The sequence below is a fragment of the Carcharhinus amblyrhynchos genome, chromosome 19, assembly GCF_965287045.1.
Source record: "Carcharhinus amblyrhynchos chromosome 19, sCarAmb.v2.hapA, whole genome shotgun sequence".
NCBI lineage: Eukaryota > Metazoa > Chordata > Chondrichthyes > Carcharhiniformes > Carcharhinidae > Carcharhinus > Carcharhinus amblyrhynchos.
The window spans coordinates 20,403,450-20,461,021 of record NC_137342.1 but is presented as its reverse complement, the minus strand read 5'-3'; the positions used below and the strand labels follow the sequence as shown (position 1 = coordinate 20,461,021).

Below are 57,572 nucleotides of genomic sequence, written 5' to 3'. Positions count from 1 at the left end.
GCCTAGGAAGTCCTGAGACTTGGATAGCTGTTTGAAAAAGAAGGAACCCCTAGCCCTGCTAGAGGATCAGGAGGTCTGGCTGTTTGAAACCTTTTTTGCACTTTTAGAAGCACGATATCCACAAAGTCCCCGAACAGATTTTCTTTTGGTGAAGAACTTATCTTGCCACGAGTTAACACATTACTAGCCTATATCCCTTCTTGGGGTGGCTATCCAAACCCTCCTTTTTGAATTTGGAGGGAGGTCCAAAGGATTCCCAAATAAGGTCAGAGCAGGTGAGGAAACTACCTCCTCTGGTTGAAAAAACACCAGAGAGCATAGTTGGGCCTGCACCTCCGTTAGTCGGCAGGGATATCCAGAGGACTTTGTTAGGAGAATGCCATATCCAAAGCCAAAGGCCCTGGCCAGGAAGTAGTGATTGATTTTGCTGACCACTTTCTTAGTTGATTAGTCACCTGGAGCTACAACAAGAGCTGATCATCCCCCAGAGGGCAGTGGTGGCCTAGCAGACACAGAACCCATCAATCATCTGTAAAGCAGAGGGACTCCGACCAGATTGGACTTGATACTTACAAAACCAGGCTACTGCACTGCAGCCATATCCCTACCAGAAAACCCTCTTCTGTCGTCACAGCCTGGAAAGGCAGACCCAAGTTCAGGGGCCAACTAGCTCTGGAAGCTGGAATCTCCAGTTGTGCTAGCCCTTGAACAGGGGCCCCTTAGAGTGTGCAAAGGCCCTTTGAAGCATCCCATTCTCGACACTTGGCCTGATCCCAATCCCTGAGTCCAAGGAACTGACCCCCCAAGTGAACAGGCAGATGCTAAGCAGGGCAATAACACCTCAGTCCTATAATAGCAGAGCCTGGCATCCTCAGATTTGGATGTCCAGCATTCCCCTATGCATCACGCAAAGCTGCTTAACCCACACTCAACCCCTGAACCTTCATCACCCTGTAAAACCCCCAGACACTTTTGAAGATACAAAATGTGAAATGCCTGACCCTCAACAAAACGAAGTGAAGTCAGAAATTTTAGCACTAAATAGGCTTCCGAAGGCAGATGAAATTCAAATTCTCCCTGGATTACCTACAATGCTGGAAATGACAATGTTCTTGCAGACACCCAAAGTGTAATCCACCTAAGCGTTGAAAAGATGCAAAGGAAACTGCCATTTCCCCAACAAACTGTGTTTTTGAAATGCCATAGTGAATGATAAATGGGCGGAATTTTAGGAGATATTTTTCTCAATGTCCAGCTACCGTGAAAACGGAGGAGTTCCTGATCCATTCTTTTGGACTTAGACATTGAAAATGTGGGCTTGACCATTTCCAGCTGCCGCATAGTCGCTGAGTAGAGACTGACAGCCAAGTTCCACACACGAGGACGGCCTCAACCGGGATCTTGGGTTCATGTCACATTACCTGTAAGCCCCACGACTTGCCTAGGCTGGCAGAATCTCACTAATTGTCCTGTCTGGAGCCAATACACATCTCTTTAACGCTCTCTGCACTCACATTGATTAAGACTTTAAGACTTGATTACCTATAAAAATTTGCATTTCAACCATTATTTTGTAAATTGAGTTTGTGTCTTCATATGCCCTGTTTGTGAACAGAACTCCCATTTACCTGATGACGGAACAGCGCTCCAAAAGCTAGTGGATTTTGCTACCAACTCAACCTGTTGGACTTTAACTTGATGTTGTGAGACTTCTTACTGTGTTTACCCCAGTCCAATGCCAACATCCCCACATCTTAATTCACCAGCCAGTCTGCAGAGGGAGTTATTGCGCCTGCACACGTTTCTGTGTCTGCATACGCAATAGCAACTGCAGAGGGAGGTACTGCACATGTGCAAACCTCTGATTCTGCATTTGTGCAATTCCAACAGAAGTCTGACACAGAGAAAACTGTCAGGCCCTTGCTATTGCAGGCAGTCTGAACAAACTCCTCCCCCAGGCTGATCATGATGCAGCTCCCATCCCCACACTCACTGCCCACCCACCACCCCCCCCCCCCAACGCCTGCCACCCCCACCACCCACCCCCCCAACAATGATCACAATGCAGAGTTGCATCGAGGCCCTTCCCCTGATCTGATCACAGGCAGAGTGCACATTGGCTTCCCTTCCCCCCACTTGGGCCACCTCTGCAGTCCTTGCCTCTTTAGGCCCGCACCATTGGCCCAGCCTCTGGTGCTTAAGCACTATTCTGCATCCTCTCCTTTCCTTCTCCCCCATGTACTCTATGAACGGTATGTTTTATCTGTATACCCCACAAGGAACAATGGTTTTCAATCTATTCCAATATATGTGACAGTAATAAGTCAAATCATTAACTGTTCCAACATAATAGTTTCATAAGAGGGCCTTGTTTAACAACACAACGCAAGTATGATGTGACCAAAACTTAGGCCATCTGAAATCTCTATTATTCAGTCTTTGGGGCTTTGGGCCAGTTACTGTTTGGCCTCCAACAAGAACAGTACTCGAGGCAACAACCTGTGCTATCCACTATCAAGCAGATGGCAACAGAAAGAACTCTTAACCTTCATCAAAACTACAAACTGTCGGAACATTGGCATGGTTGGCATGATGGTACAGTGGTTAGCACTGTAGCCTCATGGTGTCAGGGACCTAGATGTGATTCTATCCTTGGGTCCCTGTGTGGAGTTTGTACGTTCTCCCTGTTTCTATGTGGGTTTCCTCCGCGTGCTCTGGTTTCCTCCCACAGTCCAAAGACATGTGGATTACATGGATTGGCCATGCTAAAATGTCTCTTGGTGTCCCAAGATGCATAGGTTAGGAGAATAAATGGAGTAAATGCGTGCAATTACAGGAATAGAGCAAGAGATGGGCCTTGGTAAGATGCTGTGTTGGATGGTCGATGCAGAGCTGATGGGCTAAATGGCCTCCTTCTGCATTGGAGAGATTTTATAGAATGTTGAAACTCATGCCTCCAAGACCAATTCACTCAATGTGCCTTCTCCCATCAGACTTCTAATTCTAGATTCTGGGCACATGTAAAATCCTAACTTGTATTTTGTTGTGGTTATGCCCTGAATGTTCTATCTTTTTCCTTATTGTGTGAGTGAAAAGGAGTGGACTTGCAAAACCTCTTTTGTGTGTGTGTGAGGGCAAAAGTAAGCCAGCCGTTTTATTTGACCTCACTTCAACTTTGCTATGCAAGTTATTCATAGAGGATTGGGACACTCCAAATTTAAGGGTTGAGGAACATAAGCCGCCATTTATAAAGTCAAAATAAAAAACACCTTTCTGTTTACCGACAGGTAGTGAGTGGGGAAACGTGGGCAGTTCAAATTGACCCCCTCCTGTCTATAATACCTTATTTAACTAACTTTATTTTTTGTCTCTATAACTTATTTCTATGAACCAGTGCATCCCAATCTCCATTTTTGAAACGTTTTTTCATTTACTGAAAATTCAACCAATTGTTACATCAGGTACAACTGGCTGTTTGCAACAATAATTTTCTCAATCAAAAGAAATGTGATGATACAATGATCATTGATAAGAATTGAAGGGTTGTTTGGACACTGTTTGCCATGAAAAAGTTGGAGGAATAGACTCCTTCATATATTTCATGTATGAAATTTTCGAAAATTTCTCCCTCCTACCTTTGGAGACTCTGTGCCAGGGCACAGTGTGTTTCAGTATAAATCTGCCCCTATTTTCACCCCTCTAATCTTTCTACCAATCACTTTAAGTCTATGTCCCCTCATCACTGACCCCTCCTATTAAGGCCCTTCCCATCCACTCTATCCAGGCACCTCACAATTTTGTATCTCAATCAAATCTTCCTCAGCCATCTCTGCACCAAAGAGAATAGTCTATCCAATTTTTCATCATAGCTGCATTTTTCCAGCCCTGGAAACATCCTTGTAAATCCACCACTGTACCTTTTCTAATGCAGTTACAGTCTCACTGTAATGAGATGGCTGGAACTGTAGATATTAAGAAAAAAATGAGGAAAGTGGAATTCGAGGAGTGTAGGACAATGCAAATGGGATAGAAGATGAAAAAAATCACAGAGTACCTCATAAAGTTAGGCCTTGAGTGAAAAAATGGTCAAGAAGGCGTATGGTGTACTGGCCTTCATTAATCGAGGGATTGAGTTTAGGAATCGGGAGGTAATGCTGCAACTTTATAAGACCCTTGTCAGGCCTCACTTGGAGTACTGTGTGCAGTTCTGGTCGCCTCACTACAGGAAGGACGTAGAAGCTACTGAAAGGGTACAGAGGAGATTTACAAGGATGTTGCCTGGACTGGGAGGCATGTCTTATGAAGTTAGGTTGAGGGAGCTGGGACTCTTCTCCCTGGAGAGACGAAGGTTGAGAGGCGACCTGATAGAAGTTTATAAAATGTTAAGAGGAATAGATAGGGTGGATTCTCAGAGGCTATTTCCCCGGGTTGAAATGGTCGCTACGAGAGGACACAGATTGAAGGTGCGGGGAGGCAAGTACAGAAGTGATGTTAGGGGTAAGTTTTCCACTCAGAGGGTGGTGAGTGAATGGAATCGGCTGCCGTCAGTGGTGGTGGAGGCAAACTCGCTGGGGTCTTTTAAAAGACTTCTGGATGAGTATATGGGATTTAATGGGATTGGGGGTTATAGATAGGTCTATGGATTGGTAGGTGTTGATGTGATCAGCGCAACTCGTGGGCCGAAGGGCCTGTTTGTGCTGTAGTGTTCTATGTTCTATGTTCTATTACCAAAGTGAAAGAGACTGTTCTAAGAGATTTCCTCTTTGCCGATGACTGCGCCCTGTATGCTGGCTCAGAGCCAGAGATGCAAGTCAGTATGGACAAATTTTACACAGCTTGTGGCAACTTTGGACACACCATCAACATTAAAAAGACTGAAGTCATGCACCAGCCTGCTCCTCGTGCACCGTACACAGAACCCATAATCACAATCAAAGGACAGAAACTACAGGCAGTGGACCAATTCACTTATCTTGGCAGCACCCTCTCCCAAGCAGTGAGTATTGATGCAGAAGTTAACTGCACAATAGCAAAGGCAAGTTCTGCTTTCGGTAGACTGTGCTCCACTGTGTGGGAACATCGAAGAATCAGCCCAGCAACAAAATTGAAGGTCTACAGCGCCATGGTACTCACTACCCTCCTGTATGCCTATGAAACGTGGACTGTGTATCGAAGGCATGCATGACGGCTCAATCATTTCCACATGACTTGTCTTCGCAGAATATTACACTTCAGATGGCAAGACAAAGTACCAGACACTGAAGTTCTCTCTGGAGCAAGTCTACCATCAGTCCACACACTGCTGATGAGAGCACAGACCCGGTGGGCAGGTCATGTCATCCATATGTCAGATGAGCGCATACCCAAGCAGCTCCTTTTTGGGGAACTCTCTGCTGGAAGACGCTCGCATGGAGGGCAGAAGAAACGTTTCAAAGACACACTCAAAGCCTCACTGAAGTCGCCTGACATTGTCACGACCACCTGGGAAACGCTGGCACAAAACCGCCCTACCTGGCGCTGCCTCATCCACAAAGGCTGTCAAGCTCACAAAGCAAGGTGTATTGTTGAAGTACAACTTAAGTGTGAGCTGCGCAAGTCCAGAGCCACGAGTGCAACAACTACAGTGTCTACACAAGTCTGTTCAATATGTGCCAGGACATTCCATGCCTGAATTGGCCTGATCAGTCATCTTTGGACACATCACAACCAGCCTCAGAATGACTAATGGTGTTGAGGTCCTCATCAATGACGATGGATGAACAACTTGTCAGACTTTTGGATAGACTTACCTTGCATTAAGTTGATCTTTCTCTACACCCTAGCTATGACTCCAAAACTACATTCTGCACTCTCTCGTTTCCTTCTCTCTGAACGGTATGTTTTGTCTGCATACCATGCAAGAAACAATACTTTTCACTGTATGTTAATACATGTGACAACAATAAAGCAAATCAAAGTCACACCACTCAGGATTCATGATCCTGCCAGGGCGAGGAGTAAACAGCAAGGAGTTTGCTGAATAAACACTCTGGATGCAGAGCGGCAATTTTAACCCGCCAACAGGCTCAAATAAGAAAAGCCATTTGTAGTTACAGTTCCTCATCTCACACACATTAGGCAGCATTGTTGTTATGAAGAGTAGCTCAGGCTGTTGCTCTCATAAACCCTGTGGTCAAAGTGTCCTCTATTAGGGGTTACAGCTGAACATCCACTGGTGAGATACCAAGGGTGGGTGGCAGCCATGGAAAACTAATCAATGGAGAGGTGAAACCAAACAACATCTTACAAACAAGGCTGTCAGACGAGAATTGATAGGTTGACATTGTTAAACATGACTCAATGTTATTTCTCCTCATTCATTCACACCCAATGTGACATACATGATAGGCACTATCCTCAGCTGAGTTGTCGGTTGACTCTGGAGGGAGCGCGAGGCCAGCCTTGGCCGCGCCCAGGGTGGGTGACCAGACTTAGTCCCCCGCCCTCGCCCTGCAGACAGCGCTGGCTCCGCCCACTGAGGACTGCCCCGCCCCTGCTGCCAGCAGATAGCGCTGGCTTCGCCCACTGAGGGGCGCCCCGCCCCCCCCCCAAAGTGCGGATGGCTTCTCCCACGTGGGGGAAGCGCCGCCCCGCATGCGGAGGGCTTTAACCCCGCCCCCCTCGTGCCAGCCCCCGTCCCTGGCGTCGCCTCTTAAGAGCCGCGCGCTTTGCGTGATGACGGAAGCAGGGAGCTGCTCAACAGGTCGGCTGGAGGACAACAGGGGAGAAGCGGATGGGCAGGGTTGGTGAGAATGATGGCGCTCTGATAAACTGAAACCGAGCCGGTGCCTTTGAACTTCGGCCCTTTAGTACCATCACCATCATCCCGATCACAGCTCCCGGAGAGTCATGGAGCAGCAGCTTGTGCCGCTGCTCTTCTCGCGCCTGCTCGTCAATAACCAGCCGTTCGCAGTCACCTTAACCGAGTCGGCTTTCTTCTGGCAGCCGATGTATCGAAGGAAAGGCGGAGGAGGTGAGTGTGGCCCCTTCAATATCTGCTTTTCATCCACACAGAATGAGAGGCAGCTCTTGGGAAGGAAGGGTTTTTTTTACGGGGGGGGGGGGGAAATGCTGACATTTTTAACGAGGGGCTGTTTATTTTTAAACATGAGATGGGCAGTTACCCATTCGGAGACGAGGTGAGTGTGCGGCCCCGGGGGTCTCGGCTATGTCCCTTTGAAAAGCCACAATACCCAATGGATTTATACATTTTAACGGACGGTGGCCCTAAATTCTGAGGGTTCCTCACCCGCCTGGCTGACCCTCTGTCCACGGCATTTGGAGTTCGGCACAAAGAAAAATGAAATGGACTTTACTCAATGGACTTTGACTTTTCAAGTCGGTCTACTTTCTTACTGCTATTCTCCCTCAGTTTTCTCCTTCTGTCCTATCTGTTATTTCACCAAATGTTCCTAAAATGGTAGCTATTTTGCAATTATTTATAATTCGTGCATTTCTGAGAACCAGGTGATGCTTGTTTAAAAAAAATACAATTCAACTGTTTAAAAGCTGCAGAAGTGAATCACCACAAATACTTTCGTCGCTCCCTAATTTCCCGTTACCTGGAATTACAGTAAATAAGATTGTATTAAACAGTCGACCAAGCTGATCAAAAGGTCGAGATTTCAACGTGTTTACCTTGTCATTGTGTTTAAGTATTTTATACTTAGCGTCCTCTGTCTTCAGTATTGTTATCCACCTGTTTAGTCCAAGTAACATTTAAGTTTTCTAGTTGATTTGAAAGGTTGCAGGGAAAACTGGATCCGAAACCAGTAATTGAAGTAACTTGTTCTCATTTGATTATTAGAAAATAAGATTTTTTCTTACAGCAACATAAGATGTGCAGTAAAACAGGAAGCAAAGCTTTGTCATTCTGGATTGCTCTGACTTTGTAAAGTTTGGTGTTTGAGAATTGATAGCGGTAACTGGTAACCCTTGGAAGACAAAACTAAAAGCACTCGCAGTAGTTTAGATTGACAGTTTGGCGACTCAAGAATTCAGACTTTCAAGGTTACAGATTTCCACGCTTGGCCATTGTTAAGTGACTCCTGCAAGAAATATGCCCCGATAGAATCAAGGCGAGAAGAAAATTAGCTTCAGCAATGGTATTCCCCAGGAGTCCAGTGAACTATTGGTACTTGTTGTCGAGGCTTATATTTGTATAATGGCCACTTGGGAAAATCCCAGAATGAAACACACACACAATAGGCCTTAAAACAACATAACATTGATATCTTGAAAGGCATGGGAAAAACTTTGCAAGTGTTACTTTTAATGTTTGAATAATAATCTTTTATGGTCATTTTTATTTAAAGATAATCTGGCATTTTGGAAACAGTTTCCAAACTTGAGTTTATTTGTTTCATGGGTGGTTTTCTTTTTTGTATAGACAAATTGAGCTTTTTTTAATGGAAAGAAAATGGTGATTGGGAGTGTATGGTTTCATTTGGCATCATGCAAAATGGTCTTGAATGTTGCAGAGGAATTTTGTTATTGTGTTGGTATTTGCAGTGATTGGAGTTACCACATGTTGCTGATGATGAAAAATACACAAGTATATAAGAACATAAGAAATAGGAGCAGTAGTAGGCCATCTAGCCCTTCGAGCCTGCCCCGCCATTCAATAAGATCATGGCTGATCTGTCGCTGCTCAGTTCCACTTTCCCGCCCTCTCCCCATAACCCTTAATCCCCTCTTATCAAAAACCCATCAACCCGCGTCTTAAAAATATTTAGTGAGGCAGCCTCCACCACTTCAACGGGCAGAGAATTCCAGAGATTCACCACCCTTTGAGTGAAGAAGTTCCTCCTCAACTCTGTTCTAAACCACCCCCCTAGTCCTACTGTCTTTTTTGAGCGGGAAGAGTCTCTCCACCTCTATCCTATCCATCCCATTCATCATCTTATACGTCTCAATGAGATCTCCCCTCATTCTTCTAAACTCTAACGAGTACAAGCCTAGTTTATTCAGCCTCTCCTCATAGCTCAACCCCCTCAACTCTGGTATCAGCCTAGTAAACCTCCTCTGCACTCCCTCCGAGGCCAAAATATCTTTGCGTAGGTGCGGCGCCCAAAACTGCACACAGTACTCCAGCTGCGGCCTCACCAATGCCCTATACAGCTGCAGCAAGACCTCCCTACTTTTATATTCAATCCCCCTCGCTATGAAGGCCAGCATCCCATTCGCCTTCCTGACCACCTGCTGCACCTGCAAGCTGGGTTTTTGCGACTCATGCACAGGGACCCCGAGGTCCCTCTGCACCGTTGCCTGCTGCAGTTTTTCGCCCCGTAAGTAATAGTCCTTCCTACCATTCTTCCTACCAAAGTGGACCACCTCACACTTGCCAACATTAAATTCCATTTGCCATTTCCTGGCCCATTCGCCCAACCTATCTACATCCTCCTGCAGACTCTCCACACCCTCCGCACAATTTGCCGTTCCCCCAATCTTGGTGTCATCAGCAAATTTCGACACCCTCCACTCGGTTCCCTCCTCCAGATCATCTATATAAATGGTAAAAAGCTGAGGCCCCAGCACCGACCCCTGGGGCACTCCACTAGTCACCGTCCGCCAATCCGAATAGCACCCGTTGACCCCCACTCTCTGCCTCCTATTTGACAACCAATCCTCTATCCACGCTAACACCCTACCCCCAACTCCATGTCCCTCGACCTTCTGCAATAACCTCTTGTGAGGTACTTTGTCAAACGCCTTCTGAAAATCCAGAAAGACCACATCCACCGGCTCTCCTCTATCCACCGCCCTAGACACATCCTCATAGAACTCCAGTAAATTTGTCAGACACGACTTCCCTTTAATGAAACCGTGCTGCGTCTGCTCTATCAAGCAATTCCCTTCAAGATGCCTCGCAATTTCCTCCTTAATGACAGATTCTAACATTTTACCTACCACAGACGTTAAACTAACCGGCCTATAATTCCCCGCCTTTTGCCTGGCACCCTTCTTAAACAACGGCGTAACATTAGCCTTTTTCCAATCATCCGGCACTTCCCCGGAATCCAGCGACGTCTGGAAAATAACCACCAAGGCATCCACTATCACCTCCGCCGTTTCTTTCAGAACCCTCGGATGCATTCCATCCGGTCCTGGGGACTTGTCCACAATCAGCCCCTCCAGTCTGTCGAGCACCGCCTCTCTAGTAAACAGTAATGTCATTAAGACCCTCCAGTCCTACCACCTTTCCATCGCTAACACCCGGCAAATTATTCACGTCCTCCTCCGTGAAGACAGAAACAAAAAAGTTATTCAATACCTTAGCCATATCCCCATCCCCTACCACTAGGTCCCCTTTCTCATCCTCTAAAGGACCAACATTCACCCTAGCCAGCCTCTTCCTTTTTATATATTTATAAAAACTCTTGCTATCTTTTTTATATTAAGCGCTAGCCCAGCTTCATAGTTTCTCCTACCCTTCTTTATCAACTTCTTTGTCAATCTTTGTTGACATTTAAACCTCTCCCAATCCTCTTCTCGCCCACCACTCTTAGCTACTCTAAATTCCTCCTCTTTCAATTTAACACTTTCCTTCACCTCCTTTGTTATCCACGGCTTATTACCTCTCCTCCTACTATCCTTTTTGACCATCGGAATAAATTTCTGCTGAGCACCAAGAAAGATCTCCTTAAAGATCCTCCACTGCTCCTCAACAGACCCTCCCTCCAACGCGCTCCCCCAGTCCACATTCGCCAATTCTTCTCTCATCCTACCGTACTCCCCTCTATTCAAACAAAGGACGCGTGTCTGGGAACCCACTTTCTCCTCCTCCTCCATCTGCACCAGAAACTCCACCATACGATGATCACTCTCCCCAAGAGGATCCTTCACCACAAGGTCCCTAATTCTACCTGCCTCATTACATAGCACCAGATCCAAGATAGCTCGCTCCCTCGTCAGCTCCAACACACACTGTTCGAGGAAACTATCCCGGCAGCATTCCAAGAACTCTTCCTCGAGCCCCCCGCGTCCAACATGGGTCGACCAATCAATATGCAGATTGAAATCCCCCATAACTACGGCCGTCCCATTCCTGCACGCCGCACTTATTTGCGCGTTAACAGCCCGCCCCACCTCCAGATCATTATTCGGGGGCCTATAGACGACACATGCAGCAAGTAAAAGCAGTTTTGTTGTGATGGGCTAGAAATGCCAATCTGGTCAAACAAAGTCAAATCTTTGCATATTTCTGTATGAACTGTGAAGATTTGTTTGTCATTTTACCATATGTACACATCCCAACAAATGTATCCTGTGTTTCTTATTGAGGTGGAGATAAGTCAATGCCAAATTATATACCAATTACAAAATTGAGATGTTATTCAACCAGGATTCCATCAGTGAGCTCAGAGGTGAAAGTTAGGATACAGACTGCAGAGTTTTAACAGATCTAATTCTCAAATGGGAGCTTGGCCAGGAGAGCATGGAAATTTTTCCAGTATTGAGATAACTAAATTGCTAATATTGCACAAAACAATTTAAAAAAAAAACTAGGATGAGGGTTTCAACAGTAGTTAGGATGCAGTGGAATGGGGAAAGGCAATGTCAGGCTTTTTGTTCTGGCATCAAAGTACTCAATTTCAGTTTGTCAGATCTTAATGTTGTTCGTTAATCATGTTATTCAGGTTTAAAGTTGTGATTTTCTTGTAAAGTTTGGTTTCCTTAGGCCTTTCGGTCATGCTGCATATCTTCGGTGTAAGTGCATCATTGCTCAGTCTGTTTGGTTTCTCTTGTACCAAAGAGCTTCACTTTTGCTATTCTAGTAATGGACAGTTTGTAGAAGGAAAACAAAGGTTGGGAAAAGCACAGCATTTCTTCAAATAAGAATACAATGCAACACATGCATAGCAATTAATGATAGGTGGCCACCATATCCTTGAGCTTTTTCTGGCTTTGTGCACCCCTTTTCTTCAAATTTTATTTGCCTGTGGATTCTGATATTCTGTCACTAATCTGATTCATATTTCTGTTTGAAATGTGTTTGACTTGTGTGATAGGTAAAGCTCTTTTTTTTTGCAGCGTCATAAACAATTCTCAGTTTTGTCCTTTTACTATTGGCAGCTTTTGATAACTGATCAATCCATATTATTCCTTGGGGAGAAAGAAACGGAATGGTAACTCTTGAAGTTGAAAACTTGCATTAAAAGTTAGCTCATCTATTTCCACTTGAACTTTTTTACTCAGCCCCAGTGTCTATAATTGGTGTATCATGAAGACCTGACCATATCAGCTTTGAAACTGAGTGCTTGTTTGTAGGATACCATTTAAATATTAGATAAAGGTATCAAGTGAAGTTTTGTCCTGTTGTCTTTTTGAGGCTTTGTTGATATTATACAGTCTGGATTGAGAAGCACATTTCAAGCTTGTTTTCAGGCTTTCAACAGTGCTGAGGACATGATCAAGCGGGGATGAGTATCAAAGGCTATGTTCCAAAAAAGTATTTTGTGTAAAATGGTGTCGTTTGGTACATTGTAACAGAAGTTTTGAATATGTGATATCTTTGACATTTGAAAACTAAAATACAAGTTCCATGTGCAAGGATGAAAATGGATTCAAATTGGTAGAATTGTAGTTATTGGAAGAACTTTGACATGAAGTTCAGACCTCTCTGATCTTCCTTCAGCTGGATAGAACTTACTGGATGAACCTCTCGACCAGAAATTTGCTTGGCATTGACTCCCACACTTTCTTGCCATTTTTAAAATGCCTGGAAAAGAAGGCAAGAGAGTTTTGAGACTTGAGCTGTTGCAAGCAGACACAAGCATGCAAGTGGTGAACAGTGGAAGCCCACTCATGCATATTTGTTTAGTTATTTGCATTGAGTATTGTTTGAGTGGAGGGGTTTGGAATTACCAGTATCCAGTTGAGGATTTGTTGTGTATCTGCATGTAAACTTTCTTTTCAAAATAATATCAGTGCTTGGTTTTACACAAGTACTTAGCAATATTGTTCGTGGAACACCATTAACTATACCTAAATCAATTGTATAAATTTTGGAATAGATCTGACAGTAATGTGGAGACAAACCTAAAAGTCTCTATCCTGCTTTCTATTTCTACTGTTCCAGGGTCCTGCCTAACAAAGTGTTAAGATAAACAAAGAATTGCAGGCTATTTTACTGATTCTGAACAGTGAAATATGAAACACCTTTCTGTACATACGGAAACAAGAGATAAGAGCAGGAAAAGACCATATGGCCTGTGAGGCATGCTCATCGATTCTGTATAGCTCATGACTGACCTTAGGCCTCAACTCCACTTTCCAACCCGCTCCTCATATCCTGAATTCCTTTGAAGACCAACAATCTGTCTATCCGAGCCTTAAATGTATCAATGATGGAGCATCCACAACCCTTGGAGATAAATTCCAAGGATTCATGACCCTTTTGAGGCAAGATATTTCTCATCTCATTGCAAATGCTTGACCCTTTATCCTGAGACTCTCCCCATATTCTAGACTCTCCAGACAGTGAAAACAATCTCTCAACTCTGTCAAGTCCCTTCAGAATGAAGATGCATGTTTGCATCAGACTGGAACATGCAGTGTATTTCATGGAATAATTTGTGTAACTCTCCTGTTGAAGAACTATTCTGTTTGTCCTTTGTAATGTCTTTATTTGCTAATTTTATGACTTGCAGTTAAGATTGTCATGCAGTGTCTTGAATTTATAAGCTAATGCAAAGTGTTCCACAATTGACATTTGAAATAAAAGTCTAGTATGTTGCATACTGATCTGCAGGTAGTGGACTTTTTTTGCTTTATTATCCTGGTTATTGTATGTTGTGAAATATCCTCATGGTATTTGTTGCTCAGTGTTGTTATCTATTTTTAACTTTGATATGTTGTGTAACCTAGGAATGAGTCAACAGTATTGTGGCAACTTTAAAGTTCCAGTGCTCTAGAAATGGCTTTATTTGATTGCATTTGTTTCCTTGGCTTACACACAATTAGGTTGAGATTCATAGTCTTGTTTCTAACCACTATGCTTCCTCCAACAGCTAGTAGTCTGCAAACGGGCGAATCAGTTGACAGAAAACCACAACATCGTCAACCTGATATATCAATTCTGCTTCTCAATGCACACACAGAGCCTGATTGAACATGAGGACTAGGAGCAGGAGTCAGCCATCTGGCCGAGCCTGCTGTGCCTTCAATAAGATCATGGCTGATCTTTTTGTGCACTCAGCTCCACTTACCCGCCCACTCACAATAACCCTTAATTCTGTTACCGTTCAAGAATTTAACTATCCTTGTCTTAAAAACATCCAAAGAAGTGGCCCCAACTGCTTCACTGGGCAAGGAATTCCACAGATTCACAACCGACTATGTGAAGAAGTTCCTCCTCAACTCAGTCCTAAATCTGCTTCCCTTTATTTTGAGGCTATGCTCTCGACTTGTAGTTTCACCTGCCAGTGGAAACAACTTCTATCTTATCTATTCCTTCCATAATCTTTATATGTTTCAATAAGATCTCCCCTCATTGTTTTGAATTCCAATGAGTATAGCCTCAGTCTACTTGGTCTCTCCTCATAAGCCAACCCACTCAACTCAAATCAACCCAGTGAATCTCCTCTGCACCCCCTCCAGTGGCAGTATATCCTTTCTCAAGTAAACATTTACCAACGTTGTTCTCCATCTGCCAGACCGTCCCCTACTCAGACTATCTATATCCCTTTGCAGACTTTCAGTGCCCTTTGCACACTTGCTCTGCTACCCATCTTAGTGTCATCTGCAAATTTTGACACACCACATTTGGCCCGAACTCCAAGTCATATATGTAAGTCTAAAGCTCGTAGGTCAGATTTCATAGAACTTTTAAAATGGAGCTTGCACTTGAAGAGGAAAAATGTGAAATGCACTGGGGACAAAGCTGTATTGTGGAACTAAATTGAATAGCTCTTTAAAAAGAGTTGCCAAGATCGGCTAAATTACCTTCTTCTTTCCTGTAAGATTCACTGATTAGCCACTGTAGGTGATGGTTGTCGCTATTGCTTTGGGCAAGGGGCATTATATAAGTCTGTGGAAGATTATATTGCAGGACAGACAGTCAAATTCTGTCAAAAGCTATTTGTGGCAAAATGTTCTGTAACGTTTGTCAATTTTGAATTTTTTTCCAATGCCGGTAGACCACAAAGGCTTACTCCTGTTCTAAATGCTGAAGATGTTATCTAGATTCCAGAAGATAGCTAAATATAATTCAATTCTTTATTTTACCTCAAATTTTGGCCAGATTTAATTTCTTCTGCTTTCTACAATTCTGGTTGGACTAGCTCAAGTCAAAATGTTGTGGTAAACTAACTTAATTGCAAACATTTTGAAATCCAGAAATGACTTGGTCCCAAGCATGTCAGATTATAGAGGTTGCAGTGTACAACAATGTTCCACCACTCCAAAATACGTGTTATTTATAGGATCCAGGAAGTTCAGCTTCTGCAGTTGTTGAACTTAGTACATCAGTTATAGATTAATTGCATGAAAAATGTTTAAACTGCAAGTACAGTTATCATTTTTTACATAAAATATATAACTTACAAGTTTGCTTGCCACTTTTGATACTTACAGCTAAAGTGTTAAGTCCAGGACTTTTATAATTATTTAATAAATATCTGTATTAATATGATTCATCTAATGATTCCTATAAAAAGGATTGTAATGAAAGAAAATCTGCTCATTTTCAAGGAGGGAGCTGCTCTGTGCCTATCTGTGAGATTGTTGCTGTTCGTGAAACTGAAGAAGATGGAATTAGTAAAGAAGATGGAAGATGGCAGAAAATGCCTTCATTTTCCACTGAGCTAACATTGCATGCATTCACAGGTACAGTTGTTAATATTTCAACCAAGACTTAGTAAAATTTCATTCAACTGTAAATAATTCTCAGAATTTCAGTTTTTTGGCTTGCTAGTTTTCTTCCCTCAAGATAACAATCAGCAAGTCTGGCTGATTTTTTTTTAAATTTTATTTTCTCCTCTGCTGAACTCTGGATTATTGAAGTCAATTATGGCATCTGTAATGCTTAATAAGCTCAAAGTACATCGTGAAATCGGGGGTTTTCCTGCTCTCTATTGCACTGGTTCAACAGGTCATTGGGATGTTGAGTTGCAGATTGTGATGCTTAGAATTTGTATATTGTTTTGTTTGAATATGTAACTTTCACCATTCCTGGCTCAATTGTTTTCGCCACCCCAAAAGAGCCGCCATCAGCTGAAGCTTCTGTATATCCAGCCATTTGTAAGTACCCAGAGACAGCTTTGTAGTCAGTGGACTGTTTCTGTTCACATGATCACATTGTGGCAGAGTGCATTGTTACTGAATATAGTTAGTTCTGTTTTATCTTTTCATCTTTGTCTCAGGATTCTTACATGTAGCTTGGTTGTTTTTTTTTCTATGCGGGAATAATGGTTATTTGCAATGTTTTTGACCTGGATAATGGACACATTATTTACAAATAGATCACTGTGATTAGTCATCTACAGTGAATCTAAACGTATGTACAGATAAATTGATAGGAAGTATGTTCTGTAAATTAAACGTGACAAGTATTTCCCTGATATTAGCCTCCAGCTGTATTTCTGTTTTGTACCCCTGTTATTTAAATATAATACAAAACCAGGCTCTGAGCAGATGTTAGTAGATTAACATAAATGTGTTGTGCTATCAAGCTCCTGATAGTTTAGCTTTCCACTTTGGCATCAGATTTCTTTCCTTGACCACCCTGACGATGCCTTCCCCACCTCCAAATTTTGTTTTGCTCCCTGTGCCCAGATTAACCAAGTCCCTGATGTAGAAATTAGTATTTAGGCTCTAACATGATGTAATTAGATTTGGGTGTGGAATGCCATTCGATCGCGTTGTCAGAATACTAGTGTTGCCATCATTCAGTCATCAGCTGGGTGTTAATTAAATATATGGTAACTGCAATTTACCTTCCAGGTAACCTAGTCATATTTTGACCATTGCCTTATTAAAAGGGTACCCCTACGTCGATTCTAAATTTACAACCTTGAACCTGTGCCCCTCTTGTCCAATTGTCCTGGCATTTCAACATATTTCAATTTTACTTCACCCGTTTGATTAAATTTCTTGCTGATCACTTGGATTCCTGTTAAGTAGTATATTTTTGAGGATGTGGATCTTGCGTTTATTAAGTCATTTTTCACATTTATTTCGTTTGACAGTTGATTGTTTCTGCACTGCCTTTGGCTCCATCAAACAGACCAATTCATACTTCAATTTTGTAATATTCTTGATGTTCATTTGAACCTCATTGTGTAAGTAGTTTTGGATTTGAAGCCATGTTGTGCAGGTTAATCTGTTGACTTGCTCTTTCATGTGCTGTGTAACCGTTTAATCAAATGTTGGATCTTTTAAAATGCAAAAATATGCGTTTTGTTTTTGGTGCAGAAGTAGTGATGCTTATTAGGACATCTACAACCTCTGATATTGGGCCTGTAGACATGAGTAATGTTGCTGATTTCCATTTTGCTCTTTGCCCATGGACTGTAGAATTCAAGATATATAAACTTGGCTGCCTGTCTGGAGTTCTTCAAATAGTAATTGAATACTAGTTAAATTTTAATTTTGAGCCATACTGAGGAAGCATTGTCTCTGCACTAAAGTTTCAAGATTCCTGAGAAAACCTAAACTGCAAACTATTTAAGCATCATATTGGGTTGCAGTTACATTGAGATGATTATGAACTTGGCAAAGGCTTCAAACCTCTTAAGTGTGCTTTACTCAAATTATCTTCTACAGCTTGTAAAAATAACACTTGCAAATGTGAAAGCGCTCTAACCTGTCTAAATTGGACATGACCTATTGGGCAAATTTGCCTTTCAACATCAAATTAAGAGCACTCAGCTCTGTTTCAGCCAGACTCTCAGGAGTCCTTTGTGTTTCTTAGCGACACAAAGCATTTTCAGGCAATGCGCTGAAGCCAGAATAAATCATTTGATCGTGTTGAGTAATGGAAAAAGATTTTTGGAAACAAACATACTTGAAGCTGTACAGTAAATGCAAATAAATATCTTCAAACACAGGAGATCTAACCTGGACTATGATGCATGTTCCTAAATGTATGGTAGGCTGTTGAATAAACCTGCATTGCACAAACTGTCAGAATCTAGAGGCAAAGACTTATTTAAAACAAAAAAGGTTTTTCTTAAACTTAAGTATATTATTGTTTTATTCAGCATTTTTATACTACGTTGAGAAAGCTGCCAAATGTAGCTTTAAATCTTTGTGTTAATATATTGAATGTTGACATCACTCTGAAGTTCATATTGATCCCAAGCATTAATTGTATCCCAGTGCAAGCTTGTGTGTGAACAAGAATTGAAAATACTTTCTTATTGATTTCAGGTGTTAGTGACCTTCATTTTGTTGATAGTATGGATACCAACCTACAAGGACGTTTCTGAACCACATGATGCAGTTTGTAACCAGGCAACTGGAATGCAATGAATTCTTAGCCTAATGCTGACCTGAAGCTCTCATCTCAGCTTAGAACATACTTAACTGGCTCAATTCCAGAATAAAATTTTAGTGTTACTGAAAAAGCATGTGGATTTGTTTTAAAAAATCTTCCAAAGGCTTCGGCAAGTATTTGATGAATGAGAGTGATCCTCTTGGAAATTGTCAGTCACTTGGTTCCTTAGGTGGACAATTTGGAGTTGTGATTAAGACCATAGAAGCACACAATTAGATTTAGAATGTCTGGAATTTTCGGAAGTCACCAGGTTTTCCCTAAAAATTGTTTTGGAAGCATTCTAACTACATTACAAAATAAATTCTAGATGTTGACTTTACACTGATTCATTTTTCTTTACGCAGAACTACTAGTTCCTTCTAAGGTTTCATTTTACAGTAAAATTTGTAGATTTTATAAGATGAAATAAAGCCTGCTTTTAATTTGACCATCTTTTAGTGGTCTAAATGCACAATGTTTTCTTCAACTAAGATTGAAGTGCTACAAATTATTTCATAATTAGTTTTTTTTCTCTTCAGTGTATTATGTGCAGAGATCAAAAGGGCACCATTGGGAATGTAGTGAAGTGACCTTTTCCTGCAGTGATCACCTACTCTGTAACCAGTGGGTACAAGCACTTAAGGAGCAGTTGGATTTACAAGGTAATATATATTTATGTGAACCAAAGGTAAAACTGCCAAATGTGTCGTATTTTATAAGCCAAGATTACCTGAGGTGATGGGCAAAATTAATGTTTGTTCTTCCTGCCTCTCCAGAAGTTAACTAGATCTGAAATACTACATTTTCATTGTAAGCACAGTAGTTTTGACTTCAACTTCGGTTTGACCCATTGTGTGCTATCTAGTTTATAATGCTTTCATGTTTGTGGGATTTCTAAAGGGACCTGTGTTTCTCTTGGAGTGTCATTCAGAGCAAGTCTACTCTTCTCCCATTGGCACAATGATTTGATTTGATTGTCTTGTGTGAAAAGGTACCAGATTACCTTCAACTCTCAAGCCCATTCTTCAGCTGTTTATTCATTTGAACCACAGTTTGTCATGAAGTTGAATTTGTGGCTAGCAGTGGCAAATGTACCAGACTATTTTTCTCTGCTGCCTTCTTCATTGCAGCTCTATTACCATGTGTACCATTTTGCTGTAGCATATCCAATAGTCATTCCCCAAGAAGACAGTCATAAAGTTTTACAGCATAGAAAGGGATCCTTCGACCTATTGTCTGTGTTGGCCAACAAACACTATCTACTTGAATTCCATTTTGCAGCACTTGGCCTGTAGCCCTGCATGCTCATCTTAATGCTTCTTAAACGTTCAGTGTTCCCACCTGTACCATACTTTTGAGGCAGAGAGATGCAGGTTCCCACCACTTATCTATATATTCAGCAGATTAATGCAAAGCCAAATTTTTTTATATTTGGATATGTTTCTACACTCCGTATTATCAACTGTAGTTCCATGTTTCTCACACACCCTCTCCACATCAAATCTGTTACATCTCTTCAATGTTAATGACAGCTTTGTTGATTTGGCAGGTTTCAGTTAGACAAATAAATGAAGAAGCAACAAGGTCTTCAGATTAGTTTTTAGTTCTACACAAGTCCAGTTCTCTAATATTTCATTTTCAGGGACTGATGGATGAGCTCTATTATTTGTGATGATAGGGAAGTTTTGGTGGTTGCCATTAAAGTCGATCTTATGGAAATAAGAGACCAAACAGAGAATTGGTCAGCTGCAAAGAGTTTGGGGTGTCCACTAAGATGCCAGATGAAGGGCAGGCTGCCCTCAGTAGCCGCTGCTTCAGGGCACCTTCCTGTGCTGGACAATTTTTATGGTTCCACCTCTGCTTTTGGAATCGCTGGCACAAACAGTTGGACCTTCTCGTCCAATCTGAGGCCATATTACTGACAGTGTGACTCCTACCTGAGGGGGTAGTGACTTGCAGAGCTTCTGTTTGGGGCCAAGGACACACTGCAGGAGCTGGGAGAGTTGAGCCAGTAAGAAGTGTCTCAGCACCAGGTTAAAGTCCAACAGGTTTATTTGGTAGCACAAGCTTTCAGAGCTCTGAGCCGAGGCAGAAGGGGAGCAGGGGTTGATGGGGTTGGGAGCCATGTGGAGGGAAGTGGAGCTGAGGGCTGGGAGCAGGGTGGGAGTAAAGTCAGTGGAAAGGGTGAGCAGGGTTGGGGATAAGCAGTGCTAAGGCATCTTCAACTGGGAGTGCTGGACCTTAATGTGATAGAGAAAAAGATGACACAGAGGGTTGAGCGGTCTCTGAATAAATTCACATCGGCAGAATGTCTTGAGCTGCCTTGGCCCAGCTTTTACCAATCAATTTCACCTTCAAGGTGATACTGAATGTCCCATTGCTGGAGATGGATATCTTTGAGGAGCTTTATCAATTTGAAGGTACACAGCTACCAGCCCACTGAGGATATTGGAAAAGCACTTTGTTGTTGGAGGCTGCTGCTGTGACTGCAGATGTCTCCCCTGTCTGAACAAACTGGGTTCACAATGACAGGAAATCAAATTCTGGCCTTCTCGTGATACTTTCCATTCATGCTTGCCACTGGCAGGAGTGGAAAATCCTGACCCAAGTCTAATAATTGTACCAGTTGGAAATAGGCTGGAAGCATTTGCACTTCACTATACTTGCATGATTACTTATCCTAAAATTTCAAACTGTTTTCTCTGTGGTCATTCATACCTCTTTTTTTTTCTGCAAAATGCCATCATCTCTCTCAACTTCCTCAAAGCCCCCATGGTTCTGCTTTTTTTGCCTGAATCAATGCTGGGTCACTTGTTCTTTATCATTTGTTTGAGTGATGGATGGAGATGCCCCACCATCCCTACAGATTGTCTCCCATTTGGCCCTGTTGCCTTGGCACAGCCTGATGCCCCCTGGGCATTGGTACTTTGCCCCTTGGGCAGTGCTGAGGCCCAGGTTGGTGTTGCCAAGGTGTCAATGCCCAGGGGGCACTCCCCCAGTGCCCAACCCTCCAAGAGCACCTCAATTGCCCCCTTCTTCACTCCAGCATGGTTCAAGCCCTGCAATTGGGGAACTAAACTAAAGTCTGCTGGAGTAAACCACTGGCAGTGGGAGAGCCTAGAGACTTCAATTCCAGGCCCGCTAATGAGATTTAAAATGCATGGAAATTAGTATCTACATATATTGGGCAGCTTTGCGCCAATTTCTGGCACGGCACTGGAAGACGTGAAGGCTGTGGTGTCCAGCAGGGAGCCCACAAAATGGCCTTCACTAGATTCTCCCAGCTCACTCTGCTACAAAAGCATTACAGCGGGATGGAAGGATCCACCCCCTAAACTTGAGCATACACAATGCTAAGACCAAGTTATCAGCTTCTGCATGGAGCTAAACCATCTAAAGAATAACTTATTGCTGGGGAATTTCTATCCCGCCTTGCTCCCCTGCCTCATCTTTGCCGTTTATAGGTGTTGTCAGACTTTTTACTGTGTATTAGTCACAGGCCCTGATTCTGAACCAGTTGATCCATTCCTGACTTAAACATCTAATTGCGCAGCTAACATCCCTTTGTCCTAGGGTCAGTGATACTTAAAAATTGATTTGCACAGGTTATGTTCCTCTTCCCTTAAAACTGCCATGATAGTCCATCCTTGACTCTTATCCTCACTGCCTTTTTTTTCCCAGCATTGCAAGTGGAATTGTAGCAATACTTCCTTTTTTCTCATGTCGCATCCTTGGTTTTTCCTTAATTACATTTCACTCTTCGGTGACATGTTTGTAAACATGAGATGATTAATTTAGTTCCAGCCACAACTCTATTTTGTGCATGCGCATGCGCACACACACACCCCGGGCATCATCAGGCTGCAGTTAATGCTCATTTACAACCACCTGAAGCTTACATCCTGACACTGTAGCTCAGATGTCATTACCCTGAAGTACTTGTGTCTCAGATTCCATTGGCAACCTGTTTGCCTCAATGTAATTTGTATACTGTACATTAAAGCACATCTCAGAGTAATGTTCAAAAATAGCTTAACTCGTAAAATCTTTTAAACCATCTTTCTAAGCAACTGTTGGAGTTTAAAAGATGAATATTCTTTCTGCCAAAAAAACACAGGAAATGGGGAAACAGAAATGCTGACAATGCAGCATTCTGGTATCAGCATTTTGAGTTATTGTGGACCAAATGTTTACAACCTCAACTGGATGACTTTCCATATACGTTTCCTGTTGTGTACTTCTCTTGCATCAGCACATTGCTGGGAAAAATGCTGAATGAATACTTTGTAGCTTTACTGTAGATGTTCATGCCTTCAATCTTTTTATTGCAGTATAGAATATAGAACTTTTTTAAAAAAAAACCTGTTTGATCAGCTTCGATTTTCAACACCATCTTTGCAATTTTCTGAAATACTTTCTGTGACCAGTGATGAATTATGTCAACGCCCTTGTAGGTTCGAAGTCTGAAGAAATATCTAGTGTTCCAATCAAAAGCAAAATCTTGTATAATCAAACCCTTCAATACAAAGACTAATGTTCATGTGATACTGGAAATTGAGTCCTTTGGTTGAAGTTTGCAGTTTTTTGGATTCACTCAGAACATTTTGAAATCAAAACAGTTTCTCAGAATCTCAGGGAGAGACTCTCTGGTCAAGCCACCAACCGCAGAATCTTTACTACAGGAAGGCAAGATATTGTTTTCAGATAACCAGCAGAATTTCAGAAAAACAGGGATAGAGAAAACACTACTTTTCAGCTGGCTGTCTCTTCCAAAAACTAAACTGTAGCTCAGAACTAAAAATGAAAGAACTTCTGTCACCTTATCTGCCAGCCAATTTTTCTTCTCCTAACAATGCAGTGTTATAAAAATTCCAAAGTAAAAACCAACATCTCCCATCCAAGGCACTTGAGCAATAAAAATATATCTGGTAGCCAACCAGGCAGCGCTGAGATCTGCTAGGGCTGTGAGCTACAGAAAAAAAAACTTTCTTAAAGGTACACTAATGTCACACCTGGGAGCTTTAAAAAGGCTTTCCTCTTTGAAATTTTTAATTTCTTTTCCCCATTATGAGAATGGACTGGACTTGGGCAAGTCCGAATGCTCTTGTATAACATCAAGGGATGTTTCACTAAGTTAAAGACACAATATTTCTGATAGTTGTTGGCTACAAGGCAGCTTGGATGGAGACCCAGAAGCAAGTACCATCAACTTTAATTATGAGGTTGTGCTAGCAAAGGGACATCTCAAGAAGGGATGTAAACTGAGGAAGGAAATACAGGTACAAATGACCGTACCTGCTTTTTAAAATGTTGCGTAAAGAATTTTGATGGCCATTGCTACACAGCAAGGGAAATACTAAGATTTCAAATTGTGTTTAAGGATTGTGCTAACTGACATCTCCGGTGTCATGTATGCTGACACTCGGATTTAATCCAATGTTTTTAGTGGTTTTATTATAACTTGCTGGATAAGTTCAGTAGAAGTAAAATCGATTTCATTTTCTTTTGCAGCAATGCGACCAAAGCATTTAATTGTATTCATTAATCCTTTCGGCGGGAAACGATTGGGAAAGCAAATATATGACGAGAAAGTAGCCCCTTTGTTTCGATTAGCTTGCATTTCTGCAGAAGTGATTGGTGAGTTATTGCCACTATTTTAAACTAGTATTTCTATAGCTGACCACAGCTATGTTAAGGGCAGGGAAATGGCATTAATGATTGCTTTCAGGCTGAAGTGTTTCATGTTTTAGATGTCTGTTTACTCGTTTGAGAAGGTAGTTGAATTGCAGATATTGTGTTTGTGACTTAGTTTGCATGGCTTTTAACAATCATTTCATTTTCTTCAGTTACGTCACTTTATTCTCCCTTTATTAACCACTTCCACGCAGAGATGGGAAGAATGTGTGTGTCATCCGGGTGCTCAGGTTTCCTCCCACAGTCTAACTTGATTGGCCATGCTAAATTGACCCTTAGTGTCGAGGGATTAGCAGGGCAAATACGTGGGGTTATGGGGATAGGGCCTGGTAGGATTGTTGTCAGTGCAAGCTCGATAGGCTGAATGCCTCCTGCACTGTCAGCAGATTCGATGATTCTACTAAATTGGAGCCACGTGGTTTGGAGTAACCTCGCTCCAATCACGTCTCCCTTTTTTGGTATTCTCACCAGAACAGTTTCTTTGTCTAGCGCAGTCGAATCTTTGAGCGTTTTAAATACCTGGCACTGGGAGAGCTCCGTTCTTAATCGTGCATCTGAACAGCCAACAGGTTTAGTAATTGTCATTAAGCCTTCACAGAAATAATGTTGTGCTAGGAAGGTGAAGAAGAGTGTGTCAGTAATGGCCTGGGATTCATTGTCGTGGTGATATTGGTGGCGAACACCAAGTAATATGTGCCTTGACCCTGCAGGAGTCAATTCACTTCACGGTTTGCTGGTAAATGATTAAGAATATTTCACTGAAGAGAGCTTCAGAGCAGGAGCTGTGCACCCAGTGTCTGAAGCACATCCATTATTGCCCAATGCTGAACAGAATGTAATTTAATGTGTAAAAGTAAGAGTTAAACAAGTTGTGCATACATCCAATTTTCATATGGAAGAACTATTTGTGTTAATGTTTTTGTTCTCTTGGAATGAACTCTTGTTGCACTTGATTGGCATGGCACAAAAGGACATCTGTTGGCAAGCAAGGACCTCTCATTGTGTATCTGTGCACTAGGATAACATTCCTTCTGAGTTACTGGATGAAATTTTACTGTTCCACCCACCACAGGAATTGTAATGGGCGGGACACAGACCATGCAAAAGTCTATTGACCTTGGGTGGGATTTTCTGGTATTGGAACAAGTACAGATGGAAAATCCCACCCACTGCCTTTTCAGTAAGGGTTTTTACCCAGGTTATTACATTGAAGTAAGGCTGGTCTGATAGAAAATGTTCAATCTTTTTTTATCTCCCTGTGTGCATTACCTGTACCTCTGTATAATACTGGTTTATGTCACTCCTGCTCTACCCTGAACTGTCCTATGAACCTAATCCAGGGTTACATTTCTTTTTGGCCAAATACTGGATTTCAATTATTTACAAATACATGTAGTCTTTGTTAGAAAAGTTATTTGGTAAGCTTATTTATATTCCCTTGTCTGATAGTGTGAAAGGAAGTTCTACTAACCTGCACCCCTCAACATGAGGATTCTCTCTTACTAGACTTTGAAAGATTGTACAGATTTATTTTAATGTATAATCAGATTGTTCCCAAATAGCTTACTTTAAGTATAACTCACCTTCAGCATTTTGGGCACAGGAATTTTTTTTGTTTTGGTGGAAACTTTACACAAATTGCATCAAACACATTGCCCACTTAAATGTTTCAATGGTTGAGTCATCAGCTACACTTAGTCATTTTGAAGTAAATAAAGTCAATAATAGTCTAAGTGACTGGCAATCACAGAAGCATTAATTCAATAAACTTGATTCCGCCATTGATTTTAAAGACAAGGTTTGTGAGGCAGAGGGGGTAGGCAGAGCTGTAGAAATTAGCTGTTCAACATTTTTGGTGAAAGTCTCCAGAACAGCTAGTATTATGGTATGTGTATTGGCAAATGTAAATAATGTCATAATTGCAGCATAATGGTATATGCTGTAATTGTGTACAGGTTTTCAGCAAATTTAGGTACAACAATTCATCAACTTAAATTATTTTGTAAAGAGGAACTTTAAGGGGAAAAATCAATCTATGCAAGGTTAATAGCTACATTACTTTTTAAATATCTAACTTGACTTCACTTCCAAGTATAATGTAAGGGACATTTGTTCAAAAATAGACATTAGGAACTATCATTTGACCAGGTTCTGAAGAATGTTTATAGCTGAAATAATTGTTAGAAAAAGGTAGAAGCTTAAATCTCGGGCCACTAAGATGAATTATAATTGAGGAAATAATGTGCCAACAACATGACCCAGTACATCAGATTATTATGGTTCATATAGGGTTCAGTTGCACAAATTTATGTAAAATTGCAAAAGTGCAAGACTTTGTTGTGTGCTTTTTAATCATTCACAATAAACAAGCAAGACTCGGAGTATCTTTTTAGCAGTGTACCCAAAAATGAATGACTTAGCAACTGTTCAAATGGTTTAAGGTTGAATGTTGCCAGCTCGGCTGTTTTTTTTTCAAACATGGTTTACCTCTTAAATAATGTTGATGCAAGTGGTCTTCTGTTGTAGTTTCAATGTTCATGTAAATAACACCTGAGAAATAATGATTTTTGGCCAACAGCATGCTGGTATTCCTATTAGAGAGAGAAGAGCCAGGGGGAAATGCCTCACTTTCTCTCCCATGAGAGACTTAGCTAGCCCTGGACCTTTGGGGTTGAATCTGGGGAAGGCTTGTCGTGCATGGGTCCTGGCTACTATTGGAACCATGATGTGGAGATGCTGGCATTGGACTGGAGTAAGCACAGTAAAAGTCCACAACACCAGGTTGAAGTCCAACAAGTTTATTTGGCAGCACTAGCTTTCAGAGCCTCAAGTTCCTTCTAGTGCTGCCAAATAAACCTGTTGGACTTTAACATGGTGTAGTGAGACTTCTTACTGTACTATCAGAACGACAGGCTGATCTGATTGAGTGGCAGCTCTCTTGGGGGTTCTGCCTGTGAGGGACGCAAGTCCTGTCTCCAGCTGTGGGGCTGCAATGATCAGTGGGATGGATTGTGCATTGGTTCTTAAGATCGTAGAGAATTCTGCCCATGGAGAAGGAAGACCAAACCATTGCCTTGACATGATGGAATAAAACCAAAAGCTGAATTTCCTGGTAGGTTTCAGGTTGTGATCTTCTGGATGAATAATTGATGCCTCCTTGCAAAAGGTGGTTAAATTTTATTTCATTTCTTGAAGCAGAATAGCAAAATGGATGGTGGAACATTTTTGATTCTAGTTACCTATCAGGAAACTGACCATTAGAGCAATCCTCTCAAACCTGAAACTATTATTCAGATTTGCCAGCAAAGCAGGATTTGATCTGTTGTGTATTTATAATAAATCCAACTGTCCTTTACAGATGAGAAGAGTAACACTTTTCCATTGTCTGTCTGAGTTTGCACAGCAATGGGAGGCATGGAGGAGACAATGTAGTTTTCGTGGATGCCAAATGAAAAAATTAAGCTAATATATTGAGTTGGGGCCTGTTTGGCAACTCTTAATGAAAAGACCTTTAGATCTGGTTCAAGAACTACTGTTTAACTCCTGTTCTGTTTCATTTAATCTGCTCAGGTGTTTTGATCAGTTTGCTGTGTTTTATCAGTGCTATTTTGTTCAGCTTTGAAGTAATTTTCTGGCTTTTTGTTAGTATCCTGTCAGTTATCTGACAGTTCTGAAGTGTGATCTGAGGTAGAAGTAAAGATAAATGTTTTTCAAAGTTTGTGTTGTTTAATGTATCATTCAGCATTTAATTAGTGCCTTTCTTATTTGTGGAAGCATGTATACCAATTTCACTAATGTCATTTAAACTATTGTCTTCCAGCTCATGGTGCAGCTTCCTGAGACATTACTATAATAAAATTTGTGTAAGTGGAAAATGAGATCTAGTAATATAATACTGACAGGTCTCGCACTTATTCAACTTAATGTTGCATTGTAAGTCTATAAGGGAAGCAGCTGAACTAGGTTTTGCATCATTACAGGAAGTGTCTGTCTGATGTTCTTTTATGTTACAACTTTTGAACTGTAGCCGCATGCAATTTTGGGGATTAAAAAAACGATTGGGATTTAAGCAGAGTGATGTGGTGAAGTTGTGTTTGTTCCATTGTAATATGGCATGTACTACACCATTCCAAATTCACTTCGCAATGTAGTACATAAATTGGAGTCCCGCTATACATATATCCTTGTTCTTTTGACTGTGTTAGATCATAGAAGTGACTTGTGAAGGCATACTGCAGGCTGCACACATTCATGTGGTGTATTGTTGCATATGCAAAGCCTGGTGTATGTGTTGGAGTGGAGTCATGGTTCAGGAATCCACCAGTGTGTGCTGAGTGCAACCTGGCCAGTAAAAAAAAAATGTTGAATGTGCCTTTGTTATACAAGCAGATGTAAGATTGACAAAACAGCTGCTGGAGGATTAGATCGTTGAGCATTTATCCTTGCAAAGTAGACTGGTAATAAGAAACCTGTTGCTTGCTGTCAAATTTTAGCCCTTTTTGTTTTAGTCATTTTGGAATTTGGTTCATTAAAACGGGATCAATTACCCCGATGTAGTGTGCATTAAGAGCTTTATTTGGAATTACTGAAGACTTGCCATTTTTTTTTGGGTATGCAATTTGTGACCTGCCCATGTCCTTTACTGTTAAGGCATGCAAATCTTGTGGGGCACCACACTGCTTGCTACCTGAATGCTCAGCAGGGGCCTAAGCAGCATTCAGAGTCAATGGCACAGTGGCTAACACTACTTCATAATGCCAGGGAACTGGCTTCAATTCTGGTCCCCTTGTCTGCATGGGTTTTCTCCAAGTGCTCCAGTTTCCTCCCACAGTCCAAAGATTTGCAGGTTAGATGAATTGGCCATCCACCTAATTGCCTCTGAGTATGTCAGGTGGATTAGGAGGGTTATGGGGATAGTCCCATCCAGGTACTGTTGTTGGTGCAGGCTCGATGGGCCAAATGGTCTCCTGCACTGTAGATTCTATGAATGCACAGAATGCAGGTAACTTGCACCACCCATAGGAAGTCTGCTCCTCAGTCCCGGAAGGGCAGGGAGTTTTAGTTCAGACGGGCAGTATGGTCTGTGCAGGCTTGGAGGGCCGAAGTTCCTGTTCCTGTGCTGTAATTTTCTTCGTTCTTTGTTCTTAAAGGGATGCTGCACTGAATCGCTGAAGGAGGCTGCTGTCGAATGTTTAGAGTTGCAGTATTAATAAGGAAAATAGAACTCCTGGATAGAGAGAGAGCTCTGTTTCATGAATGAGGCACAGGAGGTCTTAATGGTCCAGGTGGACAATAGGAGGGAGTTATTTTTCCACAAGAGACCAGGAGGCCCTCAAAGACCAGCTACCTAAGGTAGCTGGGGAGGTCAGTTCTTGGGAGTCTGGCCCCATAGACCTGATAGCTATATCACAAGAAGTCTGTTGATCTCATGTAGGTGGTCAAGATAAATGAAGTCATCTTCATATGTTGTCTTTTACTCACTGCTCTGCTAACCCTTCAGCTGCTCAGTGCACCACACCCCACTCATCTGTCAGCAGTCCTGGCACTAGGGATTGCAGGTGAGCATTCATACAGCTGACACCCATACTCCTACCAAAGATGCCAACCTCTCATACAGCTCCTCCTACTTTCATGTATTTCTGCTATGGCTACGGTGGGCGCATTACCCGAAGTATAAACAATCACCTGCATTTTTCCATCTTGCAGGACGTTGACATAACAGAAAGGAACCGAGTAGGGCTATATCCTCTGACCTGTGGAGGAGATGGTGCTGTGCAACATGGGACTGGTTGCAGTACCACCTGTGTCATTTAACAACACTGACAATGATAAAATTTTACTCCTGTCTGCCCCTCCTCAACTCCCGTAACTTTGTGTGAAGAGCAAGCAGAAGATGATGACATTATGCACTTAGTTTTCCCCACACACCCTCATTTATCCCTACCTTTTCTGATTCTCTGATCTGAGATAGCAAAAACTACTATCTCCCCACAGCACAACTAGGAGGGAGATGAAGCAACAACTTGTATTGATGGAGGTCCCATTAGTTGATCTGGTACAGTCAACAGCTCAGATATTAGCATTGCATGTACCTTGGTGTTTTTATTGTTGGGATTTGTGCCTGATGAGTTACTGGCCATGAGGAAAAGGATGATTTGTGTGCCAGCTCCCCAGAGGATGAACTCGAAGCCTAATTTTCCAGAGAGCTCAGATGAGGACTTTGATCTGCATGTGGGTCAACACTGAGGATGCATACCAAATGCTGGCTGAATTGGTTGACTTGATAAACAATGCCCCCTGTCATTGGAGCTTGGAGGCGTCCAACTGCAACGTGTTAAAGGGCATTGATCAGGGCTTGCCCTTTCTGCACCCATGTCTTGTTCGCAGATAGAGGCGACCTCAGCCTCCTTGCCTGTCACAGTCTTTGCCCTCCCTGAGGATGCAGCAACACTTTGTCACATCTAGGAACTCACCACTTAGCAATACTAGAGGTTATTCAAAATTATTGTCCCTGCAAGGTGGGTGCCTGATCATTAAATAATGCTGCTGCTGAGCCCACCTTATTGCTGAAAGCATGTTCAGTGAGCAACAAGCGAATATATTGGATTGACTTGTGTTGTCCAAGTTTGTATACAAGATCAAATCGGCTGATAGGAATGTTTGACAACGTGATGGTATTTAGTTAGGGGCTTCCATCACACGCAAGTTGGGTCCATGGAAGTGTCTTTGCCATCTTGGGCTGCTGCCCTGGATGTGGCTGAAGATGCTGTACAATCCACTTCTATAGTGCCTCTGGTTTCAGTGGCACCATAGATCCAAATTTTGTTCCCTGCATGTCAAAAACCTATGCATCCTATAAAACATAGCAGTGGGTAATGGTTGGATAATTTATAGTAATTTTATCTACATGTCTTCACAGTTCATTTCATGTGCTTTTAAAAAGTAAAATTGTCTTTCACCAAGCGCATATAGCCAACTGTTAAATGGATTATTGTAGACTTTGTGACCTATTTTCCCAGATGTCATTCTAATTATATTGTTCTGAAGTAGATTGGGTTTGCCTGAAGCAACAGTTCATAAAAATAGTGCTGAGTATTCCATGTTCTACGTGATGGGTATAAGTAATAATGTAAGTGAGATGATGCATGGATGTGTGCACAGAATAAATATTGAGCTATCTGTTTTGTTCAATATAATGTAAATTTGCAGACTCAGAGGGTGACTGAACTAAATGCTTCAAAGGTTAAATCACTTATGTAGTGTGATAGACTTCTCAGTAACATTCTCGCAAGTGCGCTTAGAAAATCTGCCAAAAGACTTGTGTGGAGAAGGGAGGTCACATTCGATCAGGGAGCTAAATAATCTAGTTAAAATCAAAAGCAAACTTAATCTTTTAATATCCAAGCTTTTTGACAAGCTTCAAAATTACAGCCATCTTTAATTAAATTGGGCTGGAACAATACTTGGCAATAAGAAAAATTGTTGTCACTATTATACAGAAGTTGAGAAGAATCAACCATCTTTTATTGGCTTTTATTTTAAATGACATACAAACATTTAGCCACTTGTACACTGTCTCATGCTGTATTCTCAAACTGTTGATGGTAAAATTTATTTTGGAAGATTTTTTAAAGTTTATTGCTGTCAGACAATGGATAATGCTGTTGGAGTTTCTGAGCAACCATCCTCAGCCCAACTATTGTTAGCTTTTTCATGAACAACCTCATTGTATAAATCTTTTCTAATCTTGCATGTTACAATTGGATTATGGGATGTATGTTTTTAACCCCATTATTCAGGAAGTCAGTGTAATAATGTGTGTCGAAGTAATTTTGGACAAAATACTCTTCATCTCTGGTAATTTGAGATCTCTTTTTAAGGGTGTTATTGTCTGAGGTCTGTCTTTCTTATTTCCCCAGTAACTGAACGTGCTAATCATGCCAGGGATCATTTGTTAGAAGCTGATCTGGCGCAGTATGATGGGTAAGCATTTATCATGAGTATTATTCCAATTCGATCAATAGTTTAAGGATTTATTGACTAAAACAGATACTCATTTTATTAAACCGACAGAAATTGACGAAACATTTGCAGTGAAAGCCTAAGCCTATCCCCATCCCCCGCAAAGTCTCTCTAACCTCTTGCTGCCACGAACCATTGATGGTCACGTGTATCTCGCACTCCAATCTTCCACCCCCACCTGCATTTCGTTCCAGCCACCAAACCAAATCAAAAGTGTGAACGGGCAATAACTGCATATTATTAATATGGATTTAAAAGATGTGAACTCTGGTTTATAAGAAGTAACAAAACCTAGAAGCTCTACTCAATTCTTTATACTGTTATCCAGGTTATTCAAAGTCACTTTATAGTAAGCTTTGATGCATACCCATGCTTACATTGGTAGTTGTATTACATTGTGTTATAAATGTTAGAAAGTTTTTGTAATTATGCATTGTACATTGATCACAAAAATTACAATGCCATCAGTTCATCTTCAGTCTAAAATGAATGTGCTTTTTGGACTGGTCAAGTCAGATTGTTCAATGTTTTTGATTTATTTAAGTCTGAGTCAAGGAAGCACACTACTATTGGTAACTTTATGAAAGTTGAACTATCCTTAAGAGTATGACTGGAACTCCCTATTTTGGCTTTTTATTTCAAAAAGCAGATGAATAATTTTTTAAATGACCATTTCTCCTAATCCTCCACTGGACCTTTTGTAAATTGTTCTTTCAGTAATATGGTTTGCTTTATAGTTTGCTGGTATGTCTCTAAATCCCAATTAAGCACTCGACCTCTAGAAATAAAAAATATTACAGTCAGTATGTATTTCAAAAGGGAAAACCTTGAAGTCCTTATTGATTTTTGTTTTGAATAGGGGAGTGAGGAGACAGCAGTAATGCAATAGATATAATTTAACTGAGTTTTCTCACAATGTTCAGGTGGAATCAAGGCAGGTGGTAGAATAGATTGCTTGCTGGCTTCAAGAAAGCAAGTAAAGAAGGGTAGTGAAGATTATTTTCTCAGTTTGGCAGATGCTGGGAAGTGGTATCCCACAATAATCAGTGCTAGGACCACCATTCTTCATAATTTACATTCTCTGGCTGTTCACACTGGCAAGATTCCCTGGTCCTGCCAGCAACACACACCCACCTGTGGGTTTTCTGCCAGCATGGGGTAATGTCAAAGGGAATTTCCATGGTCAGTGGTGGGACCAGTGAATCCTGCCACCAGCAAACAATATGCCACCTCCCACTGGCAGGAAACACGGCTAGAAAACCGGAGAATCTCACTCATGGACTTCTAAATTGAAGACAATTTTAGAATTGCATATGATGCCAGATTTGGGGGAGGAGCCAGCTAATTGACGAGGACTGCAGCAAATTACAGGACAGCCTTAATAAAATTGCAAATGGGGCAAATGATTCACAAATTGATTTTTGAGTGAAAGTGAACGTGAGGTATTACATCTGTTAGGTCACTTATTATTTTGAAAATTGAAGTCAAGGTGTCGTAGTGGAACAAAGGTATCTCTGAATACAAGTATGTAAATCTCTCAAGTTTCTTATACAAGTTAACAAGGCCAGTATTCAAAAAAAAACCAAACACGCTGCTTTATTTCTAGCAGGATAAAATTGAAGGGGCAGGGTGGCAGTCTGGTCGGGGGATGGGGCAGTGGATCGGCACTGGAGTGGGGAGTGCAGGGTGGGATTGAGGATTGGATGCTAAGTATGGACATGCTTCGGAAGCCAGCAATTGAGCTGTGAGGGGTGAAAGTATCAAGGATCGCAGGGCTGGCCAGTGCGGAGCCACAGCACATGTGCCAATGTTGGCACTGACAAATCACTGTATGCATAGTTGATTACCGTTCTTCATAACTGAGGAGGAATGTAATAAATAAGTGGAAGGATTGGGTGCTGGTCAGAGGTGGAACCAAAGAAGTGGTCATGGGTGCAGTAAAAAAAAATGCAAGATTTGTTTACATCAGTTATGTACAGCTGGATAGCAGATCATTGCCTCTGCTCCATCCTATTTTGTGTATTTTTTTTTGTTGCTAGTTCCTTTTTTTTTCTCTTGCTTCTTCAACCCTTTACTGCCGTTCAAGTACCTGCATGATGTTAAAATAGTTACATAAATTTTATGTATTCATTAATTATCATGGGTAAGCTCCCTTGACAAAGTACACATTGGAAACTGGTGTAATGTGGATTGATATAGGTGCTAAATTTGTTTTCCAAGTGTTCAGAACTTAATATTTTGCTTTTTCCATTTTTTTATCTACCACCTTATTTTTATATTTATTCTATTTCCAAATACTTTTCATATGCTTTAGCTTATCGGCGTAAGTACCATTTTGGAGAATCTGTCATTCTACTTTTAATTGTTGTGAAATTGATGTTTGTTTTTTTTTTAAAATAGCATTCTATTACAGCAACTAGAGTATTTGCTTGATATGTTGACCAGAGTTTGACCCAAGTATTAACATGTTTTCACTTTTTTTTGTGGACAGGATTGTTTCTGTTGGTGGAGATGGCATGTTCAGTGAGGTAATGCATGGTCTGATTAGCCGGACACAGAAGAATTCTGGCAATGATGAAAATGATCCCAATGCTGATCTAATTCCATGTGATTTGCGGATTGGAATTATCCCAGCAGGTGAGAAGCATATTTCTTCTGCAACAGTGCAAGTAGAGAAGGTCAAAACATTCTTTTAAAGTGAAGTACAGAACACGCGTTTTTACTTTGTAAAATCTGCTTGCTTGAAAATAATTGCTAAAGCAGCTGGTTTAACTTCAAGATAACATTTTAACTTCCTTTTCTTTTGTCCTTCACGCTTCAAAGTAATGCAAGCCATAAACTATAGAAAATCAAGAACTTGTGGGCGAGCCTACAACCAGAGGCTGTTACCTATTTAAGGCAGAGTTGAGGAGGAATTTTTTTGAGGGTAGTGAATCTGTGGACTATTTAACCTCAGACTTTGAGGGCTACAGAGGGTGGGTCAACAAATATTTCAAGATTGGGATAGACAGATTTTGTATCAGTCAGGGAATCAGTTGTGGGGGTAAGGCAGTAAAATGGATCTGAGGATTCTTGCATCAGATCAGTCATGATCTCTTTGAATGGTGGAGCAAACTTGATGGACTGAATAGACTACTGCTCTTGCATCTTATGGAACTACAATCCTTTCCAAATATTAGTGTCGCATAACTTGTCCATTCTGCACCAAGTATAACCACATTTCTGGGCGGCTGCTCTGGTTTCATCAGCAACGGTAGGGTTTTGGCTAAACTTGGATTTTGCCTAAATAAGAGGTGTGCAAAGTAACTGACTTCGTTTCCAAGAAACTGTTTCTAAAATTAATAAAATTGTCTGTAATATCAGGACAACTCCAAATTGAGAATGGGTTAAAACAAAAATATTTTTCATTCTATTCAGAATCTTTTTTCATAAAGTGAAAAAAACAGCCTGCCATTATTATCTTCCTGTAAGAGCTACCTTTAGTAATTCAGGTAGAAATAAGCAAGCCAATTAATGCTGGAAAAATGAACTACAGATGACATGGGAAACATTCATTTTATATTGCACCAAAGTGAGAGGTGAAATATTCCAAGTGTGGCCTTAGCAACGTCTTGTACAACTTCAACAAGACGTCCCAACTCCTGTATTCAATGTTCTGACTGATGAAACCAAGACGCCAAATGCTGCCTTCACCATTCTTCCACCTGTGACTCCACTTCCAAGGAGCTATGAACACGTATAGATCTTTGTTCTGTAACTCTCCCCAGCGTCCTACCATTAACTGAATAAGTCCTGCCCTGGTTCAATCTACCAAAATGCATCATCTCGCATTTCTCTAAATTAAACTCCATCTGTCATCCGTTAGCCTACTGGCCCAATTGATCAAGATCCTGTTGTAATTGGATCTTTCAGTGTCCACTATGCCAGCAATCTTGGTGTCATCTGCAAACTTATTAATCCTATGTTCTCATCCAAATCATTAAAATGAATGACAAATAACAATGCACCCAGCACTGATCCCTCCAGTTTGAAAAACAACCCTCTACAATCACCCTCGGCTTCTATGAAGAAGCCAATTTTGTATGCGTTTAGATACCTCGCCCTAGATCCCATGAGATGTAACTTTATGCAACAACCTACCATGTGGTACTTTTTCAAAGGCCTTGCTAAAGTCCATGTAGACAACATCAACTGCACTGCCCTCATCTACCTTCTTGGTTACTCCTTCAAAAAACTCAATTAAATTTGTGAGACATGATTTTCCATTCAAAAAGCCATGCTGACTGTTCCTAACCAGTCCTTGCATCTCTAAATGCCTGTAGATCCTGTCTCTCAAAATACCTTCCAACAATTTACCCATCACAGATGTGAGGCTCACTGGCCTGTAGTTCCCAGGCTTTTCCCTCCAGCCCTTTTTAAACAAAGGTACGACGTTTGCCACTCTTCAATATTCAGGCACCTCGCCCATGACTATCGATGATTCAAATATCTTGGCTTGGGGACCTACAATTTCCTCCCTACTCTGCCACAATGTCCTGGTATACACTTCATCATCTGGTCCTGGGGATTTATCTACCTTGATGCGCTTTAAGACTTCCTGCACCACCACCTCTAATGTACATGTACACTCCTCAAGACTTCACTATTTATTGCTCCAAGTTCCCGAGCATCCATGCTTTTCTATCTGATGCTAGAAGTAAAACTAGATTTCCTATTACATCTGTAATATGTTCTTGTGTCAACTCCTCAATCCTGTTGGACTGTTGCTTTAAATTAATCAAGGTGAGAGTTAGCCCTACAAATTAGCTTTGCACTTTCAAAAATGTCATGAGCTTTAAATTTTGAGTACTGGGATTCTAAACATAAGAATATATAGATTGTACGAAAGATTGATGTATTATTTATCATCATTTACACTGCAATACAAACCCCTCTTTTAGGTTGCACATTCCTTTTCTACTCACTTGTAACTTTCAAAACCCATACGCACAACCTATTTTGACCAACACATTTCTGACTGCTTATGTAAGCTTTCTAACCAATTTCTCTCTCAATTGCATTAAAGAAACAACTTTGTTCAATTTGGTGCTGTAATGTCCCAATATGCAGAAAACTTATTTTTATCAAGGCTTATGGGGGTAAGACAGGTAAGTGGATATGAGTATTACCATAGCAGATCAATCATGATCTCACTGGCAGTGCTGAATGGACAACTTCTGCTCCTACCTCTTATAGAACTATGTTCCTTCCAAAATCTGTGTCACATAATTTGTCCATTCTGCAACAAGTGTAGCCCCACTTCTGGCTGCTCTGGTTTTGTCAGCAGCAGTAGGATTTCTTGAATTTTCCCGAAACAAGAGGTGTGTAAAGTAAATGACTGTGGTTTCCAAGAAATTGTTTCTAAAATTAATAAAATTGTCCATAATATCAGAGCAATTCCAAAATTGGGGTTGGGTTAAAACAAATATTCTTTATTTCGTTCTATTCAGCATCTTTGTTACTGAACTGAAAAGGCTGCCTTTTACAATAATAGTCTTTTAGTGACTTTTAGAAAAGTTAGAATTCAGCAATAGTTCATGGTTTCTGCAGTAAAGCAAAAATACTTATTGTCATAACCTGAAAACCCCTTTGGTTTGATAACAAAATAACAGATTTTAATTGCTTAGTCCTGTAGTAACCTGGAATCCACTGCCTCAGTCAAATTTCAACAGGTCACCCACCTGTTCAGCTACTGTGAAATAGAATGGAACCAATTGTATGAATTTTAAATTAAGAATAATAGTTGTCGGCAGTAAAGAGTCCAAGTATTCTGCACAATGCCAAAATTGTTGTTGTGCCTCTTCTCTGCTACTGCACCGTTGACAATTTTTTTCCCTATAAGGGGAATCTTTACTGCGTTATGCTTGTGATCCGCCTTGGACTTTTAGTGAGTAAATGGGAAGATTCAAATAATGCAGCTCAGTAAGCGAGCCACTTTGCATTGTAAATTGAGCAACAAGTTAGCTACTTATAGGAAAATATGTGTGATACCTGTTGGAATGTTAAAAGCTCTTGAGTTTTTTTTAGCAAAAATTGGCTAATCATTTCCAAGAATGTAATTCTGTGTAGGCCTAGACTATCTCAGGAACTGATTAGGTATTGTATTACTTTTGGTAATGCTTGTGAACATTGTGAAAAATGTTTTTAAAGCTATATGCTCTTATTTTGCCATGCAAATTGGGTAATGCACTGCAGGTGCTGTATGTTGAACTGAAAAGTGCCAAACTCAATTTCTAAGCAAATTATCAGTAAGATAGCAGTGTATTTCCAATGTGAAGGTCTTTCAAATAATCTTTTGCACCCTTATGTATCTCTTCACTCACGTCTGCCTGTCCCCTGCTCTCCCTATGTAGATTTACCAAGGCTGGGTGGCCTCAATTAATTGATAAATTTAACATGACAATTTGTCATTTAGTAAGCAACATGTCTGTCCAAACATCTGTCTAAAAAATAATAATTTTTACAGGTGTTGAAGGCAATATTTCCACTATTTTGCTTCGATTTATTATTATCACATGTATTAGCATACAGTGAAAAGTATTATTTCTTGCGTGCTGTACAGACAAAGCATACCATTCATATAGAAGGAAATAAGAGTGCAGAATGTAATGTTACAGTCATAGCTAGGGTGTAGAGAAAAATCAACTTAATGCAAGGTAGGTCCATTCAGAAGTCTGATGACAGCAGGGGACAAGCTGTTTTTGAGTCGGCTGGTACGTGACCCCAGACTTACCTTTTTCCTGATGGAAGAAGATAGAAGAGAGAATGTCCAGGGTGCGCGGGGTCCTTAATTATGCTGTCTGCTTTGCCGAAACGGCAGGAAGTGTAGGCGGACAAAGTGAGTGGATGGGTGGCTGGTTTGAGCACTGGCAGAAAATCCTATCATCCATTGTGCAATTTAGGAATTTGTGCATAGGTAACCATAATTTTCTGCCGTTTAGTTTTAATGGCTGGAGAATTGTGTAAGGGTGGCAGTAATTGCCTCAAATGACTGTATTCTCAAATGCTTTAGCATAATCTTGGTGTAATGAACCTCTTTGCTGGAAGAGAACATTGGCTGCCTGATGCATATATCTGTTATCATCAACAAGAACTTTGCATGAAAATATAAGAAATAAAAATAATCCTGTAAGCAAAATTATCTCTTCTAGGGTCAACAGACTGCATATGCTATGCGACAGTTGGAGCAAATGATCCAATGACATCTGCCTTGCATATTATCGTAGGTTGGTATCTTGACTATTTCATGTAATCTGAAAATACTTGTATCCATTAAACATTGGGCAAGTTTTTAGCTGCCTTATCTGAATAGTTCATTTTTCTTGACCCTTGATTCCAACATTGAGTGCTATTTGCCCTGGGTCTCCTCGTGTTGTTAAGAGTGATCAAAAATAATAAATTGTTGCCTCAACCAGTACCTTTTCATGTGTGCCATGAATAGTATAACCTCGTTAACCATTATTACCTCATCTAAGATGATGCAATACATCATGGTTTATAGTTCTAATTTTAAGTTTTATTGGGCCTGAACTTTAAATAAATTGCCAGGTAGTTATGGTTTAAAATATTTGCACTTTAAAAACTCCAAGTCAATGGTCTAGATTTTTCAATAGTTGCTCTATTTAGTATTGGTGTATGGCACTAAAGCAAATTGGCTGATGACTGCATTATGCTAATCTTTGAACTATTCATTAGGATGTATTTTAATCAGTGGTTTTCAAAATCCCTCCCCCTTACCCCAATAGTTATTAAAGATCAAATATTATCTAATGTAGTAGTAGTTTTTTTTAAAAAAGACAGCTTGTTGTCTCTGCTTATTGGTTTCATCAGACCTGGAATTGAAAATTTACAACCACCTACCAATCTGCAAACTTCTGTGAACAGATTAACCTCTAACTGACCTCCAAATCGGTGATGAATCACTTCAATGCCAATGTATCTTTTGAGGTGTAGTGCCCAAAAGTGAACATGGTAATCAGATCTCTATAATGGAACTTTATATTGATTTGTGCCTCTTGCCGCTTTAACAAAAATTTACGCTGCACACATTTCAGTTTTCCATATGTCCATATGCCCTGCTGATTTTCTTGCATTTAATGAGCAGAATGGCATTAGACCTCAACTGGAGGAAGGACTTCAGCTTTACCGTGCCCCTCCCCACACCCTCCACCATACCTCTCCAACCCTGCAGTCCCTTTTCATCTATTATCACCCAATCAAAACTTTCTACCTTAGCATCTTTGAAAATGAAGTTTACTGGTCTGATTTTATCAAAGTAAAACTATACCAATAATATAGATGTCAAAATGTATTTGTTCCTCAGTCACTCTTTTGGAAGATGGGCATTGTGTAACATTTTTTCAGAGATGATAGTTGCATTAGTAGCATTAATGTCATTTTCCTTACTTGTGCAGGTGATTCTCAACACATCGACGTCAGTTCTATTCATCATAAAAACATGTTTTTGAAGTATTCAGTATCTCTATTAGGATATGGATTTTATGGTGATACCCTGATTGACAGTGAAAAGAACCGTTGGATGGGTCCATCAAGATATGATTTTTCAGGTAATTTTAATCTATTAATATACATTTGAGGTGACAGCATTGTTCTTGCCAAGTAATGCAAATAGTGTAATTGTGCGTCTCTGAAAGGAATTCCTTCTGTTTTCATTTGATCACTATGTCTGAAAGTGGTTTTTGTCTTTTGTTTGCCTCCAGAATAAAACACACTCTGACAACAAAAAGCTTCTAAATATGCAAATTATCTGTAGAGCATTATCATCACCCAGTCTGCTGTCTCATGTCATCTGTGCTGAAAACCTCTTGTATGCCTTTGCTACCTCAATTCAACTATTCAAATCTTCTTCGGGTCACTCTAACATTTTGCACTCTCCGTAAACGTTAATTGATACAAAACACTGGTGCCTATGTTCTAACACTCTCCCAGTCCATTCACCCACCATCCATCTACTTTCTGGCTGATATTGACTCCTAGTCAGGCAATGGTCTGATTTAAAACTTCTCGTTGATATTTTTCCAATCCTTCCCTACTTCTATAACCTTCTTCAGGCCTTAGATCCTGCCTGGTTTTTCTGCTTCTCCATTACTGGCCTCTTGAACATTTGCTGATTCTCTTAACTCAACCATCCAACACCCTAAAGCCTAAGTTCAAGATTTCCCTCCCCAAACCTCTACCTTTCTACATCTTTCTTCTCCATTAAAATGCACCTTAAAACCTATCTGTTTTTGGCTAAACTTTTGATCACCTGTCCTATATGTGACTACATCAAATTTTGTTTGAACACTGCGTTGCTATGATAATGGCACTACGTAAATGCAAGTCATTGTTGTCATCAGTTTTTTTTAGTTATTAGTGTCACAAGTGGGCTTATGTTAACACTGCAATCAAGTTACTGTAAAAAAAAAACCCCTAGTCGCTGCATTCCAGCACCTGTTCAGATACATTGTTAAAGCCCAATATCTGTGGAGCAAAATTAAATTTGACTTGCAATCAACCAGTAACTCAAAACCTTACCTTCATTAATGTTTTTTATATATAGGTTTCAAGACCTTTCTTTCACACCACTGCTATGAGGGAGTAATTTCTTATTTACCAGCAACTCAAACACTTGGCAGCCCAAGGGATGCAAGCCCATGTACAGCTGGGTAAGTACTCTGACATTGCAAATTCTAATCTATCCTGAACCAGTGGTGATGGGTATTGCACATTTATGTTGACAGAGTTTGAACATTTTTCTCTGTTTCTGTCTCTGATTTAAAATTGCATTAACTAACCAACCTGTCAGGAGAATATTGCACAAAAAGATTAACACTTGTAATTAAAAACAATGATTTACTACAATTAAAATTTATGCTTTATAAAATCATTAATATGCATTAGTGGTTTTAAAAATAATTGTGTAAGAAAACCAAGTTATTATGTACGTTAGTTTAATGGTTCGATAAACAATGTCTTTCTGATGCTGGTACATATTATTGTCCCAGATTTTGCAGTTAGTGAGTGGTGCTCACAGTTAGTTGCACTTGGCCTTGAACTTTAAAGTTTATTTATTAGTCACGAGTAAGGCTTACACTGCTCTGAAGTTACTGTGAAATTCCCTTAGTTGCCACACTATGGCGCCTGCTCGGGTCAATGCACCTAACCAGTACATCTTTCAGTCTGGGAGGAAACTGGTGGAAACCCACACAGACATGGTGAATGTGCAAACTCCACACAGTGACCCAAGCCAGGAATTGAACCCAGGACCCTGGGGCTGTGAGGCAGCAGTGCTAACCACTATGCCATGGTACTTTGTACTTTGTAATATTTTGCACTGTAACTTGCAAATATTAAATGTGTCAAAAACAAGTGCAGTGCTCTCCATGGAAGACCTTGGACCTGTGTGAATGGGGAGGGCAACTGTGTATTGCTAAGCATTTGGGTTGAATAATCCTTCCTGATATGCACACCAGAAGCACTACACGCGCACAGACACAAACAGCTAACCCAGGAAATGCCACTTTGAATAATATGCACAGAAAGCAAAATAGAGAAAGACAGGATTGAAAAAGATGAGACAAAGAAAAAAAAATGTTTTCTCATTTTAACTCTTAATCACTAAAATGAAAAGGATGTGACTATACATTCTTAGCAGTAACTTTTCAATGCCAGAGAAATTGTTTGGGAATATTAAGACTTTTATTTCCTTTTCAAAATAAATTTATCCTTTTCCAAGTGTGCCTAGTTCATAATTGCAGTAATTTAACACCATTCTATATATGTAGATGCTCTGACTCTTGGCAAGATGCGGGTTATCAAATTTTGTGCAGTAATTTCCTGACTTCCCCACTTTGCAGAAGTGAAAGTTGCTCCTTGCTGTCCAATTCACTTACTGATTGCCTCAGTATTATGCCTTCCACAAAATCCAAAATAATTTGTGTTCAGTAGAACTTGCTATTGATGTTGTTTCTTCAGAAAAACCTTCAGTTACTGTTTGATCAAAATACTAGGTATTCCTTGTTTCAGGTGTCACATCTGCAGAAACAGTGGACAACGGTTGAGAATATCACAAAAAGAAAAGAAATTCAAATTTGATGATGGTGAGATCTGAAATGTTTGTGGTCAGGTTCATTATTGAATATGTACTTTAAAGATTATGGATTCTCCAGTCATTCCCGCCAATGGGGTTTTCCAGCCCTGCCGGCAGTGCACGTCCACCTCCAGGGTTTCCTGCTGCAGTGGAGTGACAATGGGAATTCACATTGACAGTGGCGAAACCACAGAATCCCGCTGCTATCAAACAACTTGCCATCTCCTGGTGAGAAACACAGCTGGGAGGCTGGAGAATCTCGTCCCCTGTGCCTATTTTTAACGTATGAGAAAAATGTTTGTGCCAGTTGTTAATGTCATATTTGCTGAGAGTGCTCGGTTCAAGTGTTTAATAAGTGCAGGTGATTTTTTTTTGTTTTTGAAATCTGAAGTGCTATGTAACTGCAGGTCTCTCCTCTTAATGGGCTACTGGGAATCCCCAATTGTGCCAGCAATTTTGAGTCAACAGGATAGATTTTTTTCATATGCCACAAAAAGCTTTGCTTTCTCATTATTCTCATATTTCTCATTGGTAGAAATAAGAATAGTAGGAGGGATTATTATTTAAAGGGTGAAAAGCTGCAGCATGCTACAGTGCAGAGGGACCTGGGGGTCCTTGTGCACAAATCACAAAAACCCAGTCTGCAGGTGCAGCAGGTGATCAAGAAGCCGAATGGAATGTTGGCCTTTATAGTGGGGGAGGATAGAATATGAAAGCAAGGAGGTCTTGCTGCAACTGTACAGGGCACTGGTGAGGCCGCAACTGGAGTACTGTGTGCAGTTTTGGTCGCCACATTTGCGAAACGATATATTGGCCTTGGAGGGAGTGCAGAGAAGGTTCACTCGGCTGATACCGGAGATGAGGGGGTTAGCCTATGAGGAGAGATTGAATAGACTGGGTCTGTACTCGTTGGAGTTTAGAAGGCTGAGGGGGGGATCTTATAGAAACGTATAAGATAATGAAGGGGATAGATAGGGTAGAGGTAGAGAGATTCTTCCCGCTGAGAAAGGATAGCAGAACTAGAGGGCACAGCCTCAAAATAAGGGGGGCGCAGTTTAGATCGGAGTTGAGGAGGAACTTCTTCACTCAAAGGGTGGTGAATCTCTGGAAGGCTACCTTGCTGAATATATTTTAAGTCACGGGTAGATAGGTTTCTGATAGACAAGGGAATTAAGGGTTATGGGGAGAAAGCGGGCAAGTGGAACTGATCCACTTCAGATCAGCCATGATCTTGTTGAATGGTGGGGCAGGCTCAAAGGGCTAGATGGCCTACTCCTGCTCCTATTTCTTATGTTCTTATTACGTTAACATATTACTGTAATACATTTTACTTCAGTTACTTAAAGCAATTTGCTATGTTACAAACTGTGAAGCTTATAATTCCATGAGGATTTTGCGAGCCCTGGATATTTCTAACACTTATTTGTGGAACTTAATATTTCATTCAAAATGTTATTATACATAAGCAATGGCTAGGATTTTCATTTCACAATAGTGGACACAACTGAGAGCTTTCCCATTATTAAGGGAAGCAGTGGTAGTGCAGCATAGGGTTACCTGACTTAAGCAGCAATCTGGAAATTGCAGTGTGCCTTATGGAGCCCACTCTAGTCCTGCCATTCCTATTAAAGCAGGAGGGACTATTTGTGCAAGAGTTTGGCTTATTTTTCCATAACTTGTGCAGATTTTTACTTGCAAATATTAAGGGTTCATAAGCACATGCACACATCAAATTGGCAGGGTAAATGAAGGCTTTGCTCCTGTGAACTGTTACAGTTAGCGATAAATGGTCACGATTCCCCAGCTGTTCTTTCCACTGGCTGTCTGTGCTCCTCTTCCCACCCATCTCCAACTCTCCTGGTAGTTCCCACCAAGCCTGACTTCTCTGTTCCATCAATATTGAAAACACCAGCGCTGTTTCTGACTTTAGTGCAATTGAGGAGCTGATGGGGTGAGGTATGGGTTGGATTGTGGTAGGAAGAGGAGAGCTAGAGTGGGTGGAATTGAAAGTTGAGTGAGGGAAGAGGAGCTGGAAGATTTCTGGTTGCTATCCAATAATGATCGAGGAAGCTGTAGGCTGGTTGCTTCTCTGAATGTACACGAATAAACAATGGAGACTTTGCTTTGAGAATGCTGTTCACTGCTAGGCCTCTGATATGAGTTTGCTGCTGGAGCCATGCAGCAGCTGGAAAAGCATGTTCCCGCTGCAGCCTATGGGCAAGTTAAGAATGCATTTCTTTTTGGCAGCACATTTATAAAAAAATTTGGAATAGTCCTGTGCAAGTACAGTAACAGAGTTGAGGAAGTACTATTGGGGTGGCACAGTAGCACAGTGGTTAGTGCTGCTGCTTCACAGCTCCAGGAACCTGGGTTCAATTCCCAGCTCGAGTCACTGTCTGTGTGGGTTTCCTCCCACAGTCCAAAGATGTGCAGGTTAGGTTGATTGGCCATGCTAAAATTGCCCCTTAGTGTCCTGGGATGTGTAGGTTGGAGGAATTAGCAGGTAAATGTGTAGGGATAGAACCTGGGTGGGATTGTGGTTGGTGTAGATTCGATGGGCCGAAGGGCCTGTTTCTGCACTGTAGGGTTCTATGTAGATGTAATCACTAATTTGCTCATGATTATCAGCAATTAGCTGTAGGCTCATGACCCAATGGTCAATCACAAATGTGATCTTTCATCCAATTGCGTGATGTCTCTAGTTGCTATTCATTCACTTGCTTTGCAGACCCTGAAAAATCTGAGTCCCACTGTTTGAGAACCCTCAATGTTTAACGTGTAAAATTAAAAATGAATATATTGGTACAGATGCAAAGATAAAAATTGTAATCTGCACCTCACTGGTTTACATGAACATTTGCTTCTCTCATTTTAGAAGAGCAACAACAGTGGAAAGTGATTAAAGGAAAGTTCCTGGCCATAAATTCAGCAAATATGAGTTGTGCGTGTCCAAAATCTCCCAAGGGTCTTTCACCAGCAGCACACTTGGCTGATGGAACCATTGACCTTATTTTAGTCCGCAAATGTTCAAGGCTCAATTTCCTGAGGCATCTTATCAGGCATACGAACAATGATGACCAGGTATAAATCTATTGGACTTTCCTTTTAATGTTATATGCATAGCAATGCAAAATGGTAACAGCCTTGTATTCCCATTATATTTCTGCAATTTATTCACTCTGTAAATGTATATTATTGTTAAAATCACCCTCTACGTGAGGAAAAGCATTTTCTTTCATTTTGGGGAAAATTTGATTTGACAAAATTAGCAAGTTGAGACTGAAGACTAAATACTGAAATTAAAACCTAGCAAACACTGGGACCTAAAACCAAAAGCAGGATGTATAATCCTGAGAAAAACCAGTTAATCTTTTAGGTTTTGGGGTTTTGAGGAAACATTTTGTCAAAGCTTTTAACTTATTTTGTTTACAGGTGCTTAATGATCTAATGGTGTTGCCAACATTTCCCATCTCTTTCAATAAATGTTGACATAGCATTCAGCTGTTTGGTTTGCAGTGCTGTCATGTAACTTATAACATGAGACCAACCAATTATTATTCTTTTGTGAAGTAGTTTGCTTTTCAATATAAACTTACAAAGTGAAGTGTAGTTGAATTTAATGAACCACAAATAAGGGAGAACATTCAGATTTTGTATTTTAAAAATGTTAGATTGTTGAGGCAGTATGTAAGTCTTTGGGAACATGCAGATAAACACATTTTAATGTTGAATATATAGATTGGTATCACATCCGTCACCTCCAACGCCCATGCTCTCCACCACCAACACAGTATCAGCAGTTTGTACCATCTGCAAGATGTACTGCAGCAATTCACCAAGCCCCATTGACAGCACCTTTCAAATCTATGGCCTTTACCACTTAAAAGGACAAGGGCAGAGCTGTACAAGAACACCACCACCACCTGCAGATATCCCTCCAAGCCACACAGCATCCTGACTTGGAAATATATCACTATTCCTCTGTTGTCACTAGGTCGAATTTCTGGAACTCCCTCACAACTCTACTGTTCCTCGAACATCTGGACAACAGCGATTCAAGAAAGTAGTTCACCATCACCTTCTTGAGGGCAATTACGGATGAGCAAAAATTGCTAGTCTAGCCAATGATGCTGACTTCCCCTGAATACGTTTTTGAAAATAGATGATGCAGTTAGTACAATGTCTAGTTAGCACCCTTTGTTTGCAGCAGCACCCTAAGTAGGGGGATATTTGGTTTGACAGCTTTTTAAAATCACTTGCTAGCTTTTTAAATGGTCAGACTTCTTAAACCACGCATGTCTTCAACATCTCCAGTTAACATCACCTGTTAATTTCAGATTAGTTCTATAGAAATTTTATGTTTAATGGCATGGCTAAAGTGAAATTGTATCAGTTTAGCTTGGCTTGGATAGTGATAAAGTGAATCCTTATTGCATTTATATTAAATCCTTGTTGCATGATGGTATCCAGGAGTGTAAATGTAATTGACTTTAAATCTAATTTTAATACTTAAACTTCAAGTATTATTTTCAAGAATACTTCATGTTCTCCTAATTCTTAAACTGCCAGTATTCTGTGTTTACGACAGGATCCTTTGATTATACTCGTGACTGTGGGCAGACATAAATATTTATGTATAAGATATACCTTTGGAGTTAATGTTAACTAAGAAACAGCAGGCAGGCTGTGTATTTCTTAACTGGTTATCTCGTTTGTATCGCAGGTTGATATTTTAAATTTTTTTTAGAAAAAAGATATGCACAGTGATTAATTTTGTGTTGGAGCAGAGTTGCTATTGCATACAGTGACTGCTACATTATGTTCAGACAGTGCAGCTACAATGCAGTGTAATCTTCAATAAGTATAGTAGAAGTTAAATATTTGCCAATAAGTAAACTAGCAATACAGTTTAAAGCTGTTTTCTATAAGTGTGTACTTGTAAGCATCATGCCATGCTGCATCTTGCATAATATTAATTGCATTTATAATAAATGCAATTTGAAACTAATGCTTCATAAATACATTACTATTCAAGAAAGCTTCCATAAGGCGGTAGCTCAAATTGGCACTTCTGATTTTAAAATATGAGCTAATCAAACTGCAGATACTAATATATATGTCAGTAGAAAACAAAATGAATACATGTCACTGCTTTGCAAATAAATTAAGTGATGGCTTGAAGACTCATGTTAATTTCAGCAGTAATACCATGATGCTTCGTTGTTAAAGAAGCTGAACAGAATTTGATAAAATCTTCAAGCAGATCTGGGGAAAATCATCAAATATGTAACATCTTTAATTTGATATGGTATTAATGCACAGCCATGGCATGTGAGAACACCCAGACTGCAGAATCATTACTGTGTTCACCTTTTTAATAGATGTTCAAATTCAGTATTTATTCTAGTACTTGGGAAATCAATGCATTCAGAAGTGTTAACATTCACCGCATTATCCTTTCTATATTTCAGTTTGACCTTGCATTTGTTGAGGTTTACAGAGTGAAGAAATTCAAATTTACACCAAAGTATTGTGACGAGGAGGATAGTGATATCCAGGATGTTGGTAAAAATCTATTTGGCCAGATCTGTAGGGATCATCCCAGCTGCAGCTGTGCACAGCTTCAGAGCAGTTGGAATTGTGATGGAGAGATAATTAAGCACGCAGCCATTGAAGTGAGGTAAGTGTTTATTGTCGAATAAATTACCCCAGCCTGTCAACCAGTTGCACAAAGACTACAGGGTCACTGACTTAATGAAAAATTAATTTGCCACTGTTCACTAATGTGTGATAGAGTGGTAAATCACAATTAAATGGATAGTTCAGATTTTCGTATGCATCATATGGTTAAAAGTGATGTGTCTTTTGAAGTTTAAATAGCTAATTGATTCATGTGCCTGGTGCATGATTGGCTCTGAGATCCAGTGAAATAGTGCATTTGCTTTGCAACATAAGACCTATCACTTAGACTTTTTTCTAAACATAAAGGCACCTGGAATAAATAAAAGTGTCATATCTTAAACAAATGCTGATGAACATGCTGAAATCCATTTGTCCCCAAATTTTGGATTTCCACACTAAATCATTGAAAAATCCACCAAGTTGCTTACACTTGTCTGTTATTGAATGCATATTTTCTTCCCTTGGAGATGTACTCTATTTATTGATATCCCCTTAGCTAAATCCAGAAAAACATAGTGATTGGAAAAAGTAGAGTGTTGGAGCACTTGAAAAAAAAATTAAGGGCTACTGGTGGAGGTTTATAGGCTAAAACTATGCACAAGTACTGGTAGGCATCCTACTGCTTGTCCATTTAGGCCTATTCGACCAACTAGAATATTGAGCCTTTGCTTAGCTGAGGAATTACTCTTGAGCATTCTAACTCAACATCTACTCGCCTTTCTTCCCTGTTTGAAAAGGTGCAAATTTCCTTCTCAGTTTTTTCATTGATGTGGTCCAGCAAAATGGAAGGACCTATGCTGGACACTTTGCACTGCTAATCCCACCATAGTTGTTATGGCGTAGAAGATAATATTCATACTTCTCGGCATTAAATTCTACCTGCCATTAATCTGCCGTTCTGCTAGCCGGTCTATGTTCTGTTGGAGTTGATGGTGTCATCTTCATTGTTTTCCACTCCAGGCTTGGTAACATTGGCAAACTTTTGACATGTTAGTTCGTGTTCCAATATTCAAGTCATTTATACATGTCAAAAAAGCAGTGGTTATTGGCACTGACTCTTGAGGAACACCACTGTCCGTCATTCTCCAGTCTGGAAAAGCGACCACTAATCACTTTTTTTTTCAATTTTTTTTAAAACCAGGTTGACATTATCTTTGTATTCCATAAGCCACAATTTTAGTAACCATAAATTTGTGGTATTTCTATGAAAACTTCCTCAAAATCCACATGGAAAACATCCATTGCATTCTGTTCAACCTTGTCTATTTTTTCATCTGAAAATTCATTTCAGTAGTCCAGCATGATCTATCTCATTGCTGACTCTTAATTAGTCCAACCTCCTTGTTTTTTTTTTGCCTGATCTTCGTCCTTTAATCTTAACCACCACTAATGTTACCAGCCTGTAGTTACTAGAAATGTCTTTACCCCCTTGAATGAAGGTTTCACGTTTGCGAATCTCCAATGCTCTGTCATCTTTCCCCATATCTAGAAAAGATTGAAGATTATGGCAAACCCTGCTGTTGCCTGCACTTCCTTTAGCAATCTGGAGTACAAGCCATTCAAGCCAAGTGATTTGTCCAATCCAAGTATAGGCTAATAAATTCTGTCTCAGTATTCATCCCATGCATTACCTCTACTATTTCTGCAACCGATTTTTTTTTTTAAGGGTCTGGTAAATAAAACAAAATATTCAGTGTTCTAACTGCACTCTACATTTCTAAGCATACATCACCCACTTTGCTCCTAATAGCCTCACTTCATCTCTTACTGCCTACTTACTATTTACATGATGGTAGAAGATTTCTGGGTTCCTTTTTTATGCGAGCTGCCATTCTTTTCTCGCGAATTTACCTGATGTGCATCATACACCTTTTTTTGTTGTTTCATATTCTCTACCTACTTTGGCATCCAAGGAACTCTGGTTTTGATTTGCTCTACTTTTTGCCCTTATTGGAATGTACCTGCCTGTACCGTGAAGTTCTTCACGTTGGTAGGAAGAATGAAAAAGTAGAGTATTACTTAAATGGAGAACTGCAGAATGCAGAGGGATATATGCATCACAAAAAGTTAGTATGCATGTTTGGGGGTGGGGGTGCTGGCACTGTGGTGCATGGGGGAGATGCCAGCTCCAATCAAAGGGGGTGGAAAATGCCACTTCAATTGTTGGGGGGGGGGGGGGGGGGGGGGTGGTGGTGGTCAGATTAAACATGGTGCCCCAAGCTCTGCTGCCCCCCCCCCCCCACCCCCAAACTTAATGGCATGAAACAATTCCTGTTCTTTTTTTTTTCTGGCATTGTGGTAAGATTTGGAGAGAAGACGGACATATTTCTCTGTTTTTAAAAAAAACACTTTCTTGCCACAACCAACCCTTTGCCATTTTTTGATAAGATTGGCCCCTGCGTTTCTTCCTGTGGGTGAGCTCAAAACTAAGGGACACTTTTGTAGGATTGAGATGAGAATTTTTTTTTTGAGGGGTATGAGACCTTGGAATTATTTGCCTCAGAAGGTGAAGAAGATGGGGTCATTGAATATTCTTAAGGCAGGTAGATAGATTCGTATTGAGTAAGAGAATGAAAAGTTATCAATGGTAAATGGAACGCAACGCAAACAGATCAGCCATAATCATATTGAATGGCAGAGCATGCCTCCTAGTTTGCATGTTCATATCATCCATTACTGTTTTTCCTGTCAGTCTTTCATTGCATTTTACTCTGGTAAGATTACCACCTATCTCAATGAAGTTAATTGTCTTCCAGTTCACAAGTTCTACTTGTTGTTTTTTTGCTCTTCACCATTACTAATATAAACCTTGTAATATGATCACCGTTACCCAAATTTTCCATTGTAGACACATGGCCCACTTGGCCCACCTCATCTCCCAGCACCAGATCAAGCAATGTTGCCTCCTTGGATGGATTGCGAACATATTAGTCAAGGAAATTCTCCTGAGGAAGTTTCAGAAATTCCTTCCCCTCTCTTGAACGTTAATTACAAAATATCTATTGGGCTAAAGTCCCTTTAATGTCACCACTCTATAGTTCTTGCACATTTGCAAAATGTCTCTTCTATTCCTGTCTCTCACTGTTTGAAGTCATATAAATTATTCCAAGTTGTTTGTTCACAGCTTCCTTGGTTCTCATGAACTCTGCCTCTTTCCTCTCAAGGACATCCCCTTTCAAATACCACTATGTCTTCACTAATCAATACTATCACTGTCTCTGTTTTTTCCTTCCCTATCTTTTGTGAACACTTTCTATACCTGAGTAATAAATGCCTAGTTCCCACCACATTTCCATTCGTGTCACCACATATTCCGACTTGGATATTTGTTCTTGTAGCTCACCAATCTTATTCACCACACAAGGAGATAAGCAGTTGAGTTGGGATAAGAAAAAATCAGTATGGCAAGGTATGACTAAGTTGAAACTATACATCTACCAAGCAGCTCTCCTGTTTGTAGATTTTGAGCAGATGGTGAAAGTGATCTTTTTGAGGTTGAGGGTTTATATTACATGTGACTGAGGTAAATATCTATCTGAATATTATTTGACAATGCTGTTTTAAATTTGAGGGTAATTTATTTTGTTCATCCTATAAATGTAGGACATAATAATTCCTGTGCAGTTTGTACAGATGTACTCTTAGTTTTCATGAGTTCAAACTTATAATGAACATAAATATTTAAAGAAGATAATACTGCTCCTTTTACTGAAAGACATCAGTTAATGTTGAAACCGTGCTAAATCAAATGTGTACTATAAACTGTTCCACATAATCCAGTTGTATGAATCGATATAAATCATCTTTAGAAATGCAATGCTCAAATCTATATGAGCAGAAACATTTTCAAATTGGCATTCTTTCAATAGAATGCATCTTAATTTAATTAGACTCCATTTATGTTCTTCTGTTTGGTATCTCAGCATCACCATTATTGATCTTTGGAAATGAGAAGCTAATGCACTTTCAGGTTTTAATTTATTTGTATGTTGTTTTCACAATGAATTGCTGAACGTTAAGTGAGATCACATCAAAGGCAACATTACAGGAATTTATAATTTAGTAACATTTAAGTCAACACTAGTGAGAAATAAAATCATAGTTGGGAATCTTTAGTGCAATGTAGCATCTGTATGTTTTGATCAGTGTTTTGTGTTTTCCCTCAGTTTATTGATGTCCCTCTGTTCTTACTTACACTATCATTGCAACTTGGTACACAGTTCTCGGGTGATTACAGTTTAATGGAGCAGCTTCACAGCACACAGTTTTGGGACATAGATCTTGAGTCAGTTCAGCAAGTTTATTAATGCATTTAAACCAACATTGGTTTCAACATTTTTTTTAAAACAAATTTTCACTCTTATTCCATTAAACATATGGAACATGACATATACCACGTCACAGTGGGCCGTAACCTCTAAACTCCCCCTGCGTCAGATTGTGGGGTACTCCAAAGATGCACTAGGGAACCACTCTTGGAACTTCACAGGTAACTGCATGGCAGATGCCCAGAAATGCAAACATCTTCTGGGTAATTGCTTAGTGCTGGTAACCATCTGAAAATGAGATTTTAATTGGCAAACTTTGGGATGGTTCAGTCAAGATTATGCCAATAATTACTCACTCAATAAGTTCAATGAATGGAAGTCTCTAATTTCTGGGCAACTATTGCAAATTCCCAGACTGAACTCCCCCCCCCCCCCCCCCCCCCCCCCTCCGTGGGATTTTCCTCGTACTCCCATCTCCCCCTTCCCCAGGGAACACCCCTCATAACTAACCACGCCCCGCATGATTTCCCCCAACACCTGCATAGGAGTATGTGAATAGGGTTATTGTATACATTTGATTTAGGACATTCCAACTGAGCTAGATTTGACTTTGGACCCCCATGGGTGTTCTGCACTGCCTGGATCTTGCTGGGCCTGAGTCAGAAGATCTGACAAGACAGGGCCAGAAGAAAGATCACTTAGTAATTGGTTATGGAAAGGCAATCCAGTGCTGATTGCTATTCCAAGAAAGTTGCAGCAATGTCTCCTCCATGTGGGCTTCTTACCACTATTGGTGTCTTGTTCTCTAAATATTTGTACTGAAAAAATATTTAATGTTAAATTCTTAACTAATTTTATTTCTTTTATAGGGTTCACTGCCAGCTGTTGAGGCTTTTTGTAAGAGGGATAGAAGAACTTACTGTGCAGAAAGATGTTACAAATTCATTTGTAGTTTAAGTAGGTTCCAGGCTATCTCAGGACAAAAAAACACTTATGTCAAATTTTAAATTAGGGTATTTAAGTTTTGACATTTACTCTTTAATCTTGTAATTCTAAATTAATTTACATTACTAATTGTAGCCAGTCATATTGCTTACACAAAATGTAAGCATTACAAGCAACAGAACAAAAACAAATTTGTGTATTTTCAGTTGTCAACTTTTAATTTAAGACTTGCATTTCAAGAGGAGAATTTAAGTTTGTTCCAGTATTTCAGGATAAAAAAAGGTTGATTAACAATGTCATTGCTCTGTTGCAAGAAGCTGTGGTTTGAAAATTAGAATTTTTTAAAATGCATAACTGAAAAGTGGAACAAGCCACTTGTATGCATATGCCTCATTTTAAATTGGAATATATCAGTACTGATTTACTGACTGCTATTAAAATTTAGACCACAGATTTTATAATTTGTTTTTCTGACGGAATCCAAATTGCTTTTGGAACTACATTCTTTGATCTGAACTCTTTCATTTACTCCACCTTGCAACTTATCAATGCAATCTGATTGTACTTTCTAAGCAATTATACAAAGATGCTATAGTTTGTGAACAATTCTTTATTTTAGTAATTATTAATAGAGCAAAAATATATAAAATACTGAATTAAGTATTTGAGTTTGTACATAACAAATAGAAATATATATTTATTGTTGTAGTATGAAGCTAGCCTTTGCTTAGCTTAGTATATGTTCACTGTGTGAATCATATATAGGTAGTAGTGTTAATGCACTAATAGATTATATCTAACTGAACTACAGAAGACAGCACTCACCATTTTTCTTCTGTATTTTACATTCCTCTTATAAGAATGTTCAGTACTATGTACAGCTGCATGGAGTTGGTTCCTGCAGTGCAGATTTTTGTTTCTTGACCAAGTATTAATGTCTTGTTTTATTTGACTTCTGTTTATTTCAAAAATATTTCTTGAGGTTTGTTTCTGGCATGTCTGTGAATATGTAGTTCATTGTATTTTTCTTTGACATCCTTTTAAATTGTACAGAGCTAATGTAAATAACTGGATTGGATGTCATCCACGCTGTCTTTGTAAGTGTGATTTGTTTTCAATGCTTGTCCCACAAAGCATTCCCTGATTTGTTGATGTAAGCAGTTCAAAAATGTTTCATGTTGAAGAACCGAGAAGCTATTTTTCCAGTAATTTATTCGGTAGGCCATTTCTGATGGTCTGCTTAGCTTCTAGACTTTAGTAGAATCGTCTCATGTTGTGTGCATGTGTGTTTGAGGGGTTGTCCATAAAATAGTGTGAGGAATTGGTGAGGTAAAATTCCCAAGATGAGAAGAAACTAAAGTGAATGCTCTGAATTTTGTTTGCATTACTCTGCTCTCACCTTCTTCCATCTTGATCTCCCACACCTCCATATACCTAGCCTGCTCGTTCATCTTATTGCCAAATCTGGAATCTTGCTCGAAACAACTCAGCTGCTAAGTTAGTGAAATGCTTTAGAACACAGAGGAGTGAAGGATCTTGCAAATGATGCTATGTCTTTCACTTTCTCAGTTAGATTAGCAATTTCATAATTGATGCAAGGTCGAAACATTTTAGTTTGCTGAACTGTCTTTTTCTCAGCTTAGGTATAAGGGGCAGGATTTTACTCTTACTTTCATGCCCTAAATCAGGCCTGAAAAATCAGGTCTATTGTTACCATCTCCCTGCCTGATCTTACTTTTTATCCTCCTGCTGGGATTGCAGCTATCTTACTTACTTTCATATCTACCTGCAAATGCCAGCAAGAGACAGGGCATAGATTCATAGCTGGCTTGCTTTTGGGACCACCAGGAAAATCTTATTTGATAGTCTTTGGAACATGAATGACCTTAGATGGAAGGAGAATGCATAGCTGCTGCCTTTACTTCACCTGGTTAAGACCTTAGTCTTGGCTGAAGTATTGGCATCAAATTGAATGCTAATCTTTAGGTTTGTTTTGTCCTTTTTTTAAAAATCTTCCTTACCACCTCTGGTATTGTTGCAACAACCCTGCTGCACACTGACAGAATGCTCTTCCCTTACCATGTGGAAGCCTGAGGCTGAGTATCACGAATGAGGTCCCACTCCCACTCTTCTAGAGCAGGAAGTGGAGCATTTGGGACATGATCTCAGTGGAAGAAAAGAGTTAAACTTTCACATGTTGATTTTCATGGAAAAAGTATTTGAATTGTTTTCACCTTTTTCCTCTGAATTATTTATTCCCACTAAATATATGTCCAGTTAGTCAAGAAATTCCCATTAGTTTGTGGAAACTCTAGATTTAAAATAAATTGTATCAGAACCCCACTTAATTACTTATTCAGCAACTGAATGCAAACAAAATGCTGTGAAAACCTGAGATGTATATTAGTAAATCTTGCGACATATTTGCTACTAAATTATTTTTAACCAGATTTCATGTGTACTTTCTCATTCATTAAACATGAATTATTATCAAGCATGAGTATGTTTATTGAAAGTGTATTCCATGTGTTTCAGACAAAGAACTGTAATATTTCCTATTAGTTTATTGGAGCAGTTTTCCATCTGAACAAGCTTTAAAACAAGCTTGATGAAGCAACTTCTCCAAGGTACTACAGGTTTTTAATTTTTGCCCATTAAAACTGATTTCTGATTTGTTAAAACCAAACTTGATTTTACTCTCTGCAAATACTGAATTCATTCATCAAAAGCTTCTACTAGTGTGAACAATGTACTTGCATAATTTAAGCTTTAATTACAATGCTTAAAAAATGCTCATAACATTGGAATGAGACCAAACCTATTTTGTAACCAAAATAATGGAATTGCTGTGCAGCTAAACTCTCCCTACGCCTCTTTTTCCCCCCCCCCCCCCCCCCCCCAACCTATCTGCCTGCCAAGATAACAGGTCTCCTTTCCTAAAGGACATTTGTAAACCAGTTAGACTTTAAAGCGATTCCAACTGTTTCATAGTTCGTTACATGGCCCTTGTTTCAGTTTGGCTGCTACTCAAATATTCCACAACTTTAGCTAGCTGTTGTGTTTTGTAATTAATTTCTACAATATGTAATATGTCATGTGTAATACACTTTCTCTTTAACCTAGTTTCAGTGCGCTTGCAGGAATGTCGATCTCAAATCCTCTGATTTGCCTTCTGGTGGAAACTGAACTAGTGGATCAATATAATTGTAATCTGTTTTGGAAGTCCAGGCAACTTTTTTTTTTATTAGTGAGCAGTTCCTGTGCTGCACTTCAAGAACATGGATAATTGCCATTGGCATTTTTTTAAATTAAC

At 40.1% G+C, this 57,572-nt stretch overlaps 1 protein-coding gene across 1 annotated transcript; it reads left to right on the top strand.

The window, feature by feature from the left end:
- Positions 1 to 6,739: 6,739 nt before the first annotated feature.
- cerk (ceramide kinase) lies at positions 6,740 to 56,753 on the top strand. Its single transcript, XM_080207366.1, has 13 exons — positions 6,740 to 7,012; positions 15,733 to 15,867; positions 19,057 to 19,179; positions 24,029 to 24,154; positions 32,131 to 32,194; positions 34,725 to 34,870; positions 39,424 to 39,498; positions 40,687 to 40,839; positions 41,835 to 41,940; positions 43,301 to 43,374; positions 46,240 to 46,445; positions 48,836 to 49,044; positions 54,184 to 56,753. Exons 1-13 carry the CDS (start codon positions 6,889 to 6,891, stop codon positions 54,269 to 54,271), a joined length of 1,629 nt encoding a protein of 542 aa, XP_080063492.1. The 5' UTR covers positions 6,740 to 6,888; the 3' UTR covers positions 54,272 to 56,753.
- The last annotated feature ends 819 nt before the right edge of the window (positions 56,754 to 57,572 follow it).

Excerpts from the sequence above, each read along its gene's own strand:
- cerk (XM_080207366.1), top strand. The coding sequence starts at position 6,889 with ATGGAGCAGCAGCTTGTGCCGCTGCTCTTCTCGCGCCTGCTCGTCAAT. Across the intron at positions 7,013-15,732 it reads TCGAAGGAAAGGCGGAGGAG|GAGGGAGCTGCTCTGTGCCT; the intron begins GTGAGTGTGGCC and ends CTCATTTTCAAG. Across the intron at positions 41,941-43,300 it reads GCAAGCCCATGTACAGCTGG|GTGTCACATCTGCAGAAACA; the intron begins GTAAGTACTCTG and ends TCCTTGTTTCAG.